The sequence below is a fragment of the Molossus molossus genome, unplaced genomic scaffold (genome assembly GCF_014108415.1).
Source record: "Molossus molossus isolate mMolMol1 unplaced genomic scaffold, mMolMol1.p scaffold_m16_p_8, whole genome shotgun sequence".
Classification (NCBI taxonomy): Eukaryota; Metazoa; Chordata; class Mammalia; order Chiroptera; family Molossidae; genus Molossus; species Molossus molossus.
This window is the reverse complement of record NW_023425402.1, coordinates 7,692,425-7,762,833: the sequence shown is the minus strand read 5'-3', so window position 1 is coordinate 7,762,833 and position 70,409 is coordinate 7,692,425. Positions and strand designations below refer to the sequence as shown.

The window sequence follows — 70,409 nt, the reverse complement described above, 5'->3', positions numbered from 1 at the left end:
GTGTGAGGGGTTCCGTGGTGCGGGTCGTGTTTCGTTTCGCGATCTGGGTGCCAGAGGCGTGAGTTTCTTCGTTCATGAAAATTCATCAGGCTGTGTACTTGTGATGTGTGCACTTCTACATGTTACACTTAAAATGTAAAACCTATTTGCTTTCAATCTTTCTTTCCCCGTTCTGTCATCTTTCCTCACGGCACGTGGCTGGGGACTGTCCCTGTCAGAGCCCCTGCGTGCCATGTCGCCTGGACAGGAGGCCTGCGACAGGTTTCCTGCTCCGCTGACTCACACTTTTTGAACAAGGGTCCTTCGTTTTCGTCTGGCCCTGGGCCGCACACGGCGTGCAGCTGGCCCTGGCTGCCGGCCCAGTCTCTCTGCAGATCTCTGTCCGAGGCTTGGCCTTTGACAACACCTAGGACAGGGCCAGGTTGCCCCTCTGCCTGGTTGGAGAAGGTGCCCAGTGCCCACAAATGCCCCAGGTGGCTCTCCCTCCTGTGAGCACCTTTGGATGGAACAGCTGGTCCACGCACAGTGCCCCTGCCCCGTGGCTCTCTGCCCCCACTTCCCTCTCATTCCTTTTTAAAATTGTAAATATACATATCATGCCACTGTTCTAACCGTGTTTAAGTCTACAGCCCTACAGCATTAAGTACATTCACACTGTTGTACAATAAATTCTCTAAATTCCGTGTTGAGGCAGTGCCCAGCCCCTGGCTGGACCCAACCCTGTTTGCTAACAGAATGAATGCAGCCTTAACGACCCTGCGGTCAGACACACAGTACTGGCCCTCTGTGGAGCACTAGCGAGGTGCTGGGCACCCCGCACGGGACTTAAAAGGGGCCTGGCACTCAAGACATTTTCTTCTTTTCTTTCAAATCATTGTCATATAGTACATGGATCTATATTCTTCTTCTTCTTCTTCTTTTTTTTGTAGTACATGCCACTAGCAGGAACCGAACCCGGGACTCTCTGGTCCACAGGCCGACGCTCAACCACTGAGCCAAACTGGCCAGGGCAGATCTATATTCTTATCATAGAAACAAGAGGACTCGTTTTTTGAGTGAGAAACCAGCTCAAAGATGTTGTGTCTCCTGCCAGAGGTCACACAGCTGGCAGACGGCTCCCAGGTGTGGGCCACTCTGAAGCTCAGTGCGTTCAATATTTACTTCTGAAATGTTTTACAAATGAATAAATATTTACACTCTGGAAATTGTCATTTGTAATACCCTTCATTGTCAATGAGCCAAAATAAAATTTCTGACTTTTTTGCTTTTGTATAAATAAAACTAGTTTTTCTTTTCTGATTATAAACATGTATGTACTCGATCAAAAAATAAAAAATCTGACACTACAGAAAGTGACAATGTTCTGTCCAGAGTCATGGCCACCCAACGCAGGGGTCGCAGGATTTGGAAAAGATGCCCCCTTATCAACTCCGCCTTCTGAATTTTGTCTCTAGGTCAAGGGATGTATGTGTTCCACTCAATGACCTTTCTTTCTAGAGCCTTCTTTCTTTGACATGCTTCGGAGAGAGCGGAGGGAGTGTGAGATGATAAAACTATGTCCTCCTTCTTCCCCGTGACTTGTGTTTCCCATAAGCACTTGTTTTTCATGCTGAGGCCTGGCCTCCAGCCAGGCCAGGGTTGTTTTCTGAGCATTGGTTTCTTATTGGGTTTGCGTGTAATAAGGAAGTTGTCGAGCGAAACTGTTTTCCAGGGTGGCTGAGGTAAGCCTCCTATCTGCGGGAGTGAGAAGCAGCCCTGGGGTAGGACGGGCCAGGCGGAGTGGGCGGGCCCTGGGTTGGCTGCGGTGAACTCAGTTCCTGGCAAACTGTATGTGAGCATCACAGCATCTTCTGAGGCACCCTGGACACTGGCAGCAGCCGCAGCAGCATCTTCTCCCTGGAGAGCTGGGCCTACCATCCTCACTGGATACAACTTCTCTCAGCGGTCCCATCGCAGAGTCCTCTGTCCGGAGGTCCTAGCCGAGGGTGTCCTGGGACAGGAGTGACCGGCTGGAGCAGTGGGTAGGTGTCTTGGGGTCCTGAAAGTGGTGTAGACCCAGGAGCCAGACCCTGAGTCAGGTCCCAATTTTGTTCTAGCTCTCTGGGCCCTCCCTAGGCCCGTTTCTTCATCTCTAGAAGGACAGCGGGCTCAGCGACCTGATCTCAACCGGTGTCATGTGAAGAGCTCTGAACAAACTTGGACCCATGAGCTCTGAACTCAAGTCAAGGAAGTTCACTTTCTTGGGCCTCAGTTTCCTCATTTGCCGAAGAGGGTGGCTCTCCATACCTCACCTGCTCGTTTTTCTGTAGGTTGTTGTATAGGTCCAATTACAGACTTTATGTGAAGATACGTGTGAAGAGAAACTCCACATAGATGGAGGTGATGTTATTACCTAGGGCTGGATTCAGGTTTGATTTTAAGGTTTTTGGAAGTTAGTCTTCTGCTGCTCTGATGGGATCAGAGGGGGATCATCTAACTTGGGTGCTGGGTGTGGAGCAGGATGGGCCCAGTGCTGAGGGAAGAGATGACCACCTTGTCCTCCCCGAGACTCAGGCCAGTAGAGGTGGAGTGTCTCCCCCCGGAAGCCCCTTGCTTCCCGGCATGTGAGAAACTGTGGCCTGAGATGGGACCCGCAGCACTGAGGGGGCCCGGGCGGGAGGCTTTGCGCTGGCATGAGAATGGCTTTCACCCTGGGGGTCTGGAGTGGCCATGGGCTCCTGTGCCGAAGGGAAGCATGAGCTCAGGGTGCAGCCCTTGACCCTCCAGCCCAGTGATTGGCTTCCTGCCCAGGAGTCTGTGAGCTCACCCCGTGTTGACAGTCTCTGTATCTGGGGCACAGATGTGTCTATACCACGGCACTCGTGGTGTATAAGTCAGTGTGTACAGGTCACAGCAGGTATGTGTGTAGATGTAGTTCTTTTTGTCGGTGCGAAATAGCAAATTTGCTCACCTTTAAATCCGTGTGTGTGTGTGTGTGTGTGTGTGTGTGTGTGTGTGTATTTCTCGAGGTCCCTTGATGCAGGAGAGAGAATAAAGAATTTAGAATTCAGAAAAGTGGATTCAAGCCCCAACTTTCTTCGATTCCAGCCTGTGGGACCTTGGGCAAGTCTCTTAACCCTTCGGAGCCCCCATTCCCCACAGCAGCCCTGTGCCTGACAGGCGTGGCCAGCGTGGAATGAGATAACGTAGAGGAAAGGGCATTCGGGTGCTGGGTGGCGGCGCACAGGTGAGCTGGCCATGCCTGAGCCAGTCTGTGTGTCATGTATTCATTCCACAAACACTGAGAAGCTCCGGCCGGTGGGCGCCACAGGGGGCCACGCAGGCTCGAGTCTTCTCTCTGGAACTCGGCGTTAAGGCAGGCAGGGGGGAGATAGCTGCCCAGATAAGTATTCCTTTGCACTTGGGATGGAAAAATAGAAGGTGCTAGGAGTCCATGGAGATTTACGGTGTGTGAGTGTTTCTGTGACATGAGTGTCTCAGCCCATTCTGGCTGCTCTAACAAACGACCGCAGACTGGGCAGCTTATAAACAACAGGAGTTTATTTCTTACAGTTCTGGAGGCGGAAAGACTGAGATGGAGGGGCCGGCAGGGTCGGTGTTTGGGGAAGGTTTACAGTCATCTCTCTGCGTCCCCACAAGGACACTAATCTGGCTCATGAGGTCTCTGCTCTCATGACCAAGTCACCTCCCAAAGGCCCCACCTCCTAATACCATCGCATTGGAGTTAGGATTTAACAATGAATTTTGGGGGGGCACAAACATTCAGCCTATAGCAATGAGTGTCTGTGGGTGATGACTCGGGGTCCACACTTGTGTGCCACCCACTGTTAAATTCTCTTTGTTAAATTCTATTGGTGGAGTCCAGGGGTGGGAGGGCAGTGGCAGAATTGGTCTATGAAACAGCGCCCAGCACCCAAGCAGTTACAGAGTAACCCAGCCAAGTGAATAAATTAGATAAGGTCAATGTATATTTAGGTAATAAACCAAAAATGGCAGCCTGCTTGGGGAAAACCAGCAGACTTCCGGCTCGCAGTAGCTCACCGGCAGCTCTGTGAGCTGTCTCTGGGTTTGTCCGTATGTGTCATGTCTTATGAGAGGTCTGTGATCTGCAGATCACTTGGGTATTTCTCAGCCGACTTGGACTTTGCTCTGACACCACCTGCTGCCAAGGCGATGAACCAGGTTGCAAGGGCAGCCGAGTCTCCGTGCGGTGACAGGCTGCTGCTGTCTGGGGTTCCTGGGCTGGAGGCTGCGTGTGGGTGGACACCCAGGCAAAGAACATGAAAAAAGAGGAAGGAAAGAGAAAGTCTCGCTTTGATGAATTCTGGACAGGCAGCATTAACACTCACAAGGCTGGAAAGATTTCATTTCAGCACACATAGAATTCGGTGTGTGAGTGAGAGACACACAGTCTTCTCAGGGGTAGAGATGTTAAAAGTCCGAGGACACATGGACCAAAGAGCGGCTCTTCCAAAGTGTCTCCCTGGCGTGGGCAGGTTTGCCCTCTAGCCACATGCTCTTCCCCCTGGGCCTGACTTGGAAGGCAGACTCTTGGAACTTTAAGGAAGAGGAGCCGGCAGAAAGGTGGGTGGGGAACCAGGCTGAGCTCCCTCACAGCTGCCCAGGGAGGAGGAGTTTGCAGAAAGAAGAGCGTGGACAGGTAGCAGCACCTCAAGAAAGGAGGGAGAATGGGAAGAAGTCCCTGGATTTGGAATTTGGAGGCCTTGGGAGATCCTGGAGCCTCTCCCCACTTTTGTTTGGCCAGGACCGCACATCACCGGTCCTGCCTCCCCTGCCTCTGGGGCTGCAGCCGCTCCTCACCTCACTCCCACCTCCCTCTGGCCTCCGAGCACGGCTGTTCCAGGGAGGAGGTGGCCAAAGCAAGGCAGTCTTCTTGAAAAATCGTCACGCTGATGACGCACTGATGCTCTGATCAGAAGTAGCAGCGTGTCCTTCGAATGCGGCAGGAGGACCCGGCAGCCACCAGCAATGGAGACACGGTTTCCATAGCAACGGCAGGTTTTGAAAAGATCACTGCATCTCCTGTTCCATCAGCTAGAGGAGGATGCTCTGGCTCTCCACGCCAAGGTCCCCTCGAGCCAAGCTATCGCAGGGAAAAGGGGCTGAGCCGAACAAGGGTGGCCAGTGTGTTTGGCTGGTTCTGTGGCTTTCTCTGCCAACCTGTCCAATTTGCCCTGAGCACAGGAACATACAGGAGAATCAGAGAGGACCCTGATACCATTTAGTAAATATTTCTGGCTCAGCTTACTTAGATTTTTTTTCAATCCTCACCCAAGGACATTTTTTTTTTCCTTTCTATTTATCTTCAGATAAAGTGGGAGGGCAGGAGAGAGAAACATCAACGTGAAAGGGACACATCAACTGGTTGCCTCCCGCATGACCCAACCAGGGCTGGGGACGAACCGCAACCGAGGTATGTGCCCTTGATCGGAATCAAACCTGCGATTGATTGGTCCACGGGTCTACACTTTAACCATGGAGCCAAACTGGCCAGGGCCAGCTTACTTAGATTTTATATTATTTTTTAAAAATTTTAAATTGACTTTAGAGAGAGAAGAAGGGAGAGGGAGAGAGAGATAGAAACATCAATGAGAGAGAATATCAACTGGCTGCTTCCTGCATGCCTCCCACCGGGGATTTGGCCCACAACCTGGGCATGTGCCTTGATCAGCAATCAAACCGGCGACCTCTTGTTGCATGGGTTGACGCTCAACCACTGAGCCACACTGGCCAGGCAGCTTACTTAGATTTAAAAATCAAATAGAGCTTCCACCTAAATGTTTCTTCTCTTCAGACCATGTGTTACTAAGGAGAGAGCAGACCAGGGGAGCAGAGGGTCACTGCCATCACCAGTACCCCGCCCCCGCTGGCCCATTCGGAGACCAGAGCGTTCTCTCGGCCGCCTGCGCCTCGGTCACTATTGTTCTCCTAGCCCTGAGCATGCTTCCTGGTACATAGTAGGTGGTTACTAAATGTTTGCTGAAAGAAATAAATGAGAAGAGAGAAGCCTATTTTCTTCTCCCTACCCCACTCCGCTCTGTCTCAGATCACACCCCGAAGGTAGGCTCTGAGGCTTTCAAGAACTTTAGTTTTGCCCTGGCCGGTTTGGCTCAGCGGTTAGAGCATCGGCCCTCTGACCAAAGAGTTGTGGGTTTGATTCCAGTCAAGGGCACGTACCTCGACTGCAGTTCGATCCCTGGCCCTGGTCGGGTCATGTGGGAGGCAACCAATCGACGTGCCTCTCTCAGATGTTCTCCCACTCTCTCCCTCTCTCCCTCCCTCCCACTCTATCTGAAAATCAAGGGGGAAATATCCTTGGGTGAGAAGAACGTTAGTCTGTGCCTTGCATGAGGCGCAGGCGTGTATTGCTGAGTTTTTGTGTAGCTCAGATGTTCCTTTTAAGGAATATTCAACAACATACAAAGCCTTCCAAGTCACCTGCCTTCTCCTGGCCCGTTGGCCATTTCCTCCAAGACTGACCACATCTGGACGCCGGCAGTGCGGTGGGAGCTGATGAGTCAGTAGTCAGGACAGGACGTGAATACTCCATCCACACTGACTATCTAGGACACTAAATTGTGCTCAGAAAATGCATGATAAGGCTGTAATGACAGACTAGAGCAGGCGATCCATGAATCTAAGCTCCAGAAAATCTCATCTCTGTGAGCTCAGGTTTGGGATTCAAAAGCGTATTTTAGTGTTTTTTTATCCTCACCCGAGGACATTTTTCCTTTTTTTTTTTTGTTCAGGTAGAGTGGGAGGGGGAGAGAGAGAGAGAGAAACATTGACGTGAAAGGGACACATCGAGTGGCTGCCACCCGCACGACCCAGGGCCGGGGACAAACTGCAACTGAGGTATGTGCCCTTAGCGGGAACCGAACCCGGGTCTCTCTGGACCACAGGCCGACGCTCTAACCGCTGAGCCAAACCGGCCAGGGCTATTTTAGTTTTTGTTTGTCTTCCACCAAAGGGCAAATGGTTTCTGCACACCCTGGAAAAACTGGGCGCCCAGGAGTTTCAGATTGAAGACACTCAGTGAACTGCCCGTCGCGCGTAGCTTGGGTGCTGCCGGAGGAGCAGGCTCCTCTGCCTTTCTCGGCAGCTGCATCTGGACGGAGAGGGAGGGGCCTCTGCTCTAAGGCGGGACAGGTCCAGACGCGTGTCTCGGGTGTCACTACTCCTCCAGAGATACCCTGGGCACCGTACCGTTTGCTATGTGTGTTACACCTTTATTCATTTGTTTAATAAATACTCGCTGAGTGTCACTAACATGCCGGGCATTGTTCTAGGCACTCAGGGTGCCAGGCCCAGCACAACGGACAAAGGGAGGAAGAGAGACTCAAGCAACAGACAATTAAACATTGGGTGACAAGGGGGGGTGTACAAAGGGGGGTGTCGCACAGGGAGGATCTCTATGGGAAGATTACGTTTGAGCAGAGTCCTGAAGGAAGTGAGAGAGAAAGTGTCAAGGCTGCCTAGGGGAAGAATCTTCTAGAAATTGGGGGCAGCCGGTGTGAAGGCCCAAAGCAGGGCAGCCTTGGGGGCAGTGAGCTGGGCTGTGTGACTGGAGGGGATCAGTGCGAGGTGACTGGAGCGGTAATGAGACCCGGTCGTGGGGAGGACTGTGACTTGGACTCTGAGCGAAAGGGGAGCCACCGGAGGTCAGAGAGTGGCTGCTCCATGCACGTGGTGTTGGGAGAGCTGGTGCGCCGAGGGGAGAAAGGACTGTAGGGAGACGGGAGCAGAGCCGGAGACCGGTTAGAAAGGCTCGGAAGGGTCCAGGTGAGCGGAGGTGGAGGAGTAGGAGACATGCTGACTGGGCCTGGACGTGGCTGAGTGCAGCCCACACACTTTCTCTGCTGGCCGATCAGGCGTAGGAGCCAGAGAAAGAAAGGAGTCAGGACGGCATCATATTTTTTGTCTTGAACAACTGGAAGGGCAGAGTTGCCATTTACTGATTTTTTAATTGATTTTTAAAGAGAGAAGAAGGGAGAGGGAGAGAGAAACATCAATGTGAGAGCGATACATCCATCAGCTGCCTCCTGCATGCCCCCTGGGGGATCGAACCCCTCAACCCCAGCATGTGCCTTGACCAGGAAGCGAACTGGCGACCTCTCATTACATGTGACAATGCCCCACCAACTGAGCCACCCCGGCCAGGGCACAAAACATTCTTAACGGCCTGTGAGATAGGCAGGCAGCCCTCAGGCCCAGTTCGGATGAGGACACTGGGCCAGAAAACGAGCGTGAGCGGCTCACATCCCAGCTGGTAAGGGGCAGGCTGGGCCTCTGGCTCCAGCTGTGTTCGTTTCCGTGTCTGCTCTAATAAAATACCACACATTCAGCGTCTTTGAAACAACGCAGATTAACTATCTTATAGTTCTCGAGGTCTGAAGTCCAAAATCAGCCTCAATGGACTAAAATCAAGGTGTCGGCAGGGCTGTGCCCCTTCTGGAGGACGGGGTGGGCACTGTGAGACCCGGGGCTTGGTCTCCTGCGGCTGTTTCCTCCTCTGGAAAATGAGGCAAGGACACCCCTTCCTCCTAGGGTCGTTGAGGAATGAAAGGGGACAACGGCTTTGAGAGCTGAGATTTCTCACGTTAGTGGGGAGGGTGGATGGACACCCAGGTCAGTACATTGGGCGACCTGGGACGTCTCCGGGAGGCCGCTCCTAAGGGAGGTGTTTGTTCTGGTTGTAGCACAATGGAGTATCCGTTGGGCCCGAGGAAGCCTCCGTTGCAGAGAAGAGCCAGGTCGCTGGACAGGTCACAGAACCCCGGGAAGGACTCAGAGTTGTGGGACAACCCGCGCCTATCCCTGCCCGCCACCCATTCCGGACGGGAGCCTGTGGGGAAGGCCAGCGACGGGAGCAGGCGTCTCAAGAGCCCAGGGTCTTCTGAGGCTCCGGGCACCACGGGTGCGGCCCTCCGGCCGGAGGGGACCAGGGAGCTTCTCCCCAGTGAGCAGAGGCCTCTGCAGGACACCAAGAAGGACAAGACCCAGAGTCGGGCCCAGCAGGGGTTGCTGAAGACTGTGCTGAACTTCTTCCTGAGGACAGGCCCTGAGGAGACCAAGGAAAAGGCCAGGAGGGCAAAGGGGAAGGAGGGCCTCCCCCAGCCCTCAGAAACCTCTGAGTGGCCAGGGCAGCCAGCTCCCAGGAAGAAAGCCCACGACAAGAAGGCCAGCCGCAAGAAACGCGGTCACAAGAAACATGTCGATGAGGAAACCAGGGGGGCCCAAGAACAGGAGGCCAAAGGCCAAGAGGCGGCGCTGCCCAGGACGGCTGCTGCCCTGCGCTCCGAGGAGGCTGACCTGGGCCCAGGACGCAGGGGTGAGCAGACCGTGCTGTTTCCGTGGTAACCCTGTCCCCCCCTCCCCTGCCAGGGGCTAGCGTCTCTGAGCTGGCCCACAGCCTCTCAGCAGGGGCTGAGGCAGGACAGCTGCCAGGAGCAGCCGCGCTGGAAGCTCTTTGGGGCAGAACAGCGCCTCGGCTGAGAGCGGACCGCGAACTAGCTGCGTGAGCTCGGGCTGGCGAATTTCCTCTCTGAGCCTTAATTTTTGTCACGATAAAATGCAGATAATGACCGTTCCTGTCTCATGGGGTGGCCGTGGCCCAGACCTGGCAGGCGGAAAGTGCCCCATAAGGGGTAGCTGTTCTTGTTCACACTCTGGTTCGAGGACACGGACCAGGAAAACCAGGGAAGGCAGGGAGGGAGGCGAGGACGGAAGCCCTCCCCCCACGTTAGTCTGCGTGTGAGGGCAGGTGGGGTCAGGGGAATGGGCAGAGCCAGCCGCTGGGGTGCTGGTTCTAGACTCGGCTCATCGGAATAAACTCGCTGTGTGATCTTGAGCAAGCTGCTGCCCCTCTCTGGACCCTTTGAGTCCTCATTTGTGAAATGAGGGAGTTGCTCTGCGATGTGCTGTTTCCTTGTCTCAATCAACAAAGTCAGAAGAATGTCACTGACAACCCCCCCCCCCCACACACACACATACACACATACACACTTGCTTTCTGCTTTATTCCAGGCGGGGAGGATGCTGATCTCCACCAGTCCTTGCTCACTGAAGGCCCGGATGCTGGCGTCCCAGCCTCAGGCCAGCAGCAGGAGGAGGAGCTCACAGACCCTGACCGTGAGTCTGAATCTGCTGCGTCCTCTTTGCCTGCAGGGAGGCGGACTGCCCTGGGGACAGCTTAGGGCTCGGGCTCTCGCTCTCAAAATACTGTGCTGACCTTGCCTCTTTGGGTGCTCCCAGCCACATTGACTTACTTTATTATTTTTTTAATCCTCACCCGAGGATATTTTTTCCATTTATTTTCAGAAAGAGTGGGAGGGAGACGGGGGGGGGGGGGGGGAGGGAGAGAGAGACAGAGAGAGAGAGACAGAGAGAGAAACATTGATGTGACAGAAACACATCCACTGGTTGCCTCCTGATTGACCCCGACCAGGGCCAGGGACTGAACTGCAACAGAAATACGTGCCCTTGACCGGAATTGAACCCACGACTCTTTGGCCCACGGGCCAATGCTTTAACCACTAAGCCAAACTGGCCAGGGCATTGCATTTACTTATTTTAGAGTTTCACAGAGAGGAGTCTCAGAAATTAGAATGGCTGCTGGCAAATACTACTGCTTATGTACCAATGAGCATGGGACTTCTTTCAATCTCTTTAAATTCATAAAAGGAATTTAGAATAGAAAAATATAGAATTTATGTATATATTTAAATATACAGAAGAGTGGACAGAAGAGTTCTATACACTCATATACTCACGGTTGTTAATAGTTGGCCATATTTGCTTTGCTTGTGTGTGTGTGTGTGTGTGTGTGTGTGCACTTTTGCTGCTGAACCATTTTAAGTAAACTAATGCTTCATCCTTAAATACTTAAGCATGGGTCACCAAGTGATAAGGACAATCTCAAACACAACCACAATCCTGTTATTGCCCCTAATAAAATCAGTAATACCCTATTAATCTAATTCCCTGTAAAGAATGGGCATATTTTTAAAGATATGAAACAGAGGAGCTACCTGTCCATCAGAGAATGTGTAACAGGCGTTCAGCTGGTTATTTTACATGCTAACTGTTCTCCATGAGAGGGAACCGGCTGCTAGACCAAGTCAAGGAGTGAAAGCCAAGCAGGATTCTAAGGAAGAGAGATGGGCGGGGGCAGGGCAGTCTGCCGACGCCTTGGACAGGGGATCTCATGTGACCTCCTTCATGTCAACTGACCAGCTGGCAGTGGGCAGAGGCCACTCTGGGCACACTGTGATCACAGAGGTGGGCTGTGGCACCAAAGGAAACCACTGATGTTGCTTGTGGCTTGTCTGTAAAGTCTTGGAAGTGTGACAGTGCGGCAGGCTGTCTGCGTCCTGTGGGCCCGAGTGCCCCTGTCCTCTAACCCCGACCTCGGCCAGGCCTCCACCCCTGTTACCATTTCTCCGACTGGTATTTTGCAGGTTGGAAGGTCAGCATTAGCCTTGCAAAGTATTTCTAAGCACAGCCCCTCATCTGATGGCCTGAGAGCCTTCCGAGGGAAGCAGAACGGGGTTTATGACCCACATTTCACAGGGGAAGAGAGGAAGGCCCAGGGAGATGGAGACGTTTACCCAAGGTCACACAGCTTGCTCAGCCCAAAGCACATAATCACAACTCTGTGACGTCTAAGGAACAGTGAGCAAGGGGGTGTCTGAAGGACTGGCCTGCACTTCCCGCATGAAACCCCATGTTGGGGCCTGGTCTCTTCCCCATGGACCTCTCAGCCCGCTCTCAGCGGACCAGCCCTGGGGTGTGGTGCTTTCTACCACTTCTGTGGCCTGGGGAGCTGTCTGAGGGGACCTCATTTAGGGGGCCCTCATTTAACACAGAGGCCAAGTTGGTCTCAGAAGTCCAAGACAGTTATTAGAAAGCGTTCTCTGTGCATCGAGAGAGGTTAACCGGCACCACTTTCTTCCAGAGGACATCATTCCCATGATAGTGCGATTGCTCCAAAAAGTGGGAGACCAGTGGGACGAAGAGGTGACAAGTCAACTGCCCGTGAAGGTACCCAGGGGTTTGATGCTTCCTCCTCTCCTCCCCCTCCTCCCTCTCTTCTCTCTCTCCTCTTTTCCCTCCTCCCCCCTCCTCCCCTCCCCCTCCTCCACCCCTCCTTCCCTCCCAGGCCCCCAGCTCCCCTGCCCGGGCTCTGTCACCTCCCTGCCTGTGGACAGAACAAACAGTTCGTTGTTATTGAGTTGCTTCTCAGGGAGCTTTCCTCTCTCCTCAAGGTCAGGGACCTGACTCAGTTTCTCTCATCTCCCTCACAACAACTTCAAGCCTCTCAGCCAGAGATGGCTCCACAGAACCCAGCGCCGGCCTCCAGGAAGAAATCCCAGGAGAAGAAGTGTAATCTCAAGAGAACCTGTGCTCATAAGAAACACGGCTCTGAGGAGCCCAAGAGGGCGGGGGCCGCCGACGGTTCCAGCCCGGAGTCCCGGCTGCCCAAGAGGCCCAGCTTTCTGTACCTGTGTGTGAGGGGCCACCAGCCCTCCATCTCCAGCAGCCTTGGTGAGCGGCTCGCCGTTACCATAGCAACACGCAGCTGCCTCCAGCTCTGGAAGAGCAGCTGACTTCGCTCTTCCTGGAGCAGTGTGGGGAGGGCTGTGGGGCGCAGAAAAGGGACGGCTGTGGGGCGCAGAAAAGGGACGCCTGCAGGCCACCTCCACACGGGGCCTCGCGGTCCAGGCAACCCAGCGAAGCCCCCAGGGGAAATTGTATTCAGAGACCCCCATCGCCCTCATCTCTGCAGCCTCAGCCGCCACGCCGGGCGGCGGGGAGCAGGTGCAGGAAGGAACTGGAGCCTGGGGGCAGGAGACCTGGGTTCTGAGCTGTACTTTCTATGCCATTCCCCTTCTCTGTGCCTCAGTTTCCTCGCCTGTAAAACAGGACACTTACCCACTGTGTATCTATACTCAGGCAGCCCTCAGCCATTTTATTATCTCCGTTTTACAGACGAGGGGACTGATATTTAGGGAGGTAAGTGTTCAAGATCAGGCGCATCGATGATGGAGCCAGAGACAGAGGGAGAAGGGATGGTCCTGGGTGTCGGGGAGGGACAGCCTAGCAGGTCGTCCTGGCCAGGATAATTTATATTTTAAAAAGGAGGGGCAGTGCTTTCCACCAAAGGGTAGGTTTTCCTGCAGGGGATTCCGGCCGGATGTGTTCACTCATTCTGTGGCATTTACTCTCCACCTAGTGGATCAAGGCAAGCTGGTGGAGGGCTGAGGTCGCTAGGGGCGGAGGCCAGGGAGCAAAGCAAGTGCAAAGGTCCGGCCCAGCAGCTCACCGCCACCCAGCTCACTCCACCGTGATCTGGCCCCAGAGCGTAGGGTAGAGACTCTGCTAACTTCTGGGCAGTAGTTACAGCCTCAGACTAACAAAACACTCACCATTTCATGTTGCTTCTCAGACTTGGAGGAACCTGAAGTCCAAGAGACCCCGTCTGCAGATTGTGGGTATCCAAGTCCCTTCGAGCTTTCCACTCAAGCGGGAACCCGGGGACCTGGAGAGGACTTGCAGCCGGGCAGAGCTTTGGAACGCAGTCAGTACCCCCTCCTTTTCTCACAGGTCCCTTGCAAAACGTCTGGCCTAACCCCTCCACTTGCAGAAGAGAAACTGAACCCCAGGCAGAGACTTGTCCTGACTGCTCTCTGCGCACCGCCGGTGGGGAGGCAGCGTGGGGTCTGGAGCACAGGCCGAGCACAGTGCTGCTACTACCCTGTCTGAGCTCTGCTGGGGAGTGCCCTGCTTGGGGCCAACGTAGGCGCTGGGAGGATGGCACTGGCCCATGGCACTGGCTTGGTAGACAGTGCGCTTTAGGGTCTGGGTTTGAATTTGTGCTCTGACCTCTTCCAGCCACATGAACTTGGACAAGTTGCTTCTTCTCTGGTCTCAATTTCCTCACCAGTATAATGGGGATAATAATAGTACTGACTTCATAGAGCTGTTGGAGGCACTACATGAATTAATACCGACAGAGCCCTTAGAGACGTGCCCGTTAGCAGCTAATAAATGTTAGCTGCCATTTGTCGTCACTGTTATCGCTGTGGTTGTTCAGAGCGCCAGGAAAAGCAGAGGGGAGGAAGGCGTAGGGACCACAGGAGAGAAGCTCGACCAATGGCAGCTGCCCTCACGACCGTTACTGTCTCATCACTGGCCGAGCCGAGCTTAGAATCGCAATCACTGACACTTCTGGGTGTCTGAAGGTACTCTTTAAAGCTCTGCTGCCCCGCCCTGGCTGGTCTGGCTCAGCGGTTAGAGCGTCGGCACACGGACCAGAGAGTCCCAAGTTCGGTTCCCACTAAGGGCACGTACCTTGGTTGCAGTTTGTTGGGGTCCTGTGGGTGACAACCGCTCCCTGTGTCTCTCTCACAGGGAGCTGTTTCTCTTTCTCTCTCCCTCCCTCTCCCCTTCCTGCTCTATCTGAAGATAAATGCAAAAAAAAAAAAACAAAAAAATTGTCCTTGGGTAAGGATTAAAAACAAAAGATCTGCTGCCCCCACCCCTTTCTGCCTCATCTGCTTTTCACAAAAATGTGCCTTGACGGGGAGTGGAGAAGGGCCCCTTGCTGTTGTCCTCCACCCAGCGGGACGGAAGCGTGCGGAAGCAGCTCTGGCCTCGGAAGGCAGCCCATTGGCGCCCGGGAGAGCTGTGAGGCACCCCCAGAGCCTTAGGAAGTGAACACTGACCACGGAAAAGCTTTTCTCTGCACTAGAATGTAAGCAATTACTTCGTTTCTTTTTAGGAGAATTTATCCAGAAGATCATCGCCCTACTCCAAGATGGGGAGGAACAGGAGGGAGAGAAGGTGAGGGGGACAGTCCTCACCTAGACCCTGACCCTCACTATGGACACCCCAGCCTTTGTTTGGCATGATGCTTCCCCGCTGCTCCCCCATCCTACACCCAGCCGGAGCGCGGCAGTCCCTCCTCCCGGATACTGCGGGACTGCCCTTCCCACCTCTGAGCACCTCTGGGCCACAGCCTCTGGGCCACAGGGGGTCTCTCTGTTTCAGGGGATGCCGGTCTCTTTCCCCGGCTCACTTGCAATTTCCTCAAAGTCAAGGGCCCTGACTCAGCCTCTCTCATCTCACCCACAGCAACTTGAAGGCCAGGAGCCAGAGATGGCTGTAGAAAACCTAGCCCCACCCAGCAGGAAGAAATCCCAAGAGAAAAAGTCCAGCTTCCGAAAAGCCTTTTCTCATAAGAAACATCGATCTAAGGAGCCCAAGAGGGCAGGGGGTGCGGGTGTCGCCAGCCCGGAGTCCCGGCCGCCCAGGAGGCCCAGCTACCTGTCCCTGTGTGTCGGGGGCCATCGGTCCTCCATCTCCAGCAGCCTTGGTGAGTAGGCCTGGTGTTGCCATGGTAACAGAGGCTGCCTCTGACCCCAGGCTTCCTCCAGGGCAGGGGTTGGCCCGCTAGGTGGCCTCTCATTCAGTCTTGACTTTTGCTCACTCTGAGCAGAGCAGGGAGGTGTGGGAGGACCATGGGGAAGAGAGAGGGGCGGGTTGCTGGCAGGACCCACTCACCACTCACAACGCACTCTTCACATCCCATCACACACACACACGTTTACAAACAAATGTGGTATGAGAACAGTGCATCTGTACATTAGACAAGTGCATCAGAATCACCTGGACAGCTAATAGAAAAACACAGACCGAGGTTTGATGAAGGAGGCTATGCCCTGGGCTGGCTTTTCATTGCTCCGGGGTGTGAGGACCACTGTATACAGTGATCACTCTGGCAGCTATGGAGTGCCTACTCCATGCCGCTGCCACACATATCTCATTTAACCAGCTCCCAACCCTGCGAGGCCAGTCTTATTACTCCCATTGGACAGATGGAGAAAGTGAGGTTCCGACAGGCTCGAGGATTTGGCAGAGCCTGACAGAGTTAAAGGGGAAGTGAGTCACCTGTGAGACCTGTTGGCAGGCTTGCTTGTTTTCTTTTTTTTACTCCTCACCTGAGGATATTTTTCCTATATGTCTTCAGGTAGAGAGAGAGGGAGTGAAAGGGAGAGAGAGAGAAATATCGACGTGAGAGGGACACATCGACTGGTTGCCTTCCACACAACCCCAACCAGGGTAGGAGACGAATCGCAACCGAGGTCCGTGCCCTTGGCTGGAATCAAACCCAGGACTCATTGGTCCGCGGGCCGATGCTCTACCGCTGAGCCAGACCGGCCAGGGCAGGCCAGCTTGTTTTCCTCCTGGGCAGAGAGGAGGCAGAGGGGGTTGGAGGAACCTCTGGAGTGGGTTTAAGGGGGCTAGGGCTCGCCCGGGAGCCTGGAAAGCCAGGGCCCCTGTCATGCCAGTGCCTTCGGACACTGCTTGTCAGAACCTGGGCGCAGTGACGTGCTCGTGGATTTGAGACAGGTGCAAACACACTCACATCAGCTCCTTTTCGCCCTAGATCCAGAGAGTATTGAGTTCCAGGAGTCTTCACCTGCAGAAGAGGCACGAGTTGGATCCTCAGAATCACCCTCCCAGGCCAGAAGCCACAGGCCGGAAGGGAGACCTCTGCCGGATGGAGCATGTGAATCTAGTTAGTAGCACCTGCTCTCACCTGGTGCCCCGTGGATTTCACAGACTGAACCTGAGTAGGGAGCTGGGGGGTGGGGCAGGGGCTGACAAATATCCAGGAGCTCTAGAAGGGCCTAGAGGAGGTAGGGTTGGTCTTTCAGCTGGGGCTGCAGGGGCAGAGTTGGAGGTGGAGAGCCTTCTTCAGGTAGAGAACACCTGTCTATTCTATAGGACGTAACTTCGCCCAACCCTACCCCACCCCATTGGCTTGCTTGAATGTTTCATTGAATTCCTAGCTTGCTCAGGTCTCAGAATGAGTGGCATCCTGGCAAACAGGCTCAGGTGGTGGGGTGAGTCAAGAAGGGTGCCCTGATCTGTAGCCTATGCAGATTTCTGTGGCATAAATATCCCATCGTGGCCGATTTCAAGCTGCCAACAGTTTATAGCAATGGGTCCACAATGTCCCTCAATATTTACAATGAGCCCTTGATTCTAGCGGCCACCTGCACACCACTGTTTATAGCCCTAGCCGATGGGTACGTTCCTGTTCCATCTGTAGCCATGAAGTTCCCTCCCTGCATTCTGATTAGCTGCTCCTGGTCCCAACTCCCATTCCTGACCGTGCTCCTCTGTAGTCTGGATAAGGGACATCAGAAGGTCTCAGTTTCCCCATCTGTCGAGTGGTTATGCAGGGAGCGCCGCAGCCCAAAGTCCCTTCTATTTCTATAAACTAAACTCAGGCAAAGCTCTCATGCTGCAGCACCAGTTTCGGGAAGATGTTTGTTTGCCCTTCATACCTAATCTGTGTGCTGTGTTTTAGAGACGGAATACTCTGTAATCCATGGATGTGCTGCGGCAGAACATGTCAACAGTCTCTCAATTCTTTGTTTTCCTTAGAGGAGCTGATCATTCAGAAGCTGGCGGTCCTTCTCCAACAGATGGATGGCCATTTGGGGAGGCAGGTAAGAACTACTCAGTCTCCCCTAGGCCAGCCCACAACTGAGACCTGAGTTCAATCCCCATCTCTGTATCTGGGTGACCTTGGGTGGTCTCTCAACCTCTCTGAGCCTTGCTTTCCTCTTTTGCGAAATGGGGGATAAATACCTACTTGGCAAAGTGTAGTGCATATATAGAAAATGCCGTACCCGTAGCAGATGAGATCAATGTTTGTTTAAAATGATATAAAGCTCATGTGGCTCCCCCGCCAGCCAGGACCTCCCCGATCCAAATCCTCCCTGAAGTTCAGCTCAGTCCTACCTCCCTGAAAGTCTCCTTCCCCGAGTCTGGGTGGATTCGAATCGGGGACGGTTCTGGCACGTCCTTTAGCATCTGTATGATCTCCAATTCGTTCAAGCTTTTAGATTTTCCTCCCCTGCTAGATAGCCTACAACAGGTTCTCTGCCCCTGAGCACCTCACAGTCCACTTGGAGAGACACACAGATCGCACATGAAGGGGTCTTCAGGTGTGAGCACAGGTCACAGATGAGTGATTAGTGTGGCGGACGCTGCAGGCACCTGACCTTACAGAGTGCCCTGGCCCACCTCCTCTTGGATGCATCTGCATCCTTTTGCCTGAGGACTGGCCTTTAGAGCCACTTTGCCACCCACGGGCAGGCTAGAATGAACACCCAGGGGCTGCCCTCCACCAACAGCTGATGCGAGCTGGTCGGTCCTGCCCTGGCTCCTGCCCGGGCTGGGGACAGCGGGAGGAGCTGCTTCCCGAGTGCCGAGTGGGTTGGGTTCCAGTTGCCAGCCCGAGCGGCTGCTTCACACCCTGTCCCAGATCTTTATTTTCTATCAGTGTTTCCCGGGATGTACCCCAGACTTTGTCTCTAGGTTGGCCTCTGGAGGAACCCAACCTAAGACATTTAGTATTAAGAGGAGGAAGCTTAGGGTGAGAATAAAATTCATCCACTATCTATGCTGACAAAACATTTTGCATAAACCACCTCACTGAATCCCTCCCCCAACAATAATCAGGAGGCTCAGAGAGGTCACACAGCTGGTAGATGCAATTTAAACAATTGTCTGGGTCCAAAGACCTGCACGTCTCCCCCAGTTTGCCCTGCTCTTTGCAGCTGGAACTTGCAGAACTGACTCTGAGTGGCTGTGGGTGGTGGAGGAATTGAACCCGGGAGCTCATCACAGGGACAATGAGGCCTGCCCAGCCTGGCTGCGTGGAGTTGGAGGGAGGCTGTGGATGGGAGGGTCACCCCCCAACAACACTGATGGCCTGCCTTCATTTCTGCTTCCAGATCAGGCGACACCCCAGCTTTAAGAGTGCTTTTTACCAGCTCCCAGAGTCCTCCCTCGTGAAGCTGGTGGCCATTCTGCGCAGTCAGGCGGCCCACGCCCCTGAGCCTCACAGGAACCTCCCTGAGAGGCCCTACCAGTACCCCTTTGGCTTGGCTAACAGGTTTCCTGGCAACAACCGTCACACAGCGCTCAGCCTGATGCGTCTGCGCTACCCCCAGTTCCCATGCGCGGAGGCCCAGCAGGTGAGAAACGGCGATGGCACAAAGACGACGAGGTTGTGGTCACCATAGTGTCTACTTACCGTCCCCTCCCCTCCCTGCCTAGTTCAGGGCTGTTGGGGTCTAGTTCAAATGACACCTCCTTGCTGAGGCCTTCTGAGACAATTCTACAGCCCAGTGGCCTCTTTCTTTCCCAAACCCCTCACTGGCTTTCCTTGGTCATCAGCATCTTCTTTATTTGGCTCTGGTCTGTGTGCGTTTTCATACTTTTTGGTATGAGCATGGAATGTGAGACTGGCTGCTATCTTAGCTTGCCCTCGGATTATTTCATGGGTCCTGCTGCTTGGCTTCCCAACCTGAGACTGTCATTAAATGTAAATAACGAAGCACAGTAAGGTTACCTGTCAGCCGAGGGGTGGCGGAGGTGGGTGAGAGGAGCCTTCGCAGACCTTGGTCTCTGATCACGAAGAGCCTCTCCCCTGTGGTCACTCTGCCCTCCTGGTTGCTTTCATGTGTTTCCCCTCCCTCAAGGCTCTGAGGTGCTCCCTTTAGAAATAATACTTATCACTAAATTTTTTTAAATTTGAGTTTTCATGTTTTCTGGAGGACTCTGATAAACAGTTGTCCCCACTCCTTTCGAATCCCCTTAAGGTAACCTGCTTACAAACATTGGACCCAGATCTATAGAGCAGGAGCTACTGAAAGGAAGGTCATGTTCTGTTTGTTGGTGGACACACAGAACCAGCACTGCTACACCCCATGGTCCCCTGGGAAACCAGAATGCTTATTGCAATGATGTCACCATCATTCAAACCCTCTGTCTTCCTCTCCTGGAATGAATTATTTTTGGAAGCCAAGTCTTAACAAGAAAGCTGGTCTTATTTCATGGTACTTGTACCTTGTTATTCAAATGCTCAATACCACATTGGCTTGTTTTCCCGGTGAGAACTCCTTGTGACCTTAGACCTCTCTTTTCTCAGCCTCACTGTCTTCTCCCTGAGAATGGGGATATTACAGATAATTTGCCCTCTAAGATGTGTTAGGTAATAGCTTGTAGAGTGACCTGAGTTCTTTGTGAAAGATATTATAGAAACATCAGTTCTGACATCCTCTGTAGCCCTAACTCCATCCTCTGGTTTTATCATTCATTCATTCATTCATTCATTCATTCATTCATTCATTCATTAATTCAACCAATAGGTAGTGTGCAAGGCACTGTGAGGGCCTGTGGACGTTTCTGCCAGTGGAAAAGACAGACTGACTACTGATGACAAAATTAAATACCAATTAAATGCCAAAATAGTGGTAACTGAGGTCAATAAAGCAAATTGGTTCTGGGAGACTTCTAGGAGGTGGCAGGCATTGATTTTGACTTTTGAGGATGGAGAGGCTGTACACAGGGAGGAAGGACCAGGAGGACACTGTAGGCAGCTGGTACGGTGTGAGCAAAGACCCAGAATGGGAGCTAGTATGGTGTGTGGATGGGTTAATGAAATGTCTATTGTTATCAAAGTGGACCCCACAAATAATTGGGCTCTGGCTAAAACCTATGTTCTTTTCCTCGTCCCAGGACATCCCAAGTTCTGAGGCCCAAAGTCCAGATTGAGAACTGTGCTTTGCACTCAAGTGCCCTTGAATATGCCAAACAATTGGTGGCTTTAGCTAGGAGACCATGAAGATGCTCCATGATTGTCCCAATCCAGTGCTTCGCAGACATGACTGCAGCCAAGAGTGGACAGCCATTCTGTGTCCTCAACCGTCGTGGGCTTGTTGAGACTGAGAATGCACCAATCCTTTCTTCCACCGACTGAGAGGCAGAGACTGTGTTGGGAGAAATAAGCACTGGACTGGGAGTTAGGAGGCTCCAGCTGCTGACCTGCTTCAAACTTGCTGCAAGACCCTGCGCGTCCTCTGTCCTCTCCAGACCCGGGTTCTGGGCTGGAGGTGACCCATTGTGACCCTTCTGGTTCTATACTGCTGAAATCTGTCTAAAGAGTGGTAGCGACCGTTTTTACTCTGTGGCAACTTTAACCTCCCCACTGAGCTGTAAGCACTCTCCGAATGAATGATTGAATGAATGAATGAATGAATGAATGAATGAATGAATGAAAGCACAAGAAGGCAGAGAGCTAAGATCCAGGCAGCTTGTCAGGCATTCCTGGGAGGCCTTGCTACACAGCGGGAATTGTACAACCAGTGATTCTCTTTCTAAATTGTGGGTTCAGAAGGAAGTGGGGAAGCTGCCTCGACAGTCACTGGCCTGCAGTGTTGGACCAGGGGCCGAAGCCGTGCATTCTGGGGACAGCCCGAGTGGCAACTTGCGTGCCCTTGGGCCACTCTCCTGGTTTTCACTTTCATTTAGGAGTCACTAAATCCTTAATCTTATTTTTTTTTTTGATCGGCATGTATTTTCTTGATCCACAGAACTAAGACCTGCTGACATTTTTTCAGATGTTAGTTTTAAATCAGTCTTAGTTTTAAAAGTACATTTTTGTTTAGCCTCTCACCAGAACAACCACATGCATTTAAACAGATGTGCCTTTGTGGGCACCACATCGTTTGTTCGCAGATAGAGCCCGCTTGGATCTGTAGGTGCCCCCGGGGGCTCTGCGGGCCCAGGTAGGGAAGACCTGCGGATGATGATCATGGGTCTCTCGGACCTTCCAGCCCTGCCTCCTAAATTCTGTGACCAGAGAAATGAAGCTGATGCCTTGCAGCTCTCCTGTCTCCTGGGCGTCTGCAAGAGTAGGTGAGAAAGTAAATGCGGAGGTTCTGAAGATTATGTCGTGCACGTCCATGCACTTTATTTTATTGTAGCCGCCATCCTGTCATTTTCAGGAGATGGGAGGCCTTTCCGCTGGGTCACCCTGGGTGGCATGGGCGTGCACTGCTGCAGGGCACCGCGGCCCAGGAGGCTGTTCACTTCCTGGACATTGTGCATTGGTAGATTTATGATGACAATTTCCCAGCTGATGGCAGTAAAGTGTCTTGAGAAAGAACCTCCATTTTGTTTTCGTCCAAAGGTGAGGTGTGGGCCGTTAGGGGCCCCGCCTTCTACACAACTTAACAGTTTCCAAGGCTCGGCTCAGGGGAGCCATCTGCTGCCTGTCCGCTACCCCCACGCACGCCCACAGGGCTCTGACCACAGCCTTGGGCCACTGCCTGGAACACATGGCCATAGCGGGGAGCTGTTGGCACCTGGTTGGTAACCTCAATCTTGTCACCCGCCGAGTGCTGCTGTGTGAACCTGTGGGAGCGCCATGGGGTGGGACTGGGGTGGAGAAGCCCAGGAGAGAGGCCTTGGGTGTTTAGATGGGACTGGCCTCAGACCTCAGGCGAAGTTTAGGGATTGTCACTAAGCATATTCTAAAAGTCATTTAGTGTTATTGCTGCTAAGAAGTGGGGGAGGGGCGGTGTCTAGGAACACAGCGCCCCAATGTGAAGAATTGGAATCCGTTTTAAATGGGGGTCAGGAACCTCTGTGTGTAGTTTCTTGTTTGGAATAGTGTTCTTTAAGCTGTAGGAGTATTTGTGCGAGTCCCCGATGCTGGCATTGTCTCATTTTTGTACTATGTTATTTGGACAAATAAAGAAACTGACTTGCACAAAAGTCTCAGCTGGATTACTCTCCATGGAGACAAGGTGGGGCCCCCCAGCCACATCCTAGGCCCGCTGCATGCCTGCGAGGCTGCACGGGTCAGCCTCCTGTCCCTGTCCGGGACCCTCTCTGGATGCTTCCAGGCATCCCGTCCCTGGCGTGCCAACTTGCTGAGGCAGGGACGAAAGTGCCCTGGGCTGGGCCTCAGGAGACACTGCCCACAGGCTGTTGACCTTGGAGACAAGGACACTTGCCCTCCAGACCTGACAGTCTACAACTCTGTGACTCTTCAGGTGACAGTGACCAGGAAAATGTGGGCCAGCCTGATTCGATAGCATCTGCTTTATTCGTCCCTAAATTCTGGTGCCCCAAATCTCTCACTCAGAACCAGGATAGAACTGGCAGAATACAGTGCCTGGTTTTGGGTCTAGAAAATGTGGTCTCCATGGAAAAGCACTGAGGGCCCCCTTCCCTCTCTCTCAGATAACACACAAGTTCTGCCCGTGGCTCCCTGGGGAAGGCCACCCTTTTGTGTGGTGGCTTGTTTTCTTTTCAGACCACGGCTCCATTCTCCAAGCCCCAAAGGCTCACCGCATGCTCGGAGGAGGACAGGAGAGGGCGGTATAGTTATCCTCACCTCCCAGATGAGGAAGCTAAGGCTCCAGGTGGGGTGGTGCCTTGTTCAAGGTCACACAGCCAGCTGCAAACAGAATAGGCCAGGACCCAGCTCTGAGAACCCCTGTTTTAATGCCCCCCATTATGATCTAATCCATTCGTTCATGTGTTCAACCAGTATTTATTGAACACTTACCATGTGCCAGGGCTGATGTAAAAGGCACCACCCCCACCCTCGGGATGCTAATGGACCTCACTGGTTATGGGAATTTTGTGCCAATAGGAATTCAGGGTGCTGGACACCGTGTGGGGGTGGGCCTCCCTCCATTCATACCACGGAGGCTTTCCAAACACTGGAGTGCACGGGAGACCCTGCTGCTTATAAAAGGTGGGCAAGCAACATCAGGACATAATTAACCTAATTTCTCACCCTAGGAAGTCAGGTGGTTAAGTGGGTGAGTCAGGGATAATGGGGCCAGACGAGAACCAGTCGAGTTCAGGGTGTTAGCTGGGTCACAGAGAGGGCCGTGCTTTGTGCTGTCACTCAGATATGCTTGTCTGGAAAACCAGACAGTGTTCCGGCCTTGGCCTTGGCACCAGTGAGACCCCCGATTTCAAAGCATGGTGACCGTGGGGTCAGAAAGCAAGCCATTGACGCTGGCCTATTTTTGTTTTTCTGTTTTCTTAAAGCATAAAAAGGAGAAAGGAACTAATTAGGGTGGCCAAATTTAGCAAATAAAATTATAGTGGCCCAGTTAAACTTGAATTTCAGATATACTAAAAATAATTGCAATACTGGGAATATACTTATACTAAATAATTACTCGTTGTTTATCTGAGATTCAAACTTAACAAAGCTTCTAGGATTTGATCTAGTAACCCTGGAACTAATGCAAGAACAATTCTCTTGATTACCTCAAAATGGGGGAAAAGGAAAGTCAGCAAAATGAAGGCAAATCTACAAGGGGATTTATTGATTCTTATAACTGAAACCTCAGAGCTGCGGGGCTCTGAATGCGGGCGTTGAGTTAAAACGACAGCTACTGTCATGATCGGCTCCCCCTTGCACACCAGGAACACCCGTGCATCCCCATGTCGTGCAGGACTGACAGCCCCTCCCCTGGTCCCCAGGCTCGGCCTTGGGCACACAGCCACCTGCAAAGGCAAGAGGGCTCCTGGAGGAAACCCCGCCCGCTGGGCCTCCTGGAACCAGAGCGCTTCCCTTGACTGGTCCGGCCCCAGACTCAGAGCAGGTGACTTGATTCTGCTCAGACCTCTTGAAGGTACATCTAGATTCTTCCAGGCAGAAGCTTCCGAAGGGGGCTTGGGTAGACACGTGTTCCCTCACGTGGTCCTCCTTGCCATGTTAGCCCCACCCCCACGGCTGACCTGGCACGAGTCCGCCCCGGTGCCCCAGCCCAGTTCGGGACTGATTTCCACCGGGTCCGTTGGGTTTTGCATTCTGGGATTCGCTAGGCAAATGCTTCTGAGGCCTGTGGGCGGCCTGCCTGGGGCTGGAGGTTGGTTACACACACTCTGGGGAGCAGCGGGGCTCGTTTTTTTCTGGACAGGTTGGAGAAATTGAGGCCAGAGGCGTCTTTCTTGTGAACATTTCCACATGGGCTGGGGGAGGGGAGCGGCAGGGACGCCTGGCCCCCAGCTCCTCTGCAGCCGCACCAGGACCCGGGGAAGGCCAGGGCTGCCAGCTCCATGGCCGCCCCGCGCTGTCCCGGGGCGCTCATGCAGGCTGGTGCCAGCTCTGCCCCATGGGGCGTCGGGGGGCAGCCGAGGCAGTGTCCAGTGGTCCCAAGTTGAGCCTTAAGTAGGCTGTGGGAATGGAAAACAAAGCCAAAGAACTTGGTTTCTTGACATCACAGGAAACAGGACAGGATCCCTTGCTCAGCCCTGCCTGACCCTCCAGACTGTTGCCCTGTGGACCGGATCCCTCTGGCCCATCTCAAAGGAGCAAGCTCAGGCCAGGCTTGGAGGAGGCCCAGAGCCCCGCCAGACAGCCAGGAGGCGCTGTGCGCACGCTCCTCCGCTCCCGTCTTTGTCCGCCGGTCTGCGCAGAGCAGGGCGGTGAGAAGGTTGGAAGGACCGCAGGGAAGCTGAGAGGATGTTTAGACAAGAAGGTGCTTGCCCGGGGAAAGCGAGACCCTCTACGCCAACGAGCTCAATAGCGGGTGTCACCCTGGTCCCCAAAAGGCCAAGGGTGAGCGGAAGGCATCTGAGAACAGTGGGGAGAAGGCTGGGCCGCGGAGTCGTCAGCTTCTCTCCCATTCCAGCTCAAGTTTTCTCTTCCGGCTCACAGCTTCCTGGGGAGAGGACACAGATTCATCATTTCTAGGCCCCTCATCTAGGACTTCCCTCCCCTAATGTCCACTGAGAGCCTCCTCACAGCGCCATACCCTTGGGCAGCCCTGAGCAGGCAGCCAGGCCCACGACGGCCAACCTGACGTGTCCAAATGGGACTCCCCATTTATACCGGCCGTTAGCACGTTCACGTCACTGGACAAGGGTCTCCTGCAAATGGAGAGGCCCCACTTGCAGAGCAGGAGTTGACAGGAGTGTTTGAACCATTTTTGGGTTTACAAAAGTCTGGTTAATATTTGGGTTTTCGGGAAGGGGGAGGAGGCACAGAGGCCCCAGGGTGCCGGGGACCATCGCGCAGACGGCGCCCCGCGCGAGGAAACGCTGCCAACACAGGGGCACGGCCCAGACATGCCAAGTCATATGTTAGCTGCATGCCTTCCACCTGTTATTTACGCCGTTTTGTAGTTTTACATGTCATTCATACAGGTTTCTAGCAGTTAGCAGTCAACTGTTTTAACAAAAGCAGTGTTTACAACAACCTTCCTGCAGCGGGCACTCAAGCGCTCGTGGAAGCGGTGCTGTTTCTCAGTGCACGAGGCATTACGTGGGCTCGTGCTGGCCTTGACTGTGACCAGGGAGAGTGAGGTGGGGGCAGAAGAAACTGGGTCGAGGGTGCTCAGGGGTCACCGAAGCGTCCTGGGACAGGGCTGGCTGTGTCCAGCCTCCAGGGACACTCTGGAAGTTCCATACCTCAGGGCAGCTGTATTCCTGGATCCCACTGGGATGAGGCCCATAGATGACCCAAACAGTCTTGGAAGGGAGAGCACAGAGAAGTCGGATGGGTAGGAAGCAGACCTGGATTGAGAAGCCGAGGAAACACATATGAGGAGAAAGGAGACAAAAACTGGGGATGGGACCACCTGAGTCCCAAACCCTCCTCTACCTGCTATGTGACCCTGGGCAAGTCACTTGCCCTGTCTGGGAAACTGCAGGAAGACACCTGCTGAGCCCACCTTGGAGAAATGCTGGGATATGAATTTGCATATTCATAATTTTCAAATATGACTGTGTTGTTCTGTTGTTTAAACCCTGTGGTGACTCCCTGGCACCACAGGCAAAGTCCGACCTCCTTGACATGGCACCCAGACCTACCTGCCATGTCTCCCTGAGCACCTCCGGGTGCATCGCTAGGCCTCTCCCTGCCAAAGTGGAGAAACTAGGACTAGACCCTGGGACTTCCGACTCTGACTCCAGCTCTGGGTGGCTACCTTGGGTCGCTATATCGATTTGTGGTCAACATCCAGATGCTGGTGACAGAACCTGGACTTGGATCCTAGCTCTGCCACCTACTAACTGTGTGACTTTGAGCATGTTACTTAATCTCTCTGTGCCATGGCCATGATAACTACTATGTAATTTTAGCTGTTACTATCACATCCACATTAGAATAGGTGGAAATCCCACAGTAACTCAAAGGAGAGGCTCTCAGGTGCTAAAAATGTGGGGAGTCTGACAGACTTGGAAGCAATTAGGAGGATTTTTTTTTAATCCTCACTCGAGGACATTTTTGCATTTAACCTCAGATAGAGCTGGAGGGAGAGAGGAGGGAAGAGAGAGAGAGAAAAACATCGATGTGAGAGAGACACATCGACTGGTCGCCACCCACACCACCCCAACCGGGGCCAGGGACAAACTGCAACTGAGGTACGTGCCCTTAGTGGGAACTGAACCCGGGACTCTCTGGTCTTCGGGCTGACGCTCTAACCGCTGAGCCAAACCGGCCATGGCACAATTAGGAGGATTTGAGTAGCAATTAGCAAGAGGGACCTCCTCCTTTTCTATTTGTGGCCTGCGGGCAGTCTCTCAATTTCTCCTCTTTCCTCTTTGAGGCCAGTTATGCAACCTGAATGAGATGACCACTGAACTCTTTTGGAGGATCGACAAGACTAGCAGAGGAAGACTATGCAGATGCATATATCTAGCCATGCTCCAGAGCAGGGCAGTTCTGGCGTAACTGCTGGCCCTGGAATGAAAGGGCCAGGAAGCAGGCTTGACCCCAGCCTGTCGCCTAAGTAGAGCTATCCCACCCAACTCATCGGCCCAGAAAGAGAAAGACAAACGTTGGTTTTATAATGCACTGAGATCTGGGGAAGGGATTGTTTGTTACGCAGCATTATTATAGCAGTGATAACTGACTTATACAACTCACATTAGAGTATGAATTTGAACATTGGATTTATAGTGTGTGCAGGTGTATGGAACACCTACACTGTGGCTTTCATCCAGCCTCTCTTGTCTTTGTTGGGAGGAATATCAGCTGCAGACCAGGGGTTGACACAGGACTAGCCCATGGATGTGACCAGATCCCCGTGATTGTAGTTTGGGAAGAAATAAGCAGATCACTACTCCTCCATGCCTATCATTTTTGAGCTTCTCCTTTCTGCACCTACCCTGGTCTTTGACGCTCAGAGCAGTACGTCTGTACAGAATTACTTCAGATCATCAGTTGGTGCATTGCCTTGGGCAGCGTCACCACCTGTTCTATAAAGCAGACCGCGGACGGCATGTGTGGTCCGCTGACAACAGTGTCTCACAGCTTATGAATGTTGTTTTGTTTGTTTTTATCAGAACCTGCTCTTTTATAAAGCACCTTGATTCCTAGAAGGTTGTCAACCAAGGCAGCTTTGTCTGAACCGCGTAGTTCTCACTGCTCTGATGTGTGGGAAGAGGCCTGGCCTGGGAATCAAGGGCCGCGAGTCTGTGCCTGGCACCCGGATGGCACGCCCAGTGAGGGGGGCTCCCCCACACCCCCTGTGGGCCTGCCTACATTCTCATGATCTGAGCCCCTAGGGACAGACATTCGGACACTCAAAGGCCAAGGAAGTCTTGGAGTTGGACACCAAGGAACAGAGGGAGAATAATCCCAAGCTGCACTGACCCAGTGACCGCCAGGGGCCGCCACTGTCTGCTGGGTCCTGCACCCTCCCTGCGCATCCTTTAATCCACAAAGTGCCTTGTGGGTCTGCCCCACTTCCTGTAGCAGCTCTGAGAATCTCCTCCTCATACTGCTTCTACCACCCACCAAGTATCTACCTGTCCTGGGGTGAGCCTCTGACCCTCATCTACCTAACACATCCTTCTGCCTACCCAGGGACCCCACCCAGGACAGGAGCAACCTGGAAGGATGTCCCTTCGAATGATTTAGGGATTTTTCTGAGCAATAAAGGCTTGGAGCAAATTAAATAGCAGTGTGAGTCTGTTCCTTTTGGGGAATACTTTTTTTTTTTTATCCTCACCTGAGGAGATTTTTTCCATTTTTTGTTGAGATAGAGCGAGGAAGAGACAGAGAGAGAGAAACATCGACGTGAAAGGGACACATTGAGTGGCTGCCACCTGCACGACCCAACCAGGGCGGGGGACAAACTGCAACCGAGGTACGCGCCCTTAGCAGGAACCGAAACCGGGTCTCTCTGGACCACAGGTCAAAGCTCTAACCACTGAGCCAAATGGGCCAGGGCACTTTTGGGGAATAATTTGATAATCCAGCAAATAATTATAGATGATGCCTGGCTTGGTTTCTGTCTGAGGCTGGCATTTTGAATTCGCAAGTGTATATGTATGTATGCATGTACCTTTAACAATGTTATGGTTCAGTAAAAAAATTAAGGCTTGGTTCATATGGGGCTCATAACTCATCACATTAGTAGGTTTCATTCTTGTCTTTGGTATGAAGTTCAAAGTTCAAGAGAAATTCTTGAAAGTCAGTGATCAAGTTTAAATCATCTTTGATTTCCCCAGAGCCCAGGAGACTGCCTGGCGCTGATTAGATGCTCCATAAATGTCGAATGATTAAACCAATGACAATATAGTATAGTTAAAAAGCTGTAAGAAGCAGGCCTACACAGGTTAGGGCTTTTAGCCGTAGGCTGGGAACACTGAGGAGCGCTACATGTCGAGGGTCACGTGGGCCCTGACCTGGCTTTTCCAGTGCAGTTCTGTTCAGAAGCGAGAGGCAGCCGTCAACCCCTGGGACCTACAGAACCACGGTGTCTACTGCTTACGGGCTGTTGTTACGCATCTTGCACTCTGAGAAGCAGTGGACATAGCTGACTTCAGTACACGCTCACAACAGCCCTGAGGTGGTGTTATCGCTCACTTACAGATCAGAAAATAGCGGCTCAGAGAGACCGTGTGTCTGTCCTAAGCATGCTCACTGAGACCGGAGCAGAGCGGGGTTCAGGCAGGTGCGTCCTAGTCCAAAGCCCAGCTCCTCACCCCCACTCCTGACCCCTCTCTTTGTAATCTTCCTGCAGGCCATTCCCAAAGCCACTCCTCCCCGTGGAATTTAAGAAACACTGGTCATGCTCACGGCACTTGGCTGCCTGGCTTTTTGGATCATGGATGTCTTGGGAAGCCTTTTCTGGGGCTGCTCGTCTTTGGTTTGTTCTTTCTGAATACCTTGCTCACCCAGTTGGAGTCTTCAGCAGGGCTTGCTCTGGTCAGAGAGAGGTAGTAAGTGGTTTGTTGATGACCTGTCCTGTGTCCTCCCCAGGCAGGGCCCCGCTCCAGCTCAGAAGGTGCCAGACACACGGGTGCTGTGGTTCTCCGCCCTGGGGGCACCAGAGTTCCCCAGTGACCTTTGTTTTGCAATCAATGAATATTTATCTGAGTCATATGCCAAGTAGTCGACAGAAACTCAAACTTTTATATCGTTTTCTATCAACGCAATAGAGTTTAAATCGTGTGAACAAAATGCATAGTTTATGTCCAAGCACAAAATTATTAAAGTTATCCAAACTCCTTCAAAGAGTTTTATAGTCAAAATTATACTAAATGAAGAAATCAGGTCTATTTTAATATTTGATATGATGTGATTTGGAGTGGGAACCTCCCAAGGGACCCTGCTCTCCCAACCCTGCAGGTCGGCCACAGAGAAACCCAGCCCCGGCCAGAGCCGCCCCGGGGCAGGGAGGGATGAGCTTGTGGGGCGGAATACCCTCGACCCACCCTCCGATCTCCTGCTGGTGCCTTCCACTGGCTAACCCAATTGGTATCTAGTCAGTAAGGGAGCCTGGGCACTTAAAAATATGCAGATTGCCCTGCTGGTGTGGCTCAGTGGATTGAGCGTGGTCCCACGGACTGAGAGGTCCTGGTTCGATTCCCGGTCAGGGCACACGCCCAGGTTGCAGGCTCATCCCCAGTGGGGGCCCTGTGGGAGGCAGCTGATCGATGTTTCTCTCTCACATTGATGTTTCTATCTATCTCTCCCCTCCTTGCTCTCTCTAAAAAATCAATAAAAACATATTTAAAAAATATGGAGATCCTCAGGCCCTCTTGTAACCACTGCAAAGATAAAACATGACCCAGACAATTGATGTGCATTGTAAGAAAGATTTCTGGGGACAATCTACAACAGAGGACTATTAGCCTCCTTGTCATGCTGATAGAAAATGATCTGGTGCCTGGCCGGTTTGGCTCAGCGGTTAGAGTGACCATCTGAGGACCAAAAAGTCGAGAGGTTAATTCCGGTCAAGGGCACGTACCTCAGCTGCGGTTTGGTCGCCGGCTCTGGTCAGGGTCCTGAGGGAGGCAACCAATCCACGTGTCTCTCTCGCATCGATGCTTTTCTCTCTCTCCCTCTCCCCCACACCCTTTCTGAAGATAAATATAAAAATATCCTCGGGTGAGGATTAAAAAAAGAAAGTGGTTTGGGTCCAGGGAGGCCCTGGGTTCCCGGCGTGCGGCGGCAGTGGGGCTGGGGCAGCCTGCCCGCTCTCCGGAACCCGGCCCCCGTTCCCCTGCCCTCAGGGGGCACAGGAGCCCAGTGACCCTGTCAGCGTGAGCAGGCCCGTTTCCCACACGTTGTCCCCACTGAAGAAGACAGAGAGGGTGGTGGTCTTAGCAGTGTTCCTTAGCTGGCCCCCGATCTCAGTGAGGGAGAGACTTACATGGCATCCGGCTTGCTGCTGGCTTCCTTCAGGTCCAGCGGAGGCGCGGGGCGTTGGGGCGTCAGAGAGGCGGCAGGAGCTGCAGTCGGCAGGGAGGAGACAGTGAGATGAGGTCGGGGAGGGCCACTTAGTCATCTCGATACAACAGGGAGTAACGAGTGTTCAGAACGAGCAAAGAACCGTCTCCCTCTCCAATTCTCGTGTGTGGGGGCAAAATGGTATGGTTGGACTTGACGACGATGCTGTGATGTCTTCGGAAGGACCAACGCGGACCCTCCACCACACGACCCGTGGCCCCTCTCAAAGCAGCCCTGGCAGGGAAGGCTCTCGGGGAAAACCCACGGGAGCCTGAACCTCCCACCCTCTGCTCTATGACCTGCTGTTTCCTTTTCTTTTTCTTTGGTGGAATAGAAAATAGTAATAGTTTTATGACCATTGTTCTTAAGTTTACTTTTCAGAGTATGGGATATATAATAGATGAGGATTAATATGTCATCCATGCAGATACAAATAATATGGAATCTATTTAGAGTCCTCTACCTTCTGAAGTTCTTTCATTTGGGGGCCCTGGTGAATATCTCAAATCTATCTGTTCCTTTGTCTGGGATTTTCCTGGGGCTTCTTGCAACACCCCACCCCCAACAACAGGGCCACCACTGTATGACTGACAACGCTGTCGCCCGCGGAGGCCCCTCTCAGCCCAGCCCCCACAGCGGGCTTCGGCTGTAACAGGGCATCTCACCCTGGCACTACGGACATCGTGGGCCAGAAAATTCTTTGTGGGGGTGCTGTCCTGCGCATTGCAGGGTGTTCCGCAGCATCCCTGGCCTCCAGATATGGCCACGTGTCTCCTGTGGGTAAACCGCCCCCAGCTGAAAACCACTGGGTCTGTCCACCCCCGTAGGAGTGAGGAATGCCCACTCAGGGCCCAGGGTTGCTCAGGCGCCTGAACACAGCTGCCTTTAGACACAGGTGTGATAACATAAAATAAATGCCTTTTATTTCACAGGAAATAAGAGAGCATGTGAAACACTTGGACCACTTTTCTGATTCCTAATACCCTTATAGGTTTGTCTCGTGGTGATTAAAAGAACCAAAGTAAACTTATCCCAGAGAAAGGGTCACCCGTGACTTGGGGCAGATCTGAAAAGAGGCAAAGCCTGCTCGTCTGTGCTCCTGTTGGCCCTCAGACCTGCGGAAGTTTGGCTGATGGACCGAGGGACCCTACCACCTGGCTCCCACCATTAGGGGCCCCACCCTGACCATCTGCCACGGCCAAACAGGGATCCTCTCCACCCTGGATGTACCTTGCACTTTCCTTCTTTGCACCTGAGCTTCTAGAATAAACAAAACCTGAAATGCTCTTTTCACTCTGTCCAATCCCATCCCACAGACCATGATGGTCAATATCCCACCCATGTCAACTCACTTATCACCAATAAGAAGCCTTCTTTATGCCCCCAGAGAGCAGTGGTCTTATTCTCCGTGAATAACCCAACATATTCTATTTTTTTTTTTTTATCCTCACCCGAGGACATTTTTCCATTTTTTGTTCAGATAGAGCGGGAAGGAGAGAGAGGAAGAGAGAGAGAGGGAAACATCGATGTGAAAGGGACACATCGAGTGGCTGCCACCCGCACGACCAACCAGGGCCGGGGACAAACTGCAACCGAAGTATGTGCCCTTAGCGGGAACCGAACCCGGGTCTCTCCGGACCGCAGGCCGACGCTCTAACCGCTGAGCCAAACTGGCCAGGGCAAGAACCGGTTTTTTAAAAATCTTATTTACAATCCCTAATGGACCAGTCGTTTTGTGAAATATCAATCCAATGAATTAGGGAAAGTCTTCGACGCCTGGCAGTGTCCCTTGCTGTGACGCTCTGTAACCTTGCTCTCCATCCTGCACTCATTGCAGTGAGAACTGGCAACAACCAGCGAGGGACCGGCAGTGCCCACGGACCACCTTTGAGTAGCACTGCCCTGGCACAGCGGCTTTCACAGTACAAGGTGCAGCACAGCCTCCTCACACGTAAGCAGGCAAAAGAATCGCCTGGGGGGCTGGCAGAAAAGACAGCTGGGTCCCACCCCGAGTCTGCGGCAGGGCCTGAATGTTTCCTCTCTACCAGTGTCCCAGGTGACGCACGCTGCTGGGTGGAAACCACACTTTGAGACTCGCTGGACTAAACAAATAAACAAATGTCAAGTACCCAGCCCTCTTGTGGTGGCCTGTCCTCCAGGTAGAGCCACCGAAGCTAACCGCTCACTTGGCCGGCGCAGCCCTCGGAGCAGCGGTGCCAGGCGCCCCGCTGTCTCCACTGCTGAGGGCTCCAGACCGAGGGAGCCGGGAGCGGCCAGAGGTCCATACCTCGGGGCGGGTCTGAGCCCAGTTCCTCCACAGGCGGCTGTGCCGGTGACGTCGAAGAACACTGAGGCGACGTTTGAGGCGCCCCCTCAGCTGAAGGCCCCAGGGGTGGCCTGAGGGACAGAGATGACTGGGAGGGTGGGCATTTGGGTGGCGATCCAGTCCGTTGTACCTGCTGCTGTGGTGACGCAGGTGACAGACCAGGTGTCGAGCTGGGAGGTGAGGGCACATCGGGGAGTGATCCAGGTGGCAAGTCCGCTGGAGAACATGACGAAGAGGTCAGCGGCGATGTGGGTGGCTGCTCACAGGAAGAGACAGGTGCTGAAACAGGTGGTTCCGCAGGCCCCTCCTGTGTGGATTCAGGTCTCTGTACAGGTGAGCACACCAGTGGACCCCGGCCACTGTGTCCTTCGCCTTTGGGAGCCCACTGCGTGTGCGGTTGTGTGGATTCCTCCGGACTGGCCTGCTCTGCCCGGAGGCTTGGTGTTCCGTGCTCAGGACTCTCGCTGCCGAGGGCGAGCTCTATCTGGCAGTACACCTCCACCCGGGGGAAAATCACTCGCCTGGACGGAGAATTAAGGTACGCAGCGTCTAGGAGAAACCAGAGCACGGGTCACAGGTGGCGCTACTAACCTCTGACGTCAGCACGTGACTGCAAAGAATGGTTTTCCAAATTATTTTCATAAAGAGGATTAGTTCCCACCAATGGCCTTTCTCCACTTGAATTTACCTTGAGTATTTTTTTTTTTTTAATCCTCACCCGAGGACATTTTTCCATTTTTTGTTCAGATAGAGTGGGAGGGAGAGAGAGGAAGAGAGAGAGAGAGAGAAACATCGATGTGAAAGGGACACATCGAGTGGCTGCCACCCTGACGACCAACCAGGGCCAGGGACAAACTGCAACCGAAGTACGTGCCCTTAGTGGGAACCGAACCCGGGTCTCTCCGGACCGCAGGCCGACGCTCTAACCACTGAGCCAAACCGGCCAGGGCTTACCTTGAGTATTTAATTGTGGATTGATTCACCTATTTAGGGGACGTTTATTGGGCATGTCTGTGTGCCAGGCTTATACCAGGCACGGAGGAGGTGAAAGAGACAGAAACAGGCTGTGGGCCACAGTGCAGTGTGGGGCAGGCACTGACCCACCAAGTGATCCCAAGTTTTAATCAGCTCAAGTGTTAGGTGAGGGAGAAACATGGTACTAGGAGAGAGGGCCGAGGGAGGACTTAACGGGGAGGCTTCCCTGAGGGAGGGACATTTAAGCTGCGCTCTGAAGGGTGAGTGGTCCAAAGGATGGTCAGGGTAGGACGGAGGGGAGAGTCTCAGACGGAGGGAACAGCATGCACCAAGGCCACAGGTTCAAAGGGGCACCGGGATGTTGAGGGCCTGGAAGGTAGTGTGGCTGGAGCCGGGGTAGGGCACTGTGGAGGGAGATGAGGCTGAGGAGGCCCAGGGACTCTTGGTTTCCATGGAGACCATGAAGACTTCTAGGCAGGGAGGTGCCCGCCCGACTCTGGCTTTAGCAAGGTCACCATGGCTGCTGCGTGGAGACTCACTGACAAGGGCATAGGGGACCCAGGGAAACCCAGCAGGTTGCTGTGGAGAGGTGTTCGGGGCATGCTCCTGGAAGCAGAAGATTCTGTTGGGGAGGTCAAATGAATGAGAACTGGTGAATGATTGACTGGGTGCGGGGGGTAGGTGGTGTGCACCATCAGATGGCTGCTGGTGCTGCTGCGGAGAACAGGATCATGGGAAGGATGGGTTCGGGGGAGTGGGGAGAACACAGGTTATGAGCTTGTTTTGAGACATGTTGAGTTTGGGCGGCCTTGGAGATGCCCGAAGAGAGACAGCAAGTCAGCAGTTGTGTGTATGGGTTTGTCTTTTTGTGTGTGTGTGTGTGGGAGGTGCCCCTAGCAGGAACCAAACCTGGGACTCTCTGGTCGACAGGCCGACGCTCAGCCGCTGAGCCACACTGGCCAGGGCTGTATGGGTTTGATCTCAGAGCAGAGAGGGGGTCAGAGATACAGATGCCCCACCTGTGGGCGGTCCGGCCTGCGCTGGTGGCTGTGGAGGAGCTTGCCTAGGGAGGAAAAGCGGAGGGAGAGGAAGGAGGGGCCGGGACTGAGCTGGGAGACAGGGAGAGGGGACGCAGGGCACGTTTTCTAAGGCAGGCAAGGCCGCGGTAGATTTAAAAGTTTCTGGTAAGAGAAATCGCAGGCTGGGAGAAAGTGTTTACAAACACTATTCCTGACGAAGGGCATTATCGAGAATACATAAAAGCTCTCTCTCTTTTTAACTTTAATTTAATTTCATTTAATTTTCCATCACCATTTATCCCCTCTAGGCCCTCAAAGGAAACAAACAATTCGTTTTTTTTTTCATGAGCGAAAGAGTTAACTGAAAGAGCTCCCAGTGGCCGAAGCTGGAACAATTTGAGTAAAAAAATAGAGTTGCCCTGGCCGGTATGGCTCAGCGGTAAGAGCGTCACCCTCAGACCAAAGAGTCCTGGGTTCGATTCCAGCCAAGGGCACGTACCTCGGTTGTGGTTTGTTGGGGTTGTGCGGATGGCAACCAGTCGATGTGTCTCTCTCTCATCAACGTTTCTCTCTCTGTCTCTCTTCCTCCCTGTCTCCCTCCAGCTCTATCTGAAGATTAACGTAAACATATCTTTGGGTGAGGATAAAAAAAAAATGGAATCAAATATTAACCCAAAGTATGAAGTAAGTATCCAGGAGTTTGTACATATATAAACAAATGATTCAATAAGTAATGGGGGAGAAGAGGCCAATCTTTTGTGCAGAAGAATTCCAAGTACTTTATATAGACATCCTGACCTTAAGATAATGGAGAATAATTCCTCCCTTTTTCCGTGTGAGCTATGCATGGAGACTTCCTTCCAAAAAGCACCGTGTGGAAAGAGGAGAAAGAATGACTTTACAGTGGAGAACCTGATAGACACCATCGCAACCAGGTGGCCCAGGTCACAGTCATCAGTGACCTGTCATGCAGACAGCAGGTGCCCTGGATATCATGTGCTGAGGATGGCACTTTGCCTCTGTGGTCTTCCTCCCTCCCACCCATCACCCCAGTCTAATCATGGGAAAAACATCAGGCAAACCCCAGCTGAGGGACAGACTGCAGAATATCTGGCCAGGACTGAAACCGGCCAAAGTGATTAAAAACAAGGGGAGAAACTGTCACAAACAAGAGGAGCCCAAGGAGACAACTAAACGTGATGTGCTGTTCTGGAAGGGAGCCTGGATCAGAAAACATTAGGTAAAAACTAAGGACATCTGAATCAAGTATAGACTTTAGTTGATAATAATTTGTCAATATTGGTTCATTAATTGTAAACAATATACCAAGCTATGTACTAGATTATATATGTACCTACTATAACATCTAACAAATGTGAGACATAACAATAGGGAAAACTAGATGTAGAATGTATGGAAACTCTGTGCTATTTTCATATTTTTTCTGTAAATCTAAAACTATTCTAAAAAAATAAAGCTAATTAAAGGTCTAGGGGGAAATGGGCAAAAGAGCTGAACAGGCACTTCAAAGAAGCTATTTGGACAACTAATAAGCAAATGAAAAGATGCTCAACATCTTAGTCATTAGGGAAAGGCAAATTCAAACCACAATAAGATACCACTGTACCCATTAGAATGGCTCAAATTAGACCTGGCTGGTTTGGCTCAGCGGTTAGAGCGTCAGCCGCAGACCAAAGAGTCGTGGGTTTGATTCTGGTCAAGGGCACGTACTTAGGTTGCAGTTCAGTCCCCGGCCCTGGTTGGGGTCGTGCTGGAGGCAACCAGTTGACGTGTGTCTCTCACATCGATGTTTCTCTCTCTCCCCCTGCCCCTGCCTGCCCCCCACACACCCTAGGATGTAAAAATATCCTCAGATGAAAATTTTAAAAAAGAATTGCTCAAGTTAAAAAGACCTGCCAGCCCTGGCCAGTTTGGCTCAGGGGTTAGAGCATCCACCTGTGGTCTGGAGAGACCCGGGTTCGGTTCCCGCTAAGGGCATGTACCTCGGTTGCAGTTTGTCCCCGGCCCTGGTTGGTTGTGCGGGTGGCAGCCACTCGATGTGTCCCTTTCACATCGATGTTTCTCTCTCTCTCTGTTCCTCTCTCTCCCTCCCACTCTGTCTCTACAAAAAATGGGAAAAAAAAAAAAATGTCCTCGGGTGAGGATAAAAAGACCTGCCATACCAAGTGTTGGTGAAAATTGGGGAACTCTCATACACTGCTGGTGAGAATGGAAAATGATACAACCACTTTGGAAAACAATTTGGTGGTTTCTTAAAAACTTAAACATACATTCTGGGAATATGCCTCAACTTGTACATATCCAAAAGGATTGAAAATCAAATCTCACAGAGGTATTTGCACATCCATGTTCATTGCAGCATCATTTACAATAACCAAGAGGTAGAAGCAACCCAAGTGTCCACTGATGAATAAATGGGTAAGGAAAATGTGGTATATACACACCTTGGAATATTATTCAGCCTTAAAAATGAAGAAAATCCTGTCACATGCTACAACATGGATGAACCTTGAGAACATTGTAAGTGAACTAAAACTAGTCACCAAAAGACAAATACTTTACGCTTCACTTATGTGAGGTACCTAAGGTAATCAAACTCATAGAAATAGAAAGAAGAATGGTAGTTGCCAGGGCCCAGGGGAGGGGAAAATGGGGAGTTTGGGGCCAACAGGTGTAGCGTTTCCATTCTGTGAGATGCATGTTCTGGAGGTCAGCTGCACGAGGTGGATGACTCAGTGCTGCTGAACTGTACTCTTAGAATGGCTAAGACGCTACACTTTATGTTATGTGTTCTTATCACAATTTTATATACATGAATTATATATAATTATATATAATATAATTATATATAATTATATATAATTTTATTTATGTATATAACACATCTACCATGTGATTTAATTATTCCCCTCCTAGGTCTTTAGCCAAGAGAAATAAGAGCACACGTCTACACAAAGACGCATACGTGAGTGTTTATAGCAGCTTTGTTCATAATAGCCCAAAGTGGATGCAACCTAAATGTCTACGAGCAGGTGACTGGCTAAATGAGCTGTGGTCTATTCACACAATGGAATGGAATGTAAAAGGGATGAACTGTTTATACCATGCAATAACATGGGTGACTCTTAGAATAATTATGCTGAATGAAAGGCAGACAAAAATAAGATTTCACACTGTTAGAGTCCATTTATCAAAAACTCTAGAAAATGCAATTAATCTGTAATGACAGAAAGTGGAAGAGAGTTGGCTCAGGGAGTGGGGTGGGTGAGGGGAGGTGGGAGGAATCACTGAGGGGCAGGAGGAAGCTCTGGGCGTGGTGGATTGTTCACCATCCTGACTGTGGTGCTGGTTCACAGGGGTGTGTGTGCGCGCGTGTGAATACATCAAATTGTGGAAGGTAGGAAGGGAGAGAGAGAAGGAAGGATGGCAGGAAGGCAGGAAGGCAGGGAAGGAGGGAAGAGGGAGGTAGGTTTGGCTGGACTGCCTGGATGCCGAGTGGCTATTTTTAGACAAGGCGTCCTCTGAGCTCCACCCTCAGTCAACATCCACGTGCACACGTGTGTGTGGGATGGTGGGTCAAGTACACCAGCAAGCACACCCTTCCCTTGGCAGAAGGCTGCTGCCAGGGAGGCCGAGAGCGAGAGCGGAGAGGGAGCCCTGGGCAGCAGCAGGAACGAGGAGGGGACGTGAGCCCTTGGGAGGGAGGAGGAGAGCGGCCGGGGTTGAGTTGGGGAGTTGAGGGTGCCACCCGTGGGAGCAGCTTCCTGCGGAGCTGGAGTGAGGCTGGAGGGACGCCCCTTTTCTGTTCCCAGATGGTAGGTGCGGACCAAAACCGCACTTATTCAGGCTGTGTCAGCACCTCCAGCCCAACCAACCCCGAGGCTTTAGGGGTGGTGCTGAAACCTGCCCTGCTCACGCTGATGAACTGGAAGAGGAAGCAAAGCGCGCTGGTGGCCGGCAGGAGACAGCGGCTCCCTTGCCGAGTCGTGTCTGTTCCTACTGGGAGTGGTCCCCCGGCCACTGGAAAATCCTGCCATCCTCCAAATGCTGCCCAGCTCAGGAGTGGATGCCTGAAATGGTACTATTAGGGTTCACCCTTGGGTTTAGGCCCAGCATTCCCACCTGTGGGAACGTCCACACCAGCTAAGGGTGGAAGGGTGAGAAGCGGGGGGGGGGGGGGACTAGATGCGTCTCTGCCCACTTTGTGACTCTCCCAGGGTTTGCTCCGAGAGCAAGAGAAAGGGAACGTTCTAGGGGAGAGACTGGTATAGAGTAGCCTGGAAGTCAGGCTGGGGTGCAGAGGGGTCTCCTGGGGCAGGGAATTGGTGTCTGTTCCAAGATCTGAGCCCCAAATCAGGAATCCCCCAAATCCCAAGTCCCCAGCCTATACCGCCACTGGGAGAGTGAGTGGCTCCCCAGCAGGTGGCAGAAAGGACCCGAGGCTTCAGCCAGCCCCTCCTACTCCTGCGGCCCCATCTCCACCCCTAGTAACACCCTCAAGTCGTTCACCTTTGGGATACCTGGGGCTCAGTTTCCATTTACAGCTGCGTAAATGAGGATGAGTAGTTGTCAGAGGAGAGGAGGGTTAGGAGGAGTCTGTCCTCAGAGAGGTGAGAGGAGGGGCCTGTCTCCAAGGTCAGAGGGGACAGGATTGACCATAGCAAGGACATGGCACTCCGATGTCCTCAGTCTAAGAACTACCAGCGATTTGAGAATTGTGATGAGGGCTGTATGTGGCTTTGTTCCTTTAATCTTCACAATAACCTCTGGGTAGGTCCCATGATCAGCCCCTTATACAGATGAGAAAACTGAGGCCCCAGGAGATTAATTACCTGCTCAAAATCACCCAGGTAATAGTGTCAGGAACTAGGATCTAAAACCTTGTTACAGATTAGGAAACCAAGGCTCAGAGAGGGCGAGTGATTTCCCTGAGCTCACACAGTGGGGAGGCTGGGAACCCAGACCCAGGACGCTGCCTCTGGAACCTCCACTCTCTCCATCAGCTCTCATGCTCCCCACCCCCACCCTTGTAGAGAGAAAAGACCCAGGAGAAAGTACAGTCAGGACCTGGGAGCTCGGAAAGCAGGGGGCATTTTTGAAGGGGAAAACGTGAATGTACCCTGGGGCGGGGGGAGCCTCATTCAATCCCTTAATCTCACTCCCAAAATATTTCTTAAATCTATATACACAAAAAGTTCACCACAGTATTGCTTATGATAGTGAACATTTGGAAACTCACAGAAATGGTGACACAAAGTTTTCTGCACAACTGCCCCAGAGGACAGTGATGACCAGGTGGCAAGATGGAAAGACTTACGGTAGCGCACAGGTAAACGCCCTTTGACCCAGGAATCCCTTCCCTTGGAACTTAACCATGAAATAGGTTCTTTCTTTCCTTTTAACAGAGGCGTTAGCCGTGACTGGCATCGTGTTAAAGTGTGTTATACATGTCATTAGACTCTTCCTTCTCCCCGAACCACAGCGGATAACCAGGTGTGGGGACCACGATTCCAAACCAGCACAAGGCAGGGCTCTTTTCTCTCATTTGTTGATCAATATGTGATTCAGAGTCTTATATAAATATAAACCTGTCGCATATAGTTCTGCATAAACAATAATGGCTTTATTGGAAAGAGAATAAAAACAGAAGAGAACAAAATGACATGAAAATGGAAGAGATGAGCTCTCTATTTCATAAATATCGTTTTCAAATCCAGAAATGTATTTGTACGAAGCCCTGGACGTGTCCCATCAGTTCACCTAAAAGCTCCCTTTGCTCAGAGGTCCTAATTTCTGGCCACAGAGGCCTGGCCTGGACAGTACAGCTGTCAAGTCCCTGCACCCGTTTCCAGCTCTCCTGGGGGAAGGGCAACTCCAGGTCACAAATTAGGGGGGACGCTCCTCTCCTCAGCTCTTCTACTTCCCGTCTTTGCCCACCCTCTGGACCTCCCTTCCTTGGGCTCCACGGGGTACTTACTCAGCCGCCTCAAGTACAGAACAGCATCGTCGTACCCTCGGTAGTAGTAATTGTGTAGGACCTGCAAGGTGGGCACACCGGGAGAACACAGGCTGAGCTGCAGCGACAGCCGCGGTCCCCTCATCCAGGGTGGTTGCTTTCACCGCTCTTCAGCTTCATCTGATGGGCTCCTCAAAATGTACCTGTCCAGTGTCCCATCCCTCCCTCTCTGCTGTGGCTTGGGAGCAGCTCCTGGTCATGCGTCCATAGGGATGCTGCGTCAATGCGCTAAACCGTGCACAGCTGACTGCTCGCTTCCCCTGGGCGGGAGGTGCTGAAATGTTTATGGTAGGAGCAGAGAAGGTGCATTTGGACCATATGAAGAGCAAAGTTTGGAGACTGGGTTCAAATCCCAGTGCTGCCACTTATTGGCTATGTGACTGTGTAGATGTAACTTCTCACAGCCTCAGTTTCTTCATCTGTAAAATGGAGATAATAGTAGTATCTGTCGCAGAGGATGCTGAAGGATCACACGAGATATTGCCCACAAAGCCTTTTCTTCAAAAGGCCAGGCAGTAAATATTTGGGGCTTTGCAGGCCACATACAGTCTCTGTCATCTCTTATTTTTTTTTTTTTTACAGCCCTTTATTTTATTTTTTCTTTTTACTGTATGTATTGGGTGACAGTGGTTAACAGATTCTATAGGTTTCAGACGCACAATTATACAACACACCCTCTGCGCACTGTATGGTGTGCACCACCCCATTCGACTGCCCTTTGGAAATGGAAAGCCCAGTCTCAGCTCACAGGTTGTGCACAAACATGCCGGGGCTGGATGTGGCCCTGGACACAGTTTGCTGACCTGACATTGCCATCAGAGTGGGAGGTTCAGTTAACATTCCCATCAGCAATTCTGACATCACCTCATTTTACAGGGGAGTCCTTAGGGGACTTGTTCAAGGTCATGTCACTCATTAGGAAAAAGGTCAGGACACAGATCTAGGAAGAATTGTAAGGGATCATTTGAGGGGAGGAGACACAGGGGAACTGAGTGGGCCCCACTGGCTTCCCCATTGCACCCCAGCCTCTGCCACCATCCCTCACCCTCTACCCTCTGGGACGTCTCTCACCATCAGGTCTGGGGGGAACAGGGCATGGGTCATCCTGGCGATGTTCTCCAGGGAGAACTGGAAGGAGTAGTTGAACATGCGGAAGTCATGGAAGATGGCGGGGCAGTCCCGGGGGCAGATGTCCTGCTGCCCGCTGAAGGTGGAGATGGTGATGCAGTCAGTCCAGAAGGAGCAGGGTTGCATGCCAGTGAAGCCCCCATCAATGTAGCGCTGAGGAGTCAGAGTGAGAAATGCCCCCCTGGGGTCAGAGGCCCTCTCCCCAAGCAGAAAGTACACCACAGAACTGGTCCCTCAGGACAAGTCTCGAGACTGAGGTGGTGTCCCCAAGGTCACTCAGCCAGTCCACGGTGGCCTCTGGACTCCAGTGCTCTGTCCCTGTGTGGTTCTTCTCACCCACTTACTGGTGCTGAGATGGGCTCCCAGGCCTCTGTGGGGAGGGGCATCCTTCCAGTGGCTAAAGCAGGAGCGAATGCCCCGGTCATAGCTACCCCCCAGGCTACCCTCCTGGAGCCCCTCAACTGCTGAGGCAGGACTGGGGGATGGAGCCTGCCCCACGGCCTTTGGGGAAGGAGTATGTGTGGTGGGCCTAAGGAGGCTGTGAAATAGCCCCCGTTCCTGACTGTCACGGGTCCCACTGCCTCTCTCTGTTGAAATCAGGCACCCTTGAAACTCTGCAGAGCGCCCCTGACCAGCCACCATGTGTCCACCTTCAGGTCCCTTCCCCTCTGGGGTTTCTGTTTCCTCAGCTGTGAAGAAAGGGGCACAGAGGCCAAGGCTCTGACTCTCTGGGGTAACTGAGGAGTACGTGGCCGGCATGCAAGCTGGGCTCCATCGGAATCTTATCTGGATCTCACTTTCTCTGTGTATAAATGAGGAGGGGGCGTGGGTTAGACTCTCCTACTCAGAGTGTGGTCCTGGGACCAAGCCTGTTAGAGGTGCAGAGTCTCAGGCCCCGCCCCAGACCTGCTGGAGCAGAATTTGCATTATTTTACAAGACCCTGAGTGATTCATGGGCACATCAAAGTTTGGGAGGCACTAGCTCAGGTGACCCTGAAGGTCCCCATCATGCAAGGTTCCAGGTCCCAACAGTGCAGGGTCTATATTCCACACTCTCTGTTAAGTCTGGGAAAATCTGGAAAGCCTATGGCATGTTGATTTGCTGGGCTCAGTGTCCAGAGAGAAGCCCAGCTTAGTTGGGAAAGTTCATCTAAAGCCCAGAAGTCCATCTATGCTGGGAATTCTGAGTAGAAAAACTTAAGGACCTTTCCAACTCCTGGTCTTCCCACTGAGTTCTGAGACCACCCCTCTGCTCCCCCAGAAGTGGGTCACAGGGCCCCCGAGACACCCCTGGATCCTGGTTCACCCCTCCCATGCCGAAGCACTTACCACACCACGGTAAGTCGGGGGGATGAGGCCGCAGTACACGGGGACAAAGCAGCTGCAGTACAGGGCCTGTGGGGGGAGAACAGGGCTGAGATGCCCAAGGCCCCGGGGATGGGAGTGGGGCTCCCCTGTAGGCCCCTGGGACATGGCCAGCCTCACCGTCCTCAAACTGAAGGTGGAGACATTGCCTTCCTTCCAAGTTCAGTCCCTGTCCTGGCCTCGACTAGCTGGGTCCTTGGTAACCAACTTGGTCAGTCGGGGCCTGTTGTCCCAGCTTTATTTTATTTTATTTATTTATTTATTTATTTATTTATTTTTAATCCTCACCCGAGGATATTTTTCCATTTTTTGTACAGATAGAGTGGGAGGGAGAGAGAGGAAGGGAGAGAGAGAAACATCGACGTGAAGGGACACATCGAGTGGCTGCCACCCACGCGACCAACCAGGGCCGGGGACAAACTGCAACCGAAGTACATGCCCTTAGCGGGAACCGAACCCGGGTCTCTCCGGACCGCAGGCCGACGCTTTAACCGCTGAGCCAAACTGGCCAGGGCCTGTTGTCCCAGCTTTAAAGGGAGAGGGTGACCTCAACGATCTCCAGGGTCTCTTCTAGCACCACAAATCCAATGGGATTCAACAACCATCCATGTGTATCTGGCTTGGGCCAGGCCCTGGCATCAAAGGAGGGTGAGATGCCCACCCTTGGGAATGCTGCAAGGGGGAGTAAGCAAGTCGGTGACAGTACAGGCATGACACTTGTTGTGATGGAGGTGAGTATGGCCATTGTGGCCTCAAAGGAGGAGCGCCCAGCCGGATGGGGCAGATGATGAAGGAAGGTTCCCTAGCGGGAGTGCCTGGAGTCTTCGCAGGCAGGCGAAGGACAGTGACAAGGAGAGAAGGGCGACCCCGGGCACGGGCACAGCAGGTGCAAAGGCACAAAGACCTGCTTTGTGTGTGGTGTGCTCTGGCTGGCGTGGGCAGAAGTGGAAGGTGGTGAAAGAAGGCTGGAGAGAAAAGTCTTGAAGAGCTGGTGCTAACAAGCCCAGGCGGACATGAGGTAGGTGGAGGAGGCATCCACGCCCATTGCCTATTCATCCTCCACCCCCAGGTTCAGGCCAGGCCAGCAGGGGGATGTGAGGGTGCGCGCAGGGCCTCATATTCAGGACAGGGGAGGAGGATAGAAATGTAGGAGAGAGTCATGCAGCTCAACTCCTTCGTCGTGAAAGAAAATTGGGCATATCCACAGCACGCCCCGGCAACAGTAACTCACAGCTAAGGGTTGCATTAACGAGGTTAGAATAGTGCAGGGTTAGAGTGCACTCTCCTAAGTGATAACCCATTCAGTGAGGACTCAGCCCTTTTGTCAAGGACCATTGGAAGAGGGGAGCAGAGGGGAGGGCTGTACCCACAAACCAGGAGTGATTCGAGGGAACACACTGCACCTCAGCCTGGAGGCCCTAAAAGAGACACGGGACCTCTACTGGAAACACTCTGATCGCTGAGAAGCTCCAGGATTAGCACCAGGGAGGGGACCCTGGGTGCTGAAGTCTTGAGGCTGGTGACCAAGCCAGATTTGTCTTGGACTTCTCTCTGCGCATCTCCTCTAACCGTGTGCCTGACACAGAGACCCCGGGAGGGTGCAGGAGGGAGGAACCAGGGAAGCAGAAAGGAGAAGGAAGGGAGGCAGACAGGTAGCCCTCCCTGGGGCCCATCCAGAGAAGCAGCCCTCCAACCTCTCCTTCCCCACCCGACTCCAGGGCCCTGCCCCAATCCCCGGCCCCGCCCACCTCGTCGCCCCCACGCCCGGCCCCGCCCACTCCGGCCCCCCCACGCCCGGCCCCGCCCTCTTGCCTCGATGAGTTCTTCCTTGGACGTGAACTCGGACACCACAACGCTCTCTCCGTCCGTGAAGCGGGTGAGGCTCACGTGGAGCTTCCCGGTGGCAGCCTTGTAGGAGTCCTCGGGCAGCGCCTGGTACAGAAACTGCCGCATCATCTGCACCATCTTGCAGGAGGGGGCCAGGGGCCCCAGGAAGGATTTCTTCACCTCGGCCACACCCACTTTGAGGACTCTGAGGTACTCATCTGCAGAGGCAGAGAGGAGCGGAGGTCGCGCCCGTGCCAAGAGGTCCACGGCGACTTCCCCTCATCCTGCACCCACGACACGGGAAAGCCCAGCGTGCGGACGCAGGAAAGGGCTCAGGAGCCCACCTGTCAGTCTGCGCGGGAGGAAAGCGGGAAGAATGAAGCCACTGGCTTCCGAGCGCCCACAGCTGGTCAAAGGCAGAACCAGACCCAGGCACCCGCACTCCCTTCACACGGAAGCACAGGACCACTCTGTCACCCCAGCTAGCTTTCCCCAGCTCCCCCTCCAGGCCCGGCTGTGCGGGGCCAGGCCGCATTCTTCTCGAGTCTGAGACTTCGTGGCCTGTGTGAGATCCCATCAGAACACTGACACGGTTGAAAGTCTTCACCGAAGGACACCCTGGGACTCTGGCTCAGTGCCAGCTAAATCCGTGTGCAGGGAGGGGGTGCTGGCCTTGAGGGATGAACTACAGGGAGGGGTGAACTTTGTCCTGAAACCATTGCATCACCTCCCCTTCCTGGCCCCTGGAGCAGGCCAGAGAGGAAGGCCCTGAACCAGCTGTGCCAGGCTGTGCCACGGGCGCCCCAGCAGGAGGAGGTGGACCTTCTCCCTCCTTTCGAGAGGAGCACAGCCAGGGCACATGTGCCAGATGGGGCTCGGAGGGCAGATGTGCTGTTCAGGGGGTGACAGAAGAAGGTGTAAGTCGCCCTCCCAACCCGCAGAACCCCTGGGGAAGTTTGGGTTGTAGGCTTACTGAAAAGTGCTATTATGCTTGATTCCCACAGCAACACTATGAGGTAGGTATGTCTCTCCTCGCTCTACTTACTGACCAGGAAACTGAGGCTCGGAGAGGTAACTTGCCCAAGGTCAACCATCTAGTAAGTGGACAAAGTGGGATTTTAACCTAGAGTGTGTGACTGCGGACCATACTCCTTCCACCTAAGCCGCGAGCTTCCAGGGCCTGTACCTTGCTTCCTGCCAGTTGCTGCTCATTTCTACCTTGTGGAAGCTCTCTGGGGAAATCAGGAGTGGAAATAGCTTTGCAAAGGACTGCTAAATTTTCTTAAACAAATGCTTAATTGTAAAACATTCTATACAGAAGAACTTTCTTACAAATCAGTATCATGTACCAATGGCTATTTGGGAAGGTGTGCAGTCATGAGCTCTCTGACACTAGAGGTAATCAAGCAGAGGCAGGACAAGTACCTCAGTCAGAGAACTTATGAAAGAATTCCTGGATGGGCAGTTTAGGGCGAAGATTCCTTCTAATTCTGAGATTTGGGGATTCTGATGGGAGCCTGGCAATATATCTGGGAAGTGATCACAGTGAACCTTGTTTTCCTATGTTTAAATAGAGCAGCTGAGGCACAGAGAGGCTAAGTGATTTGCCCAAAGTCACATACGGCAATATCGGGACAAACCAAAGCTAGTGATGCTCTACTCCTCGTGTGTTGTACAGTTCGTGGGTAATTCCTCGCTAATCCTGGAGGTGCATAGGATGAGGAGCTCCCGAATCATTTTACAGATATGAAAACTGAGTCAGGGAAACGCTAAGTGTCCTTCCTGAGGTGAGAGCCAGGCAGTGTTTGTTCTGACTCCCATCCCACCTTCTTTCCCTGGGTGAACGGATCCCAGAGGCTCAGAGAGCCTGGGTTGCCATGGTGACAGCCTTTTTTTCACCAACATTTAGAATCAGCTGCATATGTAGTAGGGACTGACCTGAGCAACAGATCATCTTAACTGTCACCCCTCAGAGGGGAGGGTGCTCCTGGGCGGTGGGAAGGCCTGCAGTTTTAGTGAGGTGAGCTTTACCAGGTGCCAACTTGTACAAACAGTGCTTTCCCTCAAAGGAGGGCAGTCGCCAACCCACCAGCAGGTTATGAAACAACTGGGCATTTGGATACCAAGGTGCTGGGTCACTGACTTCTCTCCTACATGACCAGTTGGTATGGGGAGTGGAACCAGGGTGGGGACACCCTGTTTTGGGAATTCTTTTCTTGTTTTAAAAATCCTCACCTGAGGATATTTTTCCATTTATCTTCAGATAGAGTGGGAGGGAAGAGGTGGGGGGGGGGGGGAGAGAGAGAGAGAGACATCGATTTATTGCCTCTTGCATGCACTGGGGCTCGAACCCAAAATCTTTCAATGTATGAGATGACGCTACAACCAACTGAGCCACCTGGCCAGGGCTGTTTCTGGAATTCTTAATGAGCAACATGAAGTGGTCACAAAAGGGTTGGTGGCCTTTCCCACGTGCCTGGGAGCCAGGAGCAGCTGGTCAGTGTGCCCTACACTCCTGGACTCCCAGCAGGAGGAGAGCTCTGGGACCAAGGGGAGGAAACTTGTTATTGCACAAGAAATACATGTTCACTGTGGAAAAAATTGTTTTAAATGCAAATAAGAAAAAAGAAAAAATTAAAATGACTTGGAATCCCTCCACCTAGCGATTAACATTTGGTTTATGTCTTCCCAGACTATATATTTTATATTTATTCTTATTACAAAATACTTTTATGGAGCCCATCTATTTACACTATTTTGTAACTTTTTTTTTTTCACCTAATAAATCATGTCTTTCCACATCAGTAAGTACCCACTTATAACCTAATGTACAAGCAACACGGAAAGCTACTGTGAGATTATAAGATTATTTATTGAGCGGGTCACCAAAAGGACTTTGCTATTTAGTTTGTTTTCTTGCTTTTATAAATAATGCTGCAATTAATTAATTAATCTCATGCTAAATCCTTTGCCTGTGTCCTTCCTTATTTTCCTTAGAATGGGGATAGAGGTGGGTACTCTAGATCAAAGGCATGTGCATATTTAGTCTTGAGATGCTATTTTATTTGTGGCTTTTGTATAGTATTCACTTATAGTCAACTCAGCTATTCAGGCGTGGTGGTGGGTGACAGGAACAGAGCAGTGGCCAAGATAATAGAAATAGTATAGACATCTCCAATATACTAACATCTGAAACGGTGCTATCTGGAAATTAGCAGCGCTCCAGGGAGGGAGGGGATGGGAGATTGTCTGATTTCTCCCACTCAGGTGCCTGGTTTAATATTCTTTCCTGCTGCTCATGGGGGATGGGTACCAAAGGGTGCTTTTATCTCTGCTTCTCCTTGGTTCTCTTCAGGTCTCTGTGTGTCTCTATCTTCAGAGCTTCTCCCCCCCCCCCCCCTTTTCCTAGCTGAGGGAAAGCAACGAATCTTCTGGTTAACAAGTCTCTGTTGTTAGAGAGTCAAGTGCTAAGCATAGCAATAGCTGAGTTCTGTGAGGAGGGATACATTGAGCTTGCTTCTCTATGCATCTCTGTATTTTCCAGCACCTTCTCCCATTTAAAGCCCTCCTCCCAAGCTGCAGGCTGCTGGGCTGTGAGACACAGCATTCCACACCAACCTCAGCAAGGCAGGATTTAAAAGTAGCACAGTAGGAAACTCAAGGTTGGCTTCTCCCACCCCCAGCCCACATCGCCATGTCCTTTCACAACTTTGTATTATCTAAGGTGGTGAGTTTGTCTCCCAAGCCAAGAAGGAGATTCTCTGAGGGCTGGTCCTTGTGGTCCTCCTCTCCCTCTATGGCCAGTCATAGTGCTTTGCCCATGAAAGGCCCTTCAGAAGCCTGTGCTATAAGCTGGGAACTCCTCAAGGGCACGGATGGGTCATACTCATCTACGCCACCAAGCCTCCCACACTTTGTGTGTGCACAATGTTTGTTCAGTGTATGAACAAAAAATAAAAAATAAAAACCTGACAGGGAAGAAAAGCAAATGATGGAGATGCTCACAAGGAAAAGCTACTTGACTTAATTACCCAATAAAAGCTGGAAGGCAAGATCATCTCAGACAGATGAATAGGTAACAGGGTTAACTATATTGGTAAGTGTGGCCAATTCGCCAGGTTTTATGACTCTATAATGCTAAAACGCCATTATAGAAAAAATAAATAAGAAAGAAAGAGAGAGAGAGAAAGAAAGAGAGAAAGAAAGAAATCCTAGGAATGGGAGGTTTTGAGGCCATTTGGAAGTTGCTCCAACTCTCAGCCACGAGATTCTTTTCCTCTTTTCTATGACCAGATCCATTTCTTGGAAAGAACTCAGGCTTTGGAGCTAGATGGATTTGGTTCAAATCCCAGCTTTGCCACATACTATCTGGGCCATCACTGGCAAGTCATAGAACTTTTTCCAGCTGCAATTCGCCATCTATAAAATGGGACTAATAAGCTTACTTTACAGGGTTGTTACGACGCAGGTAATTTTCAGTAAGTGCTCAGTATTGGTATGCCAGTAATTCCCCAGGTGACTATGAAAAGGCCTTCTTGCCCTGGCCGGTTTGGCTCAGCAGTTAGAGCGTCGGCCTGCGGTCCAGAGAGACCTGGGTTCGGTTCCTGCTATGGGCATGTACCTCAGTTGCAGTTTGTCCCCGGCCCTGGTCGGGTCGTGCGGGTGGCAGCCACTCGATGTGTCCCTTTCACGTCGATGTTTCTTTCTCTCTCTTCCTCTCTCTCCCTCCCACTCTGTCTGAACAACAACAATGACAAAATGGAAAAATGTCCTTGGGTAAGGATAAATAAATAAAATGTTTTTTTTTAAAAAGCCTTCTTAATGTTTCTGCCTTTCAGCTTTCTCATCTGAACAGGGGGCAGTGATCCCTGCCCCACACCGTAGGAAGGTGTGCTCAGGCTCACGTGTGGATGCAAACGAGCAGAGTAGAAGCACCGTGGACACGCGGGCGTGTGCCCCTGCTTCAGAGCATGGGAAGGGATGGTGTGATGTGGTACAGGTGTGGATGACTGCCGCACTCCCTGTCAACTTGGGGGGCTCTACAGATCTGGTAGGGAGAGAAGAGTAGAAAAATCATTGAAGGGAAAGACAGGGATAATTAAATATGTGTTTATCTTATTTATTTTCTTAAGTGCCTAAAGCATCCTCCTTTGTGAGAGCAAGGGTGGTCTCTGTCTCGTTCAACCCTGGAACATAATAGGCACTTGAAAAACATGAATCCATGTATGAGTAATGAATAAATGAATGAACCCCAACAATAGAAGGAGGACACAGGTCCAGACAGAAAAGCAGCTATTCAAGGTGACTCGGGATAAAAGCAGCTTGTCTTCCCACCCTCCACAGGCCTCTTGCTAAGTGAAAAATCCTAGAAAGACAGGCACTTGTCAGCTGACAATTTCAGTTGCTGGGGATCCCGTTCACAGGGTGCCCAAATTAGGTCGGCTGTGTGGGATGGATCTGGCAGTGGAGGATGGGACTCCGCGGGCCCCAGTCTCCCGCAGAGTGGTAGCCTAGCAACAACCTCCGGCTCAGCCAATCAATGCGAGGCGTCTCCCGCCGAGAGCCCTGCTCCGCAGCAGCGAGCGCGGTGGGTGCGGGGGCGGCGGGGACGCAGCAGCCCCTGGGGAGGCGCCGGCGAGCGGAGCTGTGTGCCCAGGGAGGCCCTGCGACGCTCAGACCCAGCAGCCTGCTGCTCCCCCTGGTCCCTAATGGTAACCTGGGTTACAGTCTGCATGTCCCTGTGGGTATATCTTGACTGTCCCACTCCGCTGTAATAACTATTGCCGTCTTAACAACCACCGTTTACTCGAGCAGGTTTTCCCACTCGCAGTCTCAGTTTATCCTCACAGTGGCCGCGAACCCCTGAGGGGTAGTGACCCTGGTTTGTTCACCATTTTATTTCTACACCCCACACTGCAGGGGTATCGACTGAAAACCGTTTGGCTTCAAGCTGCAGTGTGGACACAGGAGGTCCACAAAGACCCTCTGGGGCAGTGGTTTTTCAGTCACGGAGCCTTTGTTCAAAAAAAATCTCAAGTGGGAACCCAATAATAGAACAGCTGAAAACAGGGCTGTCTGGGTTGAGGCCAGGCAGGGTCTCAGACCGTCTAATTGTCCACTGCACCCTAGGAAGGAAGCCCCCACATGCACAGCCGGAAACTCCTAAGATCCTAGGAACCTGGGGCAAACCGAAAATACCAGACTAGACTAATTCTTTCAATGTACAGGCAAGAAATCCAGCCCAGGACAAAGGTTAAGCTCAATAACTATGGCCAAATGGCTGGCTGGCTGGAGGAATGAACACAGGATGGATATACCCTAGGTCTCAGTCTGTGTTAGCATAAGCCAGAACTAGAATGTATGAGAAAACTCATTTTTCTCCTCTGTTACCAGTGCATTATAGGCTTTAGCCAAAAGCAAAACAACTCTGACCTAGTATGCACTTAAAAAAACAAACAAAAAAATAAAAACCCAGGTCTGGACGGTGTGGCTCAGTGGTTGAGCGTTGACCCATGCACCAAGAGGTTGCGGGTTTGATTCCTGATCGGGACACATGCCTGGGTTGTGGAGCAAGTCCCCAGTGGGGAGCATGCGGGATGCAGCCAATCGATGGTCTCTCTCATCAATGTGTCTATCTCTCTCTCCCTCTCACTTCCTCTCTCTCTAAAATCAATAAAGGGGAAAAAAATTTAAAATAACCCAATACTTTTTAGTGGTTAATAATGATAATATCTTCCACCCATACCTTTTTCTAACCCTAAGAGTTTACTAAAGAACTAGCTTTAAAAGTTCAGATCGTCTTAAATCATGTTGCCATGGAAACAGTAGGGCCTCCCACTGGTTCATCACCTGAATTCCCATCAAGACGCCTTGTCTGCCTTGTCTGCTCTCTCCCGGGACCTGAGCCCTCACCCTGTCCCTGGGTGCCTCTCCCCCAGAATCCAGGAGCAATCTCCCCAGCCTTCCACTGAAGGATCTACTGATCACCTTAAGATGAAACAGGAAATGTGTCCAGACACATTTCTCTGGAACGTGATAATGTTCTCAGGGCCATTGCCCCTGCTTTATTCTTCCTGTTTTCTTGGTGGGCTCAGAATTCCCTTTGGGATTCTGCTTCCAGGTGGCAACCAATACCCCTTCCAGGCTGTGGCCCGTCCTGCCACCCTCCAGATGCTCCTGCGCTACTGAGGGGACACTGGGCTAATGCAAAGCTGTGAGCTAGTCACTCTGCAGTCCTAAGAGCTGGTTTTGGGGTGTGCGTGTGGCCGGGGCACCTCCAGGGGAGGCTCTGCTGTACAGATGAGGCCATCTCAGAGTACCTCCTCACTTGGGGTTTGCTCAGACCAGGGCACTGCTGCAGAGAAACACCCATGCCTCCCTCTTCCAAAACCATGATAATGAAACTTCATTCCTGCTTACTGGAGTTACATGTATTCACTGTCCAAGACTTCAGTTGGTTGGGTCTGTCACCCGTGTCTCTCTCCATGTTTTATGAGTTTTGAAGTTCTCATGAAAGCCACCCACTGCTCTCACAAGCTAGCACCGTTTGTTTCCTCCTTGGTGCTAGGCACGGTGCCAGGCTCCGAGGCCTCGCTGTCTGTTTAATCTTCACGACACTCCTTGGAGATAGGTGCTGTGTTACCTCCTCTTTACCGAGGAAGTGACTTGCTCAGGGTCACACAGCTGGAACACAGCAGCGCCCGGCCCTGAAGCCCTAAGGGTCCCAAAGCCAGTGTTCTCTGCACCACAGCTCATTGCCTCCGCCAGGGAGGACATGCTGTTCATCTCTCAGAGCCTCTGTTCCCCACTGCTAGGCAAGGGGATTTAGGATTTAGTTTAGGCCACCTCCTAAGGGCTCAGATGTCCCTGGGAGACAGGAAGTCTCCTTTTAGAGCAATGGAACCCAAATCACATCTTCCAACAAATGCTTCTCTACCCCCAACCCAAAGCCCCCTCCCAGGCCAGGCCAGTCTCTTGTCTCGCAGTGAACACCCAGTGCACGATCCTGCTTGTCACATTTTTTTTAACCATCCATGCAGACCTCACCCTAAAGCCCTGCTTAAGATCCGGGCCTCCTCCTGAAAGCCTTCCCTGATCACCCCAATGTTCGCTCTCTCTGCCCCCTTCCTGTCCGCACCAGTGACCTCGGGCTCTCTGGCCAGCTGCACTCCTTAAGGACAGGGCCTGTATCAGGAACACCTTCTCCCCGAGGATCGCCTCGCTCAGTGTTGAACACAGTAGGTATTCAAGAATGAATAAATTAACTATTTTATGTTCCATGAGCAGAGTCTATTTCTGTTTTGTTCCCCACTATGCCCCCAGCATTTAATTCAGTACCTGGCACACTGTAGGGACTTAATAAATGTTTGCTGAATAAATGCATAATGAATGGTTTAAAAAAGAATGAATTAGCCCTGGCCGGTTTGGCTCAGGTTAGAGTGTCAGCCTGCGGTCCGGAGAGACCCGGGTTCAGTTCCTGCTAAGGGCATGTGCCTCAGTTGCAGTTTGTCCCTGGCCCTGGTTGGGTCGTGTGGGTGGCGACCACTTGATGTGTCCCTTTCATGTCAATGTTTCTCTCTCTCTCTCTCTCTCCCTCTCTCCCACTCTATCTGAACAAAATATCAAAAAATGTCCTTGGGTGGGGATAAAAAAAAAGAGAATGAATTAATTAGTTAGTGAACTGAAAGAGGAGATCAAAGAGTGTCTTCTCTACCAGGCTGATAGGACATTTTCCAACTAATGGCCAGGAAGGTGGGCCTCTTCAGTGACTCAGTGGCTTGGGGTTGTGATGGGGCAAATCACAGGTTGTAGTGAGGCTACAACCACACAGTGACGGCATTTCTACAGCATGTTATAAGAAGTCTTTTTTGTGTATATTATATCATTTGATCTTACTTTCTTAACCAACGTGCAAATGATCGCTGGGCCCATGGAGTTTGGCGGAAAAACTCCAGATCGCGTGGCTTGCAAAGCAACTTCTGAAATCATGATTAGGGAGGATGCGGAACATAGGAGTCAAGAGCGATCCCAGGCTGGCTTTGTTGTAGAACCCTGGGAAAGTTATCTAATCATGGTCAATACCTGTTTCCTCCTTGGGTATAAATACAGAATTTACTTCATGGAGTTGTGAGAGGGTAAAGTAAGTGATCCGTGCGACACGTTGAGCGCCATGCCTGGCACATTGTACGTGCTTGATGAATAATTACGAGCTGCATCAGAGCAGAGCACCTTTTCACAGAAAGCACTGCCATCCCCGGCCGGCACTTTCACTCTGGGAATGATTTTTTCCTTTACTGATTTTACAGACAGGAGGAGAGAGAAACATCGATGAGAGAGAACATCGACTGGCCACCTCCCGCATGCCCCCCACTGGGGACTGGGCCCACAACCCAGGCATGTGCCCTGACTGGGAATCGAACCGGCGACCTCTTGGTGCATGGGTCGATGCTCAACCACTGAGCTGCACCAGCTGGACTGGAAATGATTTTTGATGACATTTTGATTCTGAAAGTGCACCCAGCAACCAGGACTGAACTCCAGGCTTTGTCCGGGCAGCACACGGACGTGCCCTGCGACAGGAAAGAACGGAGCTTTACATCGATGCCTGAAGAACTCTGGAAGCCTTCCAGCTCCAACAAGAAGCTAAACTAAATAGGAGCCTTCCCCGCTTCAGGAGCAACAGCCACGACAAAAAGCCTGATAGAAAATAAGATTGTGAGTCATGGCTGAACTCACAAGAAGACAGAGAAAAAGGAACTGAAACCAGAGCATGGAGAGACGGCCGAGGAGGGGGTTTCAGACCAGAAGCAGGGACTGGTCCCGGGCTGTGGGAGGGGAGTCGATGCGGCCCCTGCTACAGCCAGGACCCTCCAGCACCTGCCGGGCCAGCGGAAGGTGTCTTGTCTCTGCCCAAAGCTCTGGGTGAAAACAGTCTCCCATTAACCCTCAAAGCCTAAGCCTGCCTCACAAGTGGCTTCCAGCTCGAACTGGCACAACCTACCGGGTAATTACCATAAAAACCGGTCCTTGGTTGGTGCTAAGCCCGGGGTGCCTGGAGCAAACCAGCTCACATGGGTTCTTCCTCCACCCTGGCCACACAGAATCCCCACAGAAAACAACAAATCCTCGTGCAGGTTAAAGCCCACAATGACAGTGTTAACGATATTCATCAGAGTCCAGTGAGCTTTGTTTTAATAAGATAGGACATTCTTTAGTTAAGTTTGAAAAATGCTGCTTTACCTAGCTTTTCTATTTCAAAATGATTTTCTTTTTCACTTATTCATCCTTCCACTCAACATTCATTCACCGAAGACATTTTGTGACTAATATTTGCCAGGCACTGTGCCAGAAGCATCCACGACTTCTTTTGTCCCTCACCATAATGTCCAAGGGATGTGTTCCCATCCCAAGTTACAGGTGGGAAACCGAGGCTGAGGCAGGTCCCTGGCTGGCCAAGGACCCTCAGCGGTAAGTGGCGGAGCCTCTTCCTGTCCAGAAGGCCGGCGGCGTCCTCCCCGAGAATGCCGGCATCCTCGCTCTGCGGCGGCGCCACCTGGGGTCTCCGGCCCAGCCCTGCTCCCGCCTGGGAGCTGCATCCTCCACCACCTGGGGTGTTTATTCCTTGACTGAGTGACAAAGACAGGCACGTGGGTGACTGAGGAAAAGAATGACCAGAGCCAAGATTCTCACAGAGGTGTCTTGTCTTCCCAGCATTGGCTCCCGAGCCACAATGGGCCCACTGCCCAGAACACCTGAGCCACCTGCCAATGACAATAACTTCAGCTGCCCTTGGGTCCCTGGGGAGGTGGCAGCTGCTCCAGGCAGACAAAACACCTGTGGGAGGAGTCGTGCTGGGTCCTGCGTGGCCCGTGTTTGAGGGGTGTGGCCCCCACTGCTCCCTGGCCCTCTCATGTGCTTTGCAAGTTCCATTAGAAGCCCAATTCCTGCCCAGAAGGACAGCTGCCTTCCTTTCCGAGAAGGCAGGCGCGTTTATGCCACAGGGCTGTTGCACCTGCTGGTCTCTCAGCCTGGAACACAATCGCAGAGAAGGAACACGCTTCCTCCCACCTCAGGGAGGCCTCCCCTGACAGCCCACCTGAAGCTCCACCTTTATCATTCACCACACGCGTCTCCCACTTATTTTCTCCTTTGAGCACGCATGCTGACACTTTTCTATACGTTCGCTGACTTATGGCTTGCTTTCACCAAGAGAACATCAGCTGCATGAGGACAGACAGCTGTGTTGCTCGCTGCTGGACCCCCAGGATCTAAGCCTAGAGTGAAGGGGGTGGTCTGTTTTATTTGTAATTCAGCCAGAATCTGGTCCTCAATATTTTTGTCTGCATACTGAGGGGATTAGGCTCAAACAGTGGCTTTCAAATTAAAAAAAAAGTCACTGGAACATTTTCTTTAAATGAAATTTTAGGAAAAAACCCATGTATGAGATGGACAATAGCAGGGCTACGCTTGCCGGCCCCAGGGTCAGTGTGTGTCCTCTCCCCACTCCTCTGCTCCTGCTCCTCCCTGCCCACGGAACCCTGGGGCTCCTAGGAACACACTTTGGAAACCACTGGCCTCAGTGAGTTCCACCTCCAACTAGTCACTTCCTCTCCCAAAGACTAAATACAAGTAGTTGTAAAACGAAGAAGTTGGACTCATTGACCTTCTTTCTATGACATTCCAGTATTATAAGTCATAGCCACAACTGCAGAAAAGTATCTAAGAGCCAGGTAAACCCCAAATAGACATTGCAAAGACACATTCAGTGGCATGCCTGCCAACAGCCAGCATTTGTCAAGAATTCACCGAGCCGCTCTTATTTGAAGAGCGATCTGCGGGCGCCGCGGACCCACACGGTATCGGGTCGCTCGCCCAATCCAGATGAGGAAATGAGAAACGAGGTCTGAAACGCTCGGACAGCGCAGCATCCAGCGCTGGAGCGGGTGGCAGACTCCGTGGGCAAACTGGAGATCACGGAAAGACATCTAGGGGGCAAAATGAGGGGGCTCTAGAGAGGAGGTGCTATCTCTGGAGAAGAGAACAGAAGGTCATTCCAGGTGGGGACACCGGGGGTGCTGCGCCCCCCGGCCAGGTCCCCTGCAGGACTGCAGCACTCATGCCCTCCGCTGTCAGGAACGCAGCCTCCCGATGGTTCAGACTGAGCCCCTCCCCAGCCCACGGACTGGACTTGACCTTGTGGTTATGAAGTCATGGTTTTGGTCCCAGGCAGGGAGAGAGTCTCTCCATCACCATCACATCACCAATAACGGTTATCATGGCAGAGACTGCTAGTTGTCCCCAGTGTCCACTCTTTCCTTCTTCTTTAGTGATTGAAGCTCCAATTTTTAGCTGGACACATGTCCTCCCAAATAGTCTGCATTTTCCAGCTTCCCCTGCAGTCAGGTGTGGCCGTTCAAGTAAGTTCCGACCCATGAGATGTGAGGTGACATGGTGTGTGTCACCTCCAAGGCCCGCCCTTAAAGGAAAGAGGTGTGCCCCCCCTTTCTGACTAGCTGGAACGCAGACATGGCAGGGAGTCCTCTTGGACCAACATGATGGAAGGAGCCTGGGTCCTAACTCTGTGGAGGCACCACACCAGCCTTGGGGGCTCCTTAGTTTGCAAAGCTCATTCACAGGGGCCACTGCTGATTCCCAGGGCCAGCCGTGGGGAGGGGAGGCTGGCATATTCTCTCGCATGGTACAGTGGCTGAGCTGAGGCGCAGGGTGCCTTGTCCAAGGTCACTCACTGCTGAGTGGATTCCCAGGACCAGTTTGGTCTAAACCCCACTGCCTTCCTTACTAAGCCCCACTCTGAAAGGCCGTGTGAGAACAGCACACGTGGCAAGCTAAGCTCCCAGTCTGACTGTAGGACGCTTTGTAGACTTTGTTCTCAGAAGCCTGCTTCCCAGTCAGTGGTCCTTCCCCTGGGGATTCTGGTCTCTGAGGCTGTGGGTACGCCAAGGATTTAGCACCTACTGGGAATCAGGAGAGAGTCTCAGAAGGTCTGAGGTTGGCCTGGGGGATGGGAAGACATAACAGAGGGAGAGAAGAAAGGGGGCGACAGCCCGAGACCACCTGCTGGTGGTCTGGGTGTTTGTCGGAGGAGGTTGAGGTTGGCATTGTTGAGAAGACAGGGTGAGAAGTATTGGGAAATAATTGCTATTAGCGGTCCAAACAAAGTCACCCGACGAACTCAGCTGGCCTCCGTCCCTCCCCTGGCCCGACGTGTTCTGTGCTGTGACATCAGCCAGCCTGCTCCCGGCTCTCACAGACTCAGCGCATCTGCAGAGAGTTACATGCGCCGAAACACTCCCACCCAAACAGCAAGTGAGCCTCCCCGTACCTTCTGTGGGAGTTGAAAATGATTTCCAAGTAAAAAATGTAAAACACAAAACAAAGCAGGGTGGGGGGTATACAGGTGAAACTCAATAGGTAAATGCTGATAATTGTTGAAGCCAGAAGATGGGTTCTTGCAGGTTCATTGTATTATTCTTTCCAATATGTTTAAAAGTTTCCCATTAATAAAGCTATTAAAAAGTGTTGTTTTTTTTTAAATATACATGAATGTTCATGGCAACATACTAGCCCAAAGTAAAACAACCCAATGCCTCTCACCCGATGAGTGGATACATGAAATGCGGTTCAGCCACACTGTGGAATAGGACTTGGCAATAAGGAGTGGGCACAGCCATGCGCGGCGGGGACGAACCTGGAGCACCGCTGAGTGAGAGAAGCCAGGCGCGAACGACCGCGTGGTGTATGGTCCCACTTACATCGCATGTCCAGAACAGGCAAGTCCATAGAGACAGAAAGTACAGTAGCGGCTGCCAGGTGCTTGGGGAATGAAAGGACTGAGAGGTGGCAGCTAAGGGGTACAGGTTTCTTTGGGGGATAATTAAAATGTTCTATAATTTATTGTGATGTTGGGTGGAAAACTCTGTGAATATATTAAAAGCCATTGAATTGTATGCTTCAAATGGTGAATTGTATTATATATGAATTATATCTCAAACAGCTGTTTTGAAAAGTTAAAAAAAAGATAAAAAGGTGGGGGTGGGGGGGACAACGAGGAGAAGCTGTGGGCCCAGGGTCTTCATCTCTTCTCTGAAAAGGGGACTGGGTGTGGGGATGAGCCAAGGGGAAGAGGTGAACCAGCCCCTAACCAAGGTCAGCCTTCCTCATTTATGGCCCAGCCAGAGGCCTTCACAGAAGACTAATCCAGCCTAAGCCACTGTAGTGAGACTGTTTCTCTCTGCCCTAGAAAAAGACATTCCCCATGGATAATCAGGTCCAGAATTTTCATTAGTCCAGGTCTGTGATGGGCACATTACAGGTTCCACATGAAATGCCTGACCTGGCTCCACTGCCGGGTCACCTACTCATGGCATCTTAGGACAACACATCCTAGTTCTCAAAAGGGCACTGGGTCTCAACCATGGCTGCACACTGAAATTCCCTGGGTGCCCAGGGTCTGCCCCCAGAGTTCCTGAATTAATTTGTTTGGGGAGAAGCCTGGGCAATGAACATTTTAAAGCTTCCCAGGTGATTAGAATGCGCAACCGAGATTGATTGTCCATTGATTTAATGAAGTTCTCTTTTTTTTTAACAACTAGAAGAGAATATCAAAATCATGGCACAGAGTATAGTAAGTATTCTATCATGAAATTTTCCACATCGACCCGACACCAGCGGGCCTGCGTTCTCCGCCCTCTGGAGGCATCACATCCCTGCTGCATGACTGTTTGTTGTCGTGCCTGTCCTCACCCAACCTGTTCCTACGCGTCATAGTACAGAAAGGTCTACTCACCTTTCAAGCATTAGCTCAAATGCCACTTCCATGAGGCCTCCCATGATTGGAGGCGTTTGATCCCTCCCTCTGTACCTCTGTGCCCTTTAACCTTCTAACATTCAGTTGGAACTTTCTTGTATTATGATTACCTGGCTGCCTTCAAGTTTGGGTAGACTGGAAGCTCCTTGAGGCAAGGACAGAGTTGCATTTTGTATTATATCTCGGTATCTTTGCAGGGCCACTGTGTGCTCAGCAAACACGTGTTGAATGAATGAATGAATGAATGAATGAATGAATGAATTGGCTTGCCATGCAGTTTTTATAGAGGGGAAGGTGCCAAGTAGTAGCTTAGGTGGGGATGGGGTTTTAAATCCACCAAATCCCCATTCTTTGATAAGAAAAATCTTTACTTTTCAAAATTACACAAGTTCCATCTCCACTTCTGACCAGATTAGCAACCCTGAATTCCCCACTTGTTGTAGTGGGGAGCACCTGTCCTTGGATGAATGAATGAACAAATGTTTATTTCATCTTTAATAAAAACAAGGCACTGTGTTGGGTGTTTTTACAAACATTTTCACACACCTGCAAATTGGCCCTACCGCAGAGTTAGCACACATCTCCAGATGAACCCTGCTGCTTGACTTGCACAGAGCAAAACACAATCTCAGGACAGAAAAGCCCTGGCTGGGAATAAGAGGAGAGAGACCCTGGGACTCATGTGCTGAAGAATTTTGTTAAAAAGAGACAAACCTCTGTTGTTGTTGTTTTTATCCTCACCCAAGGACATTTTTTGTTCAGACAAAGTGGGAGGGGGAGAGAGGGAGAGAGAGAGAGAAACATCGACGTGAAAGGGACACATCCAGTGGCTGCCACCGCACGACCAACCAGTGCCAGGGCAAACTGCAACCGAGGTACGTGCCCTTAGCAGGAACCGAACCCGGGTCTCTCTGGACCACAGGCCGACACTCTAACCGCTGAGCAAACCGGCCAGGGCCAAACCTCTGGTTTTATGCAGATGGTGTGATTGTTTACACATAAAATATAAGATAATCCACCAATAAACTTTTACAACTAGTAAGAAGTTCATATTTCAAACAAGAAATGCTGGCGAGGATGTAGAGGAAAGGGGACTCTAGTACACTGCTGGTGGGAATGCAGACTGGTGCAGCCACTGTGGAAACCAATATGGTGTTTCCTCAAAAAATTAAAACTGGAACTGCCAATGGACCCAGTGATTCCAATTCTAGGAATATATCCTAAGAAGCTTGAAACACCCAATCAGAAAGAATATATGCACCCCTGTGTTATAGCAACACTATTTAAAAGCTAAGATCTGGAAACAGCCCGTGTCCATCAATAGATGAGTAGATAAAAAGCTGTGGTTCATGTACACAATGGAACACTATGCAACTGTAAGCAAGAGAGATCTCTTACCCTTTGAGACGACATGGAGGGACCTGGAGAGTATTATGTTAAGTGAAATAAGCCAGTCAGAGAAAGACAAGGACCACATGATCTCACCTATTTGTGGAACATAATGAACAAAATAAGCTGTTGACCAAAAGAGATCCAGAATCATGGAAGCAGGGAACAGACTGACAAACCTCAGAGGGACGGGGGGGTGAAAGGAGTGGGGAGAGATAAACCGAAGAATTTATATGCAGATGTGCACAAGCAAGCAACACGGACACTAGGCTGGGGAAGGCAGGAGCGGGGTGGGAGCAGGAAGTAGGGGGTCAATGGGAAAAAAAAGAGGGACATCTGTAATACTTTCAACAATAAAAAGTAAATAAATAAATAAAAAGTTCAACAAGGTTGCTCAAAACAAAATTAATATGAAAAAGAATCAACATTCTTTATATTAATAACAATCAATTAGATTAGAAAATGGCATGGGAAGAAAAAAACGCCATTCCCCATAGCAACAAAAATGAACATATCTAATAAAAGCCTACAAAATTTGTATTAAGGGACAAAAAAGAAATAGAGAGATAGACTATGTTTATAAATGGAAAGATGTCATTTCAATCAAAATCCCAGCAGAGCTTTTCCCCTGGGGGAAAGGACCAAGAATTCTAGGCAGTGTTTGAAGAAGGACTGGAACAGGAGGAGGGAGGGATTTCCATGATGATGTACATAGGAGCTCTGGTGACTAAGTGTGGTGTGGTGCTGAAGCAGACAGATTCACCAGGGGAAGACAGAGACTGCAGGGACAGACTTGAGAATCCAGGAACTCGAATAAGCCAGGGGCAGCATGTCAAACAGGTATGCAAAGGGTTGCTTATAAATAGGTGGGATCATTGGTTAGCTTCGCACATGGCAAAATCATTAAGAACATGGATTTCTACCTCAAACCAGCCACAAAATAAATTCCAGTTGGATGAACCTAAATAGAAAGGAGCAAAACTTAAAAAACCTTTGAAAGAAAATACAGAAGAAATCATTGTCACGTGTAAAAATACTAAAAAGCACAAATTGTAAGAGGAAATGATTGATACATTTGACTCATTACAATGAAAATTTTCTGAGTGGCAGGAGACATCGTAATCAAAACAATAGCCCATGGAGGAGGAGATCACTTCAACGTCTGTAACTGACAATGATTACTGCACAGGCTATGGAAAGAACATCCACAAATGAAAGAGAAAAAGCTGATTCGGCAGAAGAAACAGGAAAAGGTCAAGAGCAGGCAAGTTACAGAAGAGGAAATACAAGTGATCAATAAAAACAGAGGTGTTTAACATCACTAGAAATCAGGATATGCAGATTGAATGCAGTGAGACATAATTTCACAATCATTAAACTGAATTAAAACTTTGCAGTCTGTCAGTACCAAGGGTTGACGACATTGTGGGGGAATTAGCGGTTAAATTGGCACAAGCACTTTGGAGCGTAATTAAGCCAAGTCTGGTATAGTTATCGTGATGCATGCCCAAGGGAAACATTGCATGTGGCATGGCAGACACAAACATAAATGCCCATCGCAGTGTTTATAACACAAAAACAGGGTGGCGTCCATCAACAGAATGGATAAATGAACCGCGCCACAGTCTTCTGGACTATATACTGCAAGAGGTAAGAAGCCTCGAAGGCAGTCAGGAGGCCGAGCCCTGGTTCTTGGTGTGTTTCTGACTGATGATAGATGCTATTCAAGTCACTTGTCCCTCTGAGCTGAGACTATCTCCCCAGGGCTGAGTGCAGATTCCATCTGCGCAGAGAGGCTTCTCTGACCCCACTATTTATACACCCCGCATCTGCACCCCGGCACCCCTTTGTCAAGAAGCAGAGTGGTTTACCGGGTGAGTGTGGAGACTGGCCAGACTGGGCTCAAATCCCGGCTTTACCAAGTACTGTGTGTGTGACTGTATGCAAGCTATTTAAGCTTTCTGTGACTCAATTTCCTCCTCTGTAAAATGGAGATAATAGTTTTCGCCTTAGAGGATTGTTGTGAGGACTGAATGAGTTAATATCCCGGAGACTTAGAGCTGCCCGCCCCCCCCAAGAAAGGCAGTTACCAGTCAATTACATGCGTTAAGCTGAGCAGTGGGGGGGTTGGGGGGGCACATCTCAGAAACAGGCTGCTGAGTGAAAAGGGGGCGTCCTGCCTGCATCTCAGCCTTCCCTGGACTTGCCTCCGAATCACAGCAGCGCGCAGTCAGTCCCTGGACACTGGTCACGCCTGCAGTCAGGGGTCCCTCTCGGGTTTCAGTTCCTCTCCCCTGCTGTCCAGGCCTGTCACAGCCTGGCCAAATGGGTTTGGGGCAGTGTTTATAGAATTGATTGAGTCGAATTAATTCTGAAAAGTCCTTGAATGCCAGAGGATGAAAACACCATTGATTCTCTCAGATGCTTATCTTAAGAAGTTGAAATAGGACATGGGGAGGGTGGGGGCAATGGAGCAGGTGAGCGACACAGACACCCCAAAAGGGAGAGAATCCAGAGCAGGGTGTCTCCTAAGGCAGTAGTTCTGTGAGCCCAGGTCATGGAGTGGGGCTCCTCCAACCCCTGTCTGAAGGCCTGTCCTAAGATCTATTGGGTAACTGAAGCATTAACTGCCACATTCACAGAGGATTCTGTGCATAAAGAAAGATCTAGAAGGATCCAGGCAGAGCCCTTAGTACTGGCTACAGGAGGGAGAGTGGGATTGGGGTAGGGTGAGGTGGGGGGTCAATGGAGGACTTTATTTTTTACTCCGTTTACTTTTGCTGTATATACTTTGGCATTGCTTGAGTTTTGTACAGCAAGAAAGAATTTATCACGTGAAATATTTAAAAGGAAAATTAACTTTGCACAGAGAGGCACTCAGTGAACGGGCATCACTAGTATTCTTTAAAAGAGAAACAGAGGCCGCCCTCCCGGCACAGAGGTCCCAGCAGGAAGAGGACCAGTGGCACCCCCTGCTCACACACTGGGCATCCTACGTCCAGTTGTCCAACGTCTTCTCGCCACCCCGCACCTGCCGCTCGTCCTGGCCTAGCCCTCGACCTACAGCAGCTTCCTTGTTTCTACCCTGGAAACGAATAGAACCTCCACTTTACAGATGCAGAAACTCAGTCACGGCATGTTCAATAACGTGCCCCAAGTCCACATTGTGAAATGGCAGGGCTGGGTCCAACCCACGTGGGGTGTATGTTCTTAGCCACCCCCAAATCGCCTCCCTCACAGCCTTCTGTGCCCTCGCCTCTTGGAGAAGAATCAGAGACTGCAGCCTGGCTACAAGGCCCCATCCGAGCTGGCCTTTCAGCCTCTCCAGCCTTACCCCACCCCACTGCCTCCCCACACACCCACTGGCTCCCTGGCTGCTCCTCCACCTAGAACATTCTTTCCTTTCTGATCTTCAAATGGCTTCTTCTCTCCATCGCTGCTTGAATGTCACCTCCTCCGAGAGGGCTTCCTTGATCACCTTTTCTAAAATAACCCACTTTATTCTCTGACCTTTCCTGCTGTAATTTTATTCATAGACCTTGCACTTCTCGATGTGACATCATAAGGTTACTTGTTTGATTGTTTATTATGTGTCTTCTCTCCCTAGAATATCTGCTCCATGAGGACAGGGGCTTTGCCCCTTGTGCCTGGAACAGAGCTGGGCACAGAACAGCAGCACAGTGAGTGAATAAATGCGCCCGCGGTGGCCCATATGGATGGACACTGGGCCTCTCTGGTGCCAGGTCTAGGCCTGCTGTCTGGGCTGCTAGGAAGGTGTCCACCCCCTGCACGGATGGCGCTCCTGCCCTCTGGGCCAGCGGTGTGGCCCATCCTGCCCTCTGCGGTCCTTGGACTAGCAGGGCAGGGGTGAAGTAAGGGCTCCCATGTTCTTCCAGGCCCTCCCCATCCCATCCGGCCCTGCACCGCCCTCTAGCCCCAAGGTTCTTGCCTCCTTACACCTGGAATCAGGTCTGACAAAACCGTCTCCCCACAGTGACACACACAGGAAGCACAGCCCTTCCCAAGGGTATCTGCATTTTACTCAGGCCAGGCAGGGGCACACTTCACCCCATGTCTGTGTCATGGTGCAACTTCCAGGATGTTTTCGGGAGATCCTGCCTCAAACTGAGGGAGACAGGGCATCACAGGTAAGAGTACTGAGGACAGAGAGATGGGCCCAGCTCACCTGGTGGGCTAGAGACGGGGACCTGGCAGACCCCAGCTTCAAGAGTCACAGCCGCTCGCCATCCCCCTCGACCCACCTCCTCCTCTCCTGTCTCCCAGAAGTCCTGGCTTTGCTCCCAGAAGCATCCCTGAGCACCCCTCACCCCCCGAGGCTCCGCTTTGGGGACTGCCCCAGAGGCTCGGGGACCAGGAACGAAGGCCTTACCCATCTCGATCCCGCAGATGACCAGAGCCGCAATCACCGCGCCTGCCGAAGTCCCCGCGAAGCGATGGGTCGTCTCCAGCATGCGAGGGGCCAGGTCCCTCAGGGCGTCCACCACCCCGGCCTGGTAGTAGGAGAGGAAGCCACTGCCAGAGAAGGAGATGGAATGAGGGGTGTCCGGGTCCCCCTTGAACACCTGTTCTTCCATCTCAGCCGGGGGGCCTCCCGCGGCGGGGAGGAGTCACCCCTCAGCGCTGGCCGCCCGAGCTGGCCGCCCTCCTGTTGGAACCGGCTGCCAAGCTTCCCTGCCAGCCCGAGCCTGGAATGTGGCCGGCTCTCCGGGTTGGCTGCGCACCCAGGGCGGTCGGGCAGCGTGCCTGGGCCTGTTGAGCTCCGCCAGGACGAGGTGAGGAAGGCCCCAGAGGTGTGAGCAGGCAGGTCCTGACGGCACCCCGGCTTCATCGGGAGGCTAGGTTCATCTCTGGCAGAGTCCTCAGCCCTCTGCCCATGCTGGGTACACCAAGGGGTGTTCAAGCTGCCACACAGAGCCCAGCCCAAGGAGGCGGGCACTGCCCAGCCCTCATCCCAGAAGGCTTCACACACTGAGTTGCAAAACTTCCGCTGATGGTTATCAGGGGGTGCCTCTCTGCCGGAGGGACCTTTGATGCTGGCCTCCCTCCACGGTGCCCCCTTCCCACAGGGGCAGGACTGGCAGATTGGCTCTGGTTTTTGAAGGGGACACACTCCCACCTTCCATGCCCCCTACTGTGATGCCCTCCCTGGGCTCCTTCTCCCTGTGGTGTGTGGCACAGTTGTCTGTATTTGCTCTTCTTACATAAGCTCCCCTTTGCTATGCACCTGTTTGTTCACGTGTTAGGACTGGCCACGGGCAAAGCTGTAAAGGAAAACAAGTTGGGCCTCGGGGGCCCCGCCCACCTCCGCCACTCCATCCTCACCCCCTTTCCCTCTGGCCCCTCCCCGGCCCACTGACCCGTGTCACACCCTCTCACCAAACCCCAAACTTTCATGCTGTCTCCGAAGTGTCCAGGGAAAAAAATCGATCTGAACTCTAGATCGCTCTGTGTGTGGGCTCCATGTTGTATACTCTCCTTCCCACAAGTCCCATTGGTTTCCAGTTTAACAGCCATTCCCACCTTCTTCCTGGCTAGTCAAACCCTAACTCGGTTTTTCCTCTTCAGGCCAAGCAAGTCCCAGAACAAAGGGGATTAAGAAAGAGCAGATGAACACAATTCTGGCCGATAAGACAGAATAATATGCTGGGAATTCTCAGAAAGTCTTCTTTGTGCTTTAAAAAGAGACGAACAAAAATGCTGTGTTCCGTAATGGCTGAGCAGCTCCTAGTATATCACAGACTCCCCACGTGACAGATTTAGGAAAAGCAACCACGGAGACCCCCAGAGTGACCAACGCACACGCAGTGGAGAGGAGTCAATCCTGGAAAGAAGGGAATAAAGAGCCTGGGATAAGTTTGTTTTTTGTTTTTTTGTTTTTTTACTTTTTGTAGCTTTTTGCCTGAGGGAAGACCCTAGTGGGGGGGAGCATGTGGGTGGTTAAAATGAGGATAGAAGCTCACAGTTGTACTGGTGTGAAAAGCCAGAGGGCAGTGTTCTGGTGACCATGCAGCTGGAAAGGGAGGAGAGAGACCCTGGAAAGGATAAGGAACCACGAAGGCAGAGCCCCAAACTCTGTGTAGACTCTGCTCAAATCTCTGGACCTCACATGTGCAGGACAGACTCTAAGATTTCAGCTCCCGTCTATCAGAGAGGAGACAATACATGTAGTTTGAGAACACAGTCTTGTTAGCTGACTGCTGAAACACACAAATAGATAAAAATAAAACAAATAAATTAGAACAGCAATGCCCTTCAGAAGAACAAAAGGAATCCAGAGTGTCTACAGCAGAATATTTGCAACATTCAGAATACAACCCAGAGGTCCTTGACGTTAGATTCAAACAAACAAAGTAGCACTTACGATATTGAGTTTTGCTAGTCCTATAGCTGGGGGAAAGGTTGCCAATTAATTGTCATAACTCACAGTTTCGGATGATGCAGACATTTGATATCTAGCCAAACTGGGAGGGAAGCCCAGGTCATTTCTCTTAACATCTTTATCAATGTCTCCTGGGATTGTGCTTCTCTCTTAATGCCCAGGCTGTCCTGTCCCTCAGGAGGACAGAGACGACAACCCAGTTCCTGTGGCCTCTCCTGTCTGCTTATCCAGGGCCCAGAGAGGTCTCAGCGCCGATGGGGACACAAGGCTGAGGGTTAAGTAAACTCAATAGCCAGGATGATGGATTCTTGGTGTGGGAAGCCAGACAGGTCCTTACATCAACCCTGCCAGGACTTTTTAATTCCGCTCCAGCTAGAATGGCCCCTTCTAATCAGAGGACCAAGACCAGGATGACAAAAGACTGTAGTGGACAATAACTTGGGATGAGTAAGAGAAGAACAGAAACATTCATTTCTCAAGAAACTAAAGTGTTATTTAAATCTAAGAGCTTATTTTTCAAAAATGATGCATGATGTTGGATTATTTACAGTTTACTATTTAATAGTTACCTTGTTTAGCTGTTTGACTGTACTGGCCTGCTCTTATCACCTTGTCCTGATTAAATAAACAAAAGGCCAACTATGAAGCTTTCAGAGGCAAACTGAAGAAGTACCAGCTGGCCTGGTACTTCTCCAAATGAATTTGTCCTCTAAGCGAATTAGTTAGTTTTTAAAACTTAGAAAATAAAATGAATAGCAGGATAGATGTGTGCTGACCCAGTTCACCCAGTTCCCTTTCGCCTCAGCTCCCTCCCATCTCTGTTCCCTCCCGCTTATGGCTAACTGCCTCTGCTTTTGTGCTTGCTTGCTTGCTCTCCCCCAAAGCCAACAAGAAATGCCAGCTGCAGAAGTTTGTAACAAGCCCCCTATAAAATAAAAAAGGAGCTAACGGTTGGGGCTGATCTCTGAGAACCGGGGATCAGTCGCCCGCCAGCTTTGCTCTCTATTTGGCTTTAATTTGGCTCTGGTGGTCTCTGGGTTCTCTCGTGCCACAACATTTGGAGGCCCCAGTGAGATCCTCCCCTTACAGGGAAGCCCCAGACGGGACCACTAGACCGGCTATCCAAACTGCAAGGGGGCTGGTCTGGGGAAAGGCCTGGGAGGGACATTCCTCTGCCTGGGGACTAAGCCTGCCCTCTCAGTTTCCCTAGCCCGGTCTCACCCTGCTCTAAACTGAATTCTGAGAGCGCCTGGACTCATCCGAGTCGTCTGGAATCTCACTGGTGAGTAGTTTTCTGTTCTGTTGGGCGCCCTTCGGTGACAAGGGGGGAGGCTGGACGCGCATCACTCCCAGCCAGGTTCCTTGGTCAGACGTCGCAGGGAACTCAGTCAGTTGTCAGTTCTGTTTTGGTTTCAGTAACTTCGGTTTCAGTCAGTTCTGTTTGTGCTTTTTGGTTGACCTTCGGTTTCAGCCCTGTCTGTATTGTTTTCCTGTTTGTTTATTGGCCCTA

At 51.7% G+C, this 70,409-nt stretch overlaps 2 protein-coding genes across 2 annotated transcripts; one reads left to right on the top strand and one right to left on the bottom strand.

Moving 5' to 3' along the window:
- The first annotated feature begins 8,724 nt into the window (after positions 1 to 8,724).
- BNIP5 (BCL2 interacting protein 5) lies at positions 8,725 to 20,661 on the top strand. The gene is made up of 11 exons (XM_036248664.1): positions 8,725 to 9,352; positions 10,048 to 10,152; positions 11,978 to 12,039; positions 12,288 to 12,567; positions 13,469 to 13,600; positions 14,804 to 14,865; positions 15,157 to 15,397; positions 16,472 to 16,603; positions 17,479 to 17,543; positions 18,837 to 19,079; positions 20,626 to 20,661. The coding sequence occupies exons 1-11, from the start codon at positions 8,725 to 8,727 to the stop codon at positions 20,659 to 20,661; spliced, it is 1,986 nt and encodes a 661-aa protein (XP_036104557.1).
- A 4,871-nt stretch (positions 20,662 to 25,532) lies between these two features.
- Positions 25,533 to 67,101, bottom strand: PNPLA1 (patatin like phospholipase domain containing 1). The gene is given in 11 exon segments (XM_036249228.1): positions 25,533 to 25,583; positions 26,332 to 26,393; positions 26,396 to 26,436; positions 29,951 to 30,076; positions 31,530 to 31,608; positions 33,894 to 34,481; positions 41,925 to 41,985; positions 43,035 to 43,244; positions 44,421 to 44,486; positions 46,269 to 46,501; positions 66,890 to 67,101. Coding segments are annotated over 11 exon segments (1,722 nt in total). The 5' UTR covers positions 67,095 to 67,101.
- Between the last annotated feature and the right edge of the window lie 3,308 nt (positions 67,102 to 70,409).

What these genes read in the sequence shown, in the direction of transcription:
- BNIP5 (XM_036248664.1), top strand. Translation starts at nt 8,725, where the DNA reads ATGGAGTATCCGTTGGGCCCGAGGAAGCCTCCGTTGCAGAGAAGAGCC. An exon ending in GAGACCAGTGGGACGAAGAG is followed by an intron (nt 12,040 to 12,287) that starts GTGACAAGTCAA and finishes TCTCTCCTCAAG; the next exon opens with GTCAGGGACCTGACTCAGTT. An exon ending in ATGGCCATTTGGGGAGGCAG is followed by an intron (nt 17,544 to 18,836) that starts GTAAGAACTACT and finishes TTCTGCTTCCAG; the next exon opens with ATCAGGCGACACCCCAGCTT.